The following is a 72,089-nucleotide window of genomic DNA, read 5'->3' on the forward strand; positions in this document are numbered from 1 at the left end:
ACACATAACAAAGTTAGATGAATAAATAAATATGTACAAATTCAATGCAACATTGTGACAGTGAATAAAGTGTTTGAGAGAGTGTGTCAAAGAGCAGAGACTCCACTGGAAAGAATTAAGGGGAGAATTCTAAGAAATACCCACTTTAAGCCAAATATCTAATATTCTGACTCACTGAGATTATTATCCCCACTTTTAAGAGGGGAAGAGGCCCCTAGACTAGACAAATTTCCACACCAACTCCATTTATAGCTGACTTTCCACAGTGCTCCCATCTTCTCTAAACAATTAAAGATTATTTTCCACTGCGAATAAACAGAACTTTGGCTTATTGTACTGATGCTTATTGGTTCATGTAATCCTCAATATTTATTAATTATGACTTATCTTAGGGTTGGCCTAATGTATGAGCTAGAAGGTAAGATATAGAGCCCAAAAAGTTTTTCCCTTACCCCCCAAATATTCTCCCTGTCAACAGTCTATAGAACCTTAGAGTTTTATCAGTAGGATAGGTATAACTTTGTGATTTTTGTTGAACCCTGTTAAAAGGTAAATGCCTTTGATAACCAGAGCATTAATCCAGTAATCCTTTGGCGTGAATATTTTATTAAGCATTTTCAACCAAGAATTGAGAAAGAAGGTGCTGGTGGCATAGGGAAGGTAAGATGGAAGAAAGGTAGAGTATGGAGTGCTAATTGATAATGACTACCTTCCAAAGATTATCAAAATAAAATGTGTATGTTTTTGAGGTGGGGCATATGCAGAAGTACAGGGCTAGGTTGAGATGTCAGTGAGGACAAAAGAGGAGAAAAGGATTCTCAGAAGGATGGGACATTGTGATGATATGAAGAGAAGTCTTTATCTACTATAAATTTAGCTTGAAGTCCAGTCTAGTCCTAAGATTCAAGTGCAAGGGGCATCACACTGCAGTGGACAGAGCACAGGACACCCTGGCTTTGTCCTTAGCTTCACCCCTTTCTATTTATATCACCCTGAACCATGGCTTCTTCATTTACATAGCAGGGATAGTAATGTCTATTATTCTCCAAATATTAGGATCAAACGCTCTAACTAAAGGAAAAACTATGTAGAACATTTAGAAAGTTAAGAAGGTCTCAAAGGAGAGGAAGGAGGAATGTCAGAATTACCCAAGGGGTGTTTTCACAAAACACTTGCACCCTCCCTAAGCCCCAAGTTGTTTTTCCCTGATACTTTGATTTTTTTAAACCCAATTTTTTATTATGATAAATTTCAGACATACATAAAAGTAGAAGGAATAGTGTGAAACCTTGCCATTATCTTTGATCTAGCTTTAAACAGCTATTGGTATATTACCTAACTTGTTTCATCTACCCCTTGCTAGTCACTAATATTTACAACTTTACTTAGACAGAATTTGTATAACAAAAATGCATAGATTTTAAGTATATAATTCAATGAGTTTTTGTAAATATCTAAAGTCATGCAACCATAACTGGAATATAGTTTTTGTACCATTTCTATCACCCAAATAAGTTCTTCCTCATGTGAATACCGTGACTTCTTGCTGCCACTCCCAGTCCCTTTTTTAGGTTAAAGAAAATTCCTTTTATGTCTCATGTTGAGACTCTTTATCATGAATGATTTTTGAATTTTGTCAAATGAATTTTTATACATCTATTGACATGTTCATTATTTCCTTCATTCTATAAGCTATCATTTATTATAATAACTGATTTTTGAAAGTTAAATTAAATTGCACTACTGAGATAAATCCCACTTGGTTCTGATGGATAGTCCTTTTTAATATGTTTCTGGATTCAGTTGCTAATTTTTTTAAAGGATTTGTGTATCTCTGTTCATGAGGGATATTGGCCTGCAATGTTCTTTTTCTGTAATTTGTCAGGCATTGCTATCAGGATAATATTGCCCTCACAGAATAAGTTGGAAATTGTACCTTCCTCCTCTATTTTCAGGAAGAATTTGTGACTTGTTTAGCATTATTTCTTCTTAAAGTATTTACTGGAAATCACTGAAAGCCATCTGGTTTGGACTTGTCTTTCAGAGAAGTTGTTTTGTTTTGTTTTGTTTTTAAAGTGGGTTGTCATTACTGTGCAGGGCTCTATCTTTCTCTCTGCCTTACCAATTGTCATTATTCTGGATGGTGGCTACTCTAGGAAGAATTTCAATTGTTAATTCAATTAATTTTCTTGTTACATGCCAATTCATTTCCTATTTCTTATTAAGTCAGGGGTGGTTGTATCTTTTCATTGAATTTGACAATTTATTAGTATAAAGTTGTTCATAATATTCTCTTTTAATCATTTTATTATCTGTAGGATTAGTAGTGATGTCTCCAACTTCATCCTTGTTTTTGTTAATGTGTGCCTTCTATGTTTTGTTCTTGGTCAGTCTATCTACAGAGAAAAAGGTTTGCTCATTTTATTGATCTTTTCAAACAACCAGTCTCTGGTTTTACTTATTTACTCCATAACTGCATGGTTTCTGTCATTGATTTCTACTTTCATCTTGATTATATCCTTCTTTCTTCTTGCTTTGGATATAGTTTGCTCTTCTAGTTTTTAAAGATGCAATCTTAAGTTATTGGTTTGGGACCATTATTCTTTCCAGTATAGGTATTTAAAGCTATAATATTCCTCTATGCATTGTTTCAGTTTCATCCAATGAATTTAGTACATTGTATTTTCATTTTTAATTATTTTAAATGATTTTGTTTTCCCTTATGATTTTTTCCTTTGACAAATGTGTCAAAGAAAATTTTACTTAATTTCCATATGTTTATGGATTGCCAACATTTCTTCCATTATTTATTTCTCATTTAACTCCATTGTCATTAGATAACATATTCTGTATGATTTTAATTCTTTAAAATTTACTGAAACTCGTCTTATAGAATAGCATACAACTTGTCTTAGAGATCTTAGAGTATGTCCCATATATGCTGGAAAAGAATGTCTACTATTGTTTGGAAGAGATTTCTATAAACGTCAGATAAGTTAATTTGATTGATAGTGTTGTTCAAGTCGTCTCTGTGCTTGCTAATTTTCTATCTCATTGCTCTATCATTTATTGAAAATGGTTTATTTAAATCTCCAAATTAATATCTTAGAATTGCCTATTTCTCCTTTCAGTTCTGTCAATTTCTACTCCATATATGTTGGTGCTTTGTTATTGGGTGCATTTACATTTATAATTATTTCTTTTCCTGAATGATTGTTCATTTCTAACATTATTGAATGTCAACTCTTCTAGGGATTGTTTTTGTGTTAAAATCTATTTTGTTATATAACCATTCCAGCTCTCTTATGATTACCATTTCATGTTTTATCCTTTTCCATCATTTTTACTTTCAAACTGTTTGTGTCTTTGAAACTAAAATGCCTCTTAATAGACAGCAAATAGTTGTCTTTTTGGTTAATCAGTTCTGACATTCCCTGCCTTTTAGGTGGCATGTTTACTCCACTAACTAATGCTGTTATGATAGAGCTATATTTAAATCTGGCATTTTGCTACTAGCTTCTATATATCTTATGTCTTTTTTCCTTGTTCCTTCTTTATGTCTTGTTTTTAGTTAAGATAATTCTTAGTGTACTATTGTAATTAATTTTTTGTTTTTATCCTTAGATTTTTATTTTAGCTCTTTAATTGATGGTTTCTCTAGGGATTACATTAATCTTCAGATTAATATGAATGTAATTCCACTAAAATACAAACATTCCATATAGTTCCACATCCTCCCCCTCCTTAGTACTATTATTATTATGTATATATTTTAAACCCAATAGTACAGTTACATTATTAAACTGTTTTATGAAAGTTTAAATCTGTCTTTAACATAATTACTATGTATGTTTCTTTATATCCTTTATATAATCTTTGATATTTATACATATATTACATTTTTTACCACTTTACATGTCTTTGAATTTAATTCAGTTTACCTTTGGTATCATTTTCTTTCTTTCAACCTGATGGATTATTTTTTAGTATTTCTTGTAGGGAAAAATTCCTAACAAAAAATTTCCCCAGACTTTTTTAGTCTTAGTATATCCATATAGTGCTAACATAGGATTCTTGGTTAACAGCTATTTTTTTAGTATTTTGACAATGTCATTTCATTGCCTTTTCAACTCCATAATTTTTAATGAAAATTCAAACATTTAATTGTATTGTTGTTCTGGTTGTAATGAGTTTTTTTCCTCTTGATGTCTTAAAGATTTTTCTTTGTCTTTCAGTAGTTTTCCTAAGATGTGTTTAGGTATAACTTTTAGGGTTTGTATCTTACTTGGGGTTTGTTGAGACTTTTGTATATTTATATTAAGTTTTTCATCATATTTGGAAAAATTTCAAACACTATTTCGATATTATTTTCTGCCTTTTTCTATCTCTTTGTTTAGGCTTTCATTGATGTGTGTGTGTGTGTGTGTGTGTGTGTGTGTGTGTGTGTGTGTGTGTGTGTGTATGTATGCTTGATACTGCCCCATAGGTCTTTTAGGCTCTGTTCTTTTTTTTAAATATTTATTTATTTATTAAGTTATCATTGGTATACAATCCTATGAAGGTTTCACATGAGCAACATTGTGGTTATTACATTCACCCATATTATCAGTCCCCCATACACACCCCATTGCAGTCGCTGTCTATCAGCATAGTAAGATGCTATAGAGTCACTACTTATCTTCTCTGTGCTATACTGCCTTCCCTGTGACACCTCTACATTATGTGTGCCAATCATAATACCCTTTAATCCCCTTCTCCCTCCCTCCACACCCACTCTCCCCAAACCCTTCCCTTTGGGAGTAGGTAACCACTACTCCATTCTTGGAGTCTGTGAGTCTGCTGCTGTTTTGTTCCTTCAGTTTTGCTTTGTTGTTATACTCCACAAATAAGGGAAATCATTTGGTACTTGTCTTTCTCTGCCTGGCTTATTTCACTGAGCATAATACCCTCTAGCTCCATGCACGTTGTTGTAAATGGTAGGATTTGTTTTCTTCTTATGGTTGAATAATATTTCATTGTGTATATGTACCAAATCTTCTTTATCCATTCATCTACTGATAGACACTTAGGTTGCTTCCATATCTTGGCTACTGTAAATAGTGCTGTGATAAACATAGGGGTGCATATATCTTCTTGAATTAGGGATCTTGTTTTCTTTGGATAAATTCCTAGGAGTGGAATTACTGGGTCAAATGGTATTTCTATTTTGAATTTTTTGAGGAACCTCCATACTGCTTTCCACAATGGTTGAACTAGTTTACATTCCCTCAAGCAGTGTAGGAGGGTTCCCCCTACTTTGCATCCTCGCCAGCATTTTTTCCTTGCCTTTTGGATGCTGTCCATCCTAACTGGTGTGAGGTGATCTCATTGTGGTTTTAATTTGTGTTTTCCTGATAGTAATGTGGAGTATCTTTTCATGTGCCTGTTGGCCATCTTAATTTCTTTGGAGAAGTGTCTGTTCAGATCATCCACCTGTTTTTTAAGCAGGTTATTTGCTTTTTGAGTTTTTAGGCATGCGAGTTCTTTATACATTTTGGATGTTAACCCCTTGTTGGATATATCATTTATGAATATATTCTTCCACACTTTTGTTATACTGATGGTATCCTTTGCTGTACAGAAGCTTTTCAGTTTGATGTAGTCCCGTTTGTTCATTTTTGCTTTTGTTTCTCTTGCCAGAGGAGATGTGTTCAGGAAAAACTAGCTCATGTTTATATTCAAGAGATTTTTGCCTCTATTTTCTTCTAAGAGTTTCCTGGTTTCATGACTTACATTCAGATCTTTGATCCATTTTGAGTTTACTTTTGTATATAGAGTTTGACAATAATTCAGTTTCATCCTTTTACGTGTAACTGTCCAGTTTTGCCAATACCAGTTGTTAAAGAGCTGTTGTTTCCCTATTGTATATCCATGGCTCCTTTATTGTACATTAATTGACCATATAATCTTGGGTTTATATCTGGGCTCTATATTCAGTTCCACTGATCTATGGGTCTGTTCTTGTGCCAGTGCCAAATTGTCTTGATTACTGTGGTTTTGTGGTAGAGCTTGAAGTTGGGGAGCATAATCCCCCCAGCTTTATTCTCCTGCTTAAGATTGCTCTGGTTATTCGGGGTCTTTTGTGGTTCCATATGAATTTTAGTACCATTTGTTCTAGTTTGTTGAAGAATGCTGTCGTTATTTTGATAGGGATTGCACTGAATCTGTAGATTGCTTTATTCAGGATGGCCATTTTAACAATATTAATTCTTACTATTCATGCACATGGGATGTATTTATATTTATTGGTATCTTCTTTAATTTCTCTCATGAGTGTCTTGTAGTTTTCAGGGTATAGGTCTTTCACTTCCTTGGTTAGGTTTATTCCTAGGTATTGTATTCTTTTTGACACAATTGTAAATGGAATTGTTTTCCTGATTTCCCTTTTTGCTAGTTTGTTGTTAGTAAATAGGAATGCAACAGATTTCTGTGTATTAATTTTGTATCCTGTCATATTCTGTACTCTTTGTCTATCCCTTGACTGACTTTGTGGGTAGTTGATTTAATTTTGCATTTGCTTAGTAATTAATTGGTCTACTTCCTTTCCTTTGTTTTATTTTCTCTGGGAATGGCTATTTAGCCTTAGAAGCATTTCCATTTATAGCATTCCCTCCAAAATACACTGCTGAGAAGTTTTGTGGGAGGTAAATTCCCTCACCTTTTGCTAATCTGGACATTGTTTTACCCCTGCTTCAAATTTAAATAATAATCTTGCTTGGTAGAGTATTCTTGGGTCAAGGCCCTTCTGTTCCATTGCATTAAATATATCATGCCACTCCCTTCTGGCCTGTAAGGTTTCTGTTGAGAAGTCTGATGATAACATAATGGGTTTACTTTTGTATGTGATCTTTTTTCTTTCTCTGGCTGCTTTTAATACTCAGTCCTTGTCCTTGATATTTTTCATTTTAATTATTATATGTCTTGGTGTTATCTTCCTTGGGTCCCTTGTGTTGGGGAATCTGTGCACCTCCATGGCCTGAGAGACTATTTCCTTCCCCAGGCTGGGGAAGTTTTCAGCAATTACCTCCTCAAAGACACTTTCCATCCCTTTTTCTCTCTCTTCTTCTGGTACCCCTATAATGCAAATATTGTTCTATTTGGATTGGTCGCACAGTTCTCTTAATATTATTTCATTCCTAGAGATCCTTTTTTCTCTCTGTACCTCAGATTCTTTGTATTCTTGTTCTCTAATTTCTATTCATTTACCATCTCCTCTACCTCATCTTAATCTGCTTTTAAATCCCTCCATTGTATGTTTTATTTCAGATACTGTATTTTTCAAAGTTTTTATCTCTTTCTTGAAGTCCTCCATAAAATCTTGAATATTTTTCTGTTGCTCTGTGAGCATGTTTATGATTTTTATTTTGATATTTTTATCAAGAAAACTGGTGACTGCAGTTTCACTTAGCCCTCTTTCTGGTGATTGAGGGATTCTGGGTTGTACCAGGTTCTTTTGCCATTTCATATTTCTAATTATTACCATGGAATAACAACTTTCTGCAGGTGATGCCCTTTAGTACCCAGAAGCTCTACTCTCTGGAACTACCCAGCCCCTAGAGCAATGGCGGGGATCACCAGCACATGGCGCCAGTACCTGTCCAGAGAAAAGAGCTTTCCTGCTTCCTGGCTACAGTGCTTCCCTCCATTGCCAGAGCCAGTGGGCCAAGAGTGCAGGGATGAGCCTCTTCATTATTCCCCTGTAGCTGCCATAGGTGGGTCTGCCCTCTGGCTGGTCTGGCACCATGGCAGGGCAGCAGGTTTGTGAACTGGTGCCATTTGGGATGAAGAAACAACAGGCCATGTATTGCAGTGTGGGACCTCAGTGCTGCATTGACAGCCCAGGGATGGAGCCCCTGAAGTTCCTGAATGTTACCAACCTGCTGAGTTGATTGTGCCGGGACAACTTTGTCCACCTGTCCTTTCTCCTGAGCAGCAAGCTCTGTGTAATCCTTGCCCTTTTAGCACCCCTCTCACTGTTGGGAAGTCTTTCAAAATGCCCACCTTTCTTTTGTCCTGGGGCAGCTGGTTGTGGGTACCTGTTCTCCACAAGAGGCTGTAATCTCAGTCTCTCCGAGTATTCCACATGTCTTTGCTTTCCAACCCCTCTAATCTCCAGAGCACCATATAATGTGGGTTCATGCTCCTGGAGTAGATATCCAGGGGCAACTGTTTATCAGTCCTAGGCTTGTATTCCCTCCCTACTCTGTTTCTCTTCCTCCTGCCTGTGAGCTGCGGTGGGGGACAGGGCTTGGGTCCTGCCAGATCATGGCTTTGCTACTTTACCCTTTCCCATGAGGTCTTCTTTTTTCTCCAGATTTAGGCCATTTGTTGCAGTTTTCTTTCTGGTTGCTCCTTTAGGATTAGTTGTATTTGCTGTATTTTTGTCTTATATGTGGTGTTGGGAAGAGGTTTCTCCATCACTTCTCACACTGCCATCTTGTTTAATCCAGGCTCTGTTCAATTTTTGTTTGTTTTGTTTTGTTTTTTTGTTTTTTTATTTTGTTATCATTAATCTACAATTACAGGAAGAACATTATGTTTACTAGGGTCCCCCTTCACCAAGTCTCCCCCACAAACCCCATTACAGTCACTGTCCAGCAGCATAGTAAGATGTTGTAGAATCACTACTTGTCTTCTCTGTGTTGCACAGCCCTCCCCATGCCCCCCCACGTTATACATGCCAATCATAATACCCCCTTTCTTTTTCCCTGCCCTTATCCCTCCCTTCCCTCTCATCCTCCCCAGTCCCTTTCCCTTTGGTAACTGTTAGTCCTTTCTTGGGTTCTGTGATTCTGATGCTGTTTTGTTCCATCAGTTTTTCTTCGTTCTTATACTCCACATATGAGTGAAATGATTTGGTATTTGTCTTTCTCCGCTTGGCTTATTGCACTGAGCATAATGCCCTCTAGCTCCATCCATGTTGTTGCAAATGGTAGGATTTGTTTTCTTCATATGGCTGAATAATATTCCATTGTGTATATGTACCACATCTTTATCCATTCATCTACTGATGGACACTTAGGTTGCTTCCATTTCTTGGCTATTGTAAATAGTGCTGCGATAAACATAGGGGTGCATCTGTTTTTTTCAAACTGGGCTGCTGCATTCTTAGGGTAAATTCTTAGATGTGGAATTCCTGGGTCAAATGGTATGTCTATTTTGAGCATTTTGAGGAATCTCCATACTGTTTCCACAATGGTTGAACTAATTTACATTCCCACCAGCAGCATAGGAGGGTTCCCCTTTCTCCACAACCTCACCTACATTTGTTGTTGTTTGTCTTTTGGATGGTGGCCATCCTTACTGGTGTGAGGTGATATCTCATTGTGGTTTTAATTTGCATTTCTCTGATAACTAGTGATGTGGAGCATCTTTTCATGTGTCTGTTGGCCATCTGAATTTCTTCTTTGGAGAACTGTCTGTTCAGCTCCTCTGCCCATTTTTTAATTGGAGTATTTGTTTTTTGTTTGTTGAGGTGCATGAGCTCTTTATATATTTTGTATGTCAAGCCTTTATTGGATCTGTCATTTACAAATATATTCTCCCATACTGTAGGATACCTTTTTGTTCTACTGATGGTGTCCTTTGCTGTACAGAAGCTTTTTAGCTTGATATAGTTCCACTTGTTCATTTTTGCTTTTGTTTTCCTTGCCCAGGAAGATATGTTCATGAAGAGGTTGTTCATGTTTAAGTCCAAGAGATTTTTGCCTGTGTTTTTTTCTAAGAGTTTTATGGTTTCATAACTTACATTCAGGTCTTTGATCCATTTCAAACTTACTCTTGTGTATGGGGTTAGACAGTGATGCAGTTTCATTCTCTTACATGTAGCTGTCCAGTTTTGCCAGCACCATCTGTTGAAGAGACTGTCATTTCCCCATTGTATGTCCACAGCTCCTTTATTGTATATTAATTGACCATATATGTTTGGGTTAATGTCTGGAGTCTCTATTCTGTTCCACTGGTCTGTGGCTCTGTTCTCGTGCCAGTATCAAATTGTCTTGATTACTGTGGCTTTGTAGTAGAGCTTGAAGTTGGGGAGCGAGATCCGCCCCACTTTATTCTTCCTACTCAGGATTGCTTTGGCTATTTGGGGTCTTTGGTGTTTCCATATGAAGTTTTGAACTATTTGTTCCAGTTCATTGAAGAATGATTTGGTAGTTTGATAGGGATTGCATCATATCTGTATATCGCTTTGGGCAGGATGGCCATTTTGGCGATATTAATTCTTCCTAGCCAAGAGCATGGGATGAGTTTCTATTTGTTAGTGACTTCTTTAATTTCTCTTAAGAGTGTCTTGTAGTTTTCAGGGTATAGATCTTTTACTTCCTTGGTAAGGTTTATTCCTAAGTATTTTATTCTTTTTGATTGCAGTTGTGAATGGAATTGTTTTCCTGATTTCTCTTTCTTTTGTTTCATTGGTAGTGTATAGGAAAGCCACAGATTTCTGTGTGTTAATTTTGTATCCTGCAACTTTGCTGAATTCCGATATCAGATCTAGTAGTTTTGGAGTGGAGTCTTTAGGGTTTTTTTATGTACAATATCATGTCATCTGCAAATAGTGACAGTTTGACTTCTTCTTTACCAATCTGGATTCTTTGTATTTCTTTGTTTTGTCTAATTGCTGTGGCTAGGACCTCCAGTACTATGTTAAATAACGCTGGGGAAAGTAGGCATCCCTGTCTTGTTCCCGAACTCAGAGGAAAAGCTTTCAGCTTCTCACTGTTCAGTATGATGTTAGCTGTGAGTTTATCATATATGGCCTTTATTATGTTGAGGTACTTGCCCTCTATACCTATTTTGTTGAGAGTTTTTATCATGAATGGATGTTCATTTTATCATGAATGCTTTTTCAGCATCTATGGAGATTATCATGTGATTTTTGTCCTTCTTTCTGTTGATGTGGTAGATGATGTTGATGGATTTTCAAATGTTGTACCATCCTTGCATCCCTGGGATGAATCCCACTTGGTCGTGGTGTGTGATCCTTTTGGTATATTTTTTAATTCGGTTTGCTAATATTTTGTTGAGTATTTTTACATCTATGTTCATCAGGGATATTAGTCTGTAATTTTCTTTTTTGGTGGGGTCTTTGCATGGTTTTGGTATTAGGGTGATGTTGGCTTCATAGAATGAGTTTGGGAGTATTCCCTCCTCTTCTATTTTTTGGAAAACTTTAAGGAGAATGGGTATTACATCCTCTCTGTATGTCTAATAAAATTCTGAGGTAAATCCATCTGGCCCAGGGTTTTATTCTTGGGTAGTTTTTTTATTACAACTTCAATTTCTTTGCTTGTAGTTGTTTTGTTTAATTTTTGTGTTTCTTCCTTGGTCAGTCTTGGAAGGTTGTATTTTTCTAGGAAGTTGTCCATTTCTTCTGGGTTTCCCAGCTTCTTAGCATATAGGTTTTCATAGTATTCTCTGATAATTCTTTGTATTTCTGTGGGGTCCGTCGTGATTTTTCCTTTCTCGTTTCTGATTCTGTTGATGTGTATTGATTCTCTTTTTCTCTTAATAAGTTTGGCTAGATGCTTATCTATTTTGTTTATTTTCTCAACGAACCAGCTCTTGGATTCATTGATTTTTTCTATTGTTTTATTCTTCTCAATTTTATTTATTTCTTCTCTGATCTTTATTATGTCCCTCCTTCTGCTGATTTTAGGCTTCATTTGTTCTTCTTTTCCCAATTTTGATAATTGTGATGTTGAACTATTCATTAGGGATTGTTCTTCCTTCTTTAAATATGCCTGGATGGCTGTATACTTTCCTCTTAAGACAGCTTTCACTGAATCCCACAGAAGTTGGGGCTTTGTGTTGTTGTTGTCATTTGTTTCCATATATTCCTTGATCTATATTTTAATTTGTTTGTTGATCCATTGATTATTTAGGAGCATGTTGTTAAGCCTCCATGTGATTGTGAGCCTTTTTGTTTTCTTTGTAGAATTTATTTCTAGTTTTGTACCTTTGTGGTCTGAAAAGTTGGTTGGTAGAATTTCAGTCTTTTGGAATTTACTGAGGCTCTTTTTGTGGCCTAGTATGTGGTCTATTCTGGAAAATGTTCCATGTGCATTTGAGAAGAATGTGTATCCTGTTGTTTTTGGATGTAGAGTTCTATAGATGTCTATTAGGTCCATCTGCTCTACTGTGTTGTTCAGTGTCTCCACGTCCTTACTTATTTTCTGTCTGGTGAATCTATCCTTTGGAGTGAGTGGAGTGCTGATGTCTCCTAAAATGAATGCATTGCATTCTATTTCATCCTTTAATTCTGTTAGTATTTGTTTCACATATGCTAGTGCTCCTGTGTTGAGTTCATATATATTTATAATGGTTATATCCTCTTGTTGGACTGAGCCCTTTATCATTATGTAATGACCTTCTTTATCTCTTGTTACTTTCTTTGTTTTGAAGTCTATTTAGTCTGATACTAGTACTGCAACACCTGCTTTTTTCTCCCTGTTGTTTGCATGAAAATCTTTTCAATTCCTTGACTTTTAGTCTGTGCATGTCTTTGGGTTTGAGGTGAGTTTCTTGTAAGCAGCATATAGATGGGTCTTGCTTTTTTTATCCATTCTATTACTCTGTGTCTTTTGATTGGTGCATTCAGTCCATTTACATTTAGGGTGATTATTGAAAGATATGTACTTATTGCCACTGCAGGCATTAGGTTCGTGGTTATTACCAAAGGTTCAAGGTTATCTTCTTTGGTATCTTACTGTCTAACTTAACTCACTTATTGAGCTGTTATAAGCACTGTCTGGTGATTCTTTATTTCTCTCCCTTCTTATTCCTCTGCCTCCATTCTTTATATGTTGGTTGTTTTATTCTGGGCTCTTTTGTGTTTCCTTTAACTGCTTTCATGGGTGGTTGATTTTATTTTTTTGCCTTTAGTTAGTATTTGGTTGGTCTGCTTTCTTTGCTGTGATTTTATTTTCTCTGGAGACATCTATTTAGTCTTAGAAGTGCTCCCATCTAGAGCAGTCCGTCTAAAATACCCTGTATAGGTGGTTTGTGGGAAGCAAATTCCCTCAACTTTTGCCTGTCTGGGAATCGTTTAATCCCTCCTTCATATTTAAATGATAGTCATGCTGGATACAGTATTCTTGGTTCAAGGCACTTCTGTTTCATTGCATTAAATATATCACGCCATTCTCTTCTGGCCTGTAAGGTTTCTGTTGAGAAGTCTGATAATAGCCTGATGGATTTTCCTTTGTAGGTGACCTTTTTCTTCTCTCTAGCTGCCTTTAATACTCTGTCCTTGTCCTTGATCTTTGCCATTTTAATGATTGTGTGTCTTGGTATTGTCCTCCTTGGGTCCTTTCTGTTGGGAGTTCTGTGTACCTCCACGGTCTGATCGTTTATTTCCTCCCCCTGTTTGGGGAAGTTTTCAGCAATTATTTTTTCAAAGACACTTTCTATCCCTTTTTGTCTCTCTTCTGGTACCCCTATAATGTAGATACTGTTCTTTTTGGATTTGTCGCACAGTTCTCTTAATATTGTTTCATTCTTTGAGATTGTTTTATATCTCTCTGCATCAGCTTCTATGCGTTCCTGTTCTCTGGTTTCTATTCCATCAATGGCCTCTTGCATCTTATCCTTTCTGCTTATAAATCCTTCCAGAGATTGCTTCATTTCTGTAATCTCCCTCCAGACATCATCCCTTAGCTCTTGTATATTTCTCTGCAGCTCCATCAGCATGGTTATGACCTTTATTTCTTTTTCAGGAAGATTGGTTAGGTGTATCTCCTTCTCAGGGGTTGACTCTGTGATTTTGGTCTGTATCAAATTCTTTTGCCTTTTCATGGCGATAGAGGTAGTTGTGTGGGGCTGGCGCTGTATGTTGGCTGGGAGAACGTCCCTTCTTGCTGGTTTGTGGCCTTCCTCTCCTGGGAGAACAGTGACCTCTAGCGGCTTGTGCTGGGCAGCTGCGCACAGACGGGGCCTCTGATTCTTGCCTGGCCACTGTGGAGTTAAGCTCTGCGGTTTCTGTGGAGTCAAGTCTGTGGTTGCTATGGACGTGGCTGGCCTTGGTCTGCTGCTCCAATATGGCAGAGCCACATCAGAGGGGAGACAGGCGGGAGGCTTTTTATCACCTTGAGGGGCCTCTGAGCTGTGCTGCCACCCAGGGGATTAGGGCGCCTGGTGTTCCCTGGGATTCCCAGCTGCTGGGCTGAGTGTCCCCAGACGCTTCTGTCCATCTGTGGGGTCTCTGTCCCTTTAAGACTTTCAAAAAGCACTCACTTTTCTTTGTCCCAGGGGCGCCGGCTGTGGGGACCTGCTCACAGGTCTTACTGTCCTGTTTCCCTAGTTTCCAGCACCCCACACACGCACTGTGTGTCTGTGCTCCAGTGCGGATGGCTAGGGCTGGGTCTTTAGCAGTCCTGGGCTCCCTTTCCCTCCCTGCTCTGACTCCTCTCCTCCTGCCAGGAGCTGGGGTGAGGGGCGCTCGGTCCCGCTGGGCCATGGCTTGTATCTTACCCCCTTCATGAGGTGCTGGGTTCTCGCAGGCGTGAATGTAGTCTGCTGTTGTCCTGTGTCTTCTGTTCTCTCTTTTAGGAAGTTGTATTTGTTGTATTTTCAAAAATATATATGGTTTTGGGAGGAGATTTCCACTGCTCTACTCAAGCCTCCATCTTGGCTCCCACCACCTGTGTTCATTTTTATTAATTATTTTCTTTGTTCTTCAAACTGAATAATTTTTTAAATATATCTCCGAATTCATTGAGTCTAGTGCTACTTCAATTTTGCTATTTAGTACCCTACTAAATTTTCTTTTTTTATTGTTACTTTCCACCTCCAAAATGTTCATTTTTAAAAACTTCCAGACCCCAAATAGCCAAAGCAATATTGAGAAAGAAGAACAAAGCTTGGGGTGTGACATACCCTGATTTCAAGCTATACTATAAAGCTAAAGTGATTAAAGCAGTATTATACTAACACAGGAATGGACCCATAGATCAATAAAACAAAATAGATTGCCCAGAAATAAACCCAAGCATATATAGTTGATTAATCTATGACAAAGAAGCCATGAAAATACAATGAGGAACAGACAGTCTCTTCAATAACAAGGAAAACTAGATAGCTATTAAAATGAAACTAGTTCACTGTCCTAGGCCACACATAAAGACAAACTTGAAATGGATTAAATACCTAAATGCAATACAGGAAACCCAAAACTTTTAGAAGAAATCATAGACAAGAATCTCATGAATATCTGCATGAGAAATTTCTTTATGGATATGTCTCTGGGCAAGGGAAATAAAAGCAAAATTAAACAAGTGGGACTATATTAAACTAAAAAGTTTCTGCACAGCAAAGGAAACCCTCAACAAAACAAAATGCATGGGAGAATATATTTGCAAATGATATATCTGATAAGGTGCTAATATCCAAAATATATAAAGAACTCATACAACTCAATGTCATAAAAATAAATAATCCAGTAAAAAACAGGCAAAGGAACTGAATAAGCATTTTTCTGAAGACATACAGATGGCAAAGAGATACATGAAAAGATGCTCAGAATCACTCATCATCAGGGGAATACATATTGGTATTCCACAATGAGGTATCACCTCATAGCAGTCAGAATGGCTACTATCCAAAAAGACAAGAAATAATAAGTGTTTGCAAGGATGTGGAGAAAAGGAACCCTCATACACTGTTGGTGGGAATATAAATTGGCCCAGCTACTGTGAAAAACAATATGGAAGTACTCAAAAAAAACCTAAAAATCGAAATACCACACAACCAAGCAAATTCCACTTCTGGGAATTTACCCAAAGAAAACAAAATCACTAATTGATAAAGATATATTCACACCTATGTTCATTCCAGCATTATTTATAGTAGCAAAGATATGGAAGCAACCCAAATGCCCACAGATAGATGAATAGATAAAGAAAATGTGGTGCATATACACAATGGAATATTATTCACCCTTGAAAAAGAAGGAAAGCTTACCATCTGTGATAACCTGGTGGACCTAGGGGGTGTTATGCTGTGTGAAATAAGCCAGGTAGGGAAAGACAATGCTATGATTTCACTTATATGTGGAATCCAATAAGCAAAACAAACAAACAAAAAAGAAGTAGACCCATAAATATGGAGAAAAACCTATTAGTTACCATAGGGAGAGGGTGCGGGGATGGATGAAATATGTGAAGTGGATAAAGAGGTAAAAACTACAAATTGCAAAATAAGTTAGTCATAGGAATGGAAGTACAACATATAGAATATAACCACTAATATTATATTATCTTGGTATGGTAATGGGGGAACTACACTTACCGCACCAAACATTGAGTAATGTATATAATTATTGAGTCACTATGTTGTACATCTGAAACCAACATATTGTATATCAAGTTTATTCCAATGCAAAACATTCCATCTCTTTGTCACAATTCCATATTGTTGGTTTATTGTCATCATGTTTTCTTTTAATTCTTTTAACAGAATTTCTTTAGTTCTTTGAACATATATATACAACTTCTGGGAATTCTATATGTAAGTCCAAAATGTGGGACCCCTCAGAGGCAGTTCCTTTTTCATTGCTTTTGTGGAGAGGTGTGCTTTTTGTTTCATCCCATGGCTTACATTTTTAAATTGAAAATTGGATATTTTAGGTAACATATTTTAGAAACTCTGGATTATAATCCCACCTAAAATTTGCTGCTGTTGCTTGCCTGGACTCTGTCTGTGGAATTTGTTTCCCCATGATGTGTGGCTACTGGTATCTCTGTTTTCGCTATACTTTAAAAAATTCTTGTTTTCTTTTATTTTAAGGCTGACTACCTAGGAGTCACATCTCTGTTTCTGCATATCTTAGCAGTCAGCCAGTGCTTGGTTGGAGGTTGAGCTCAAACAAGTCAAGGCAACAAAACTTCCACCTATGTCAATGGATATATTTGTGTGTTGGAGAGTACATTCAAAGTTCAGGCAATTTTTAAATTTTCTCAGGTTTGACTTTTCCCTGAATTCTCTCATGTCTCTTGTACACTTCTATGTAGTATCAAGATCAGCCAGGGATGTGTGGATAGCATAGGCTCTCTAATCTCTCGTGTGCAGATGTGTGGAGAGTTTATCAATACACTATGTATGCTTTATTTCCAGTATCTCCTTATAACATTTCTGGCTTATTTACTGGTTCATTGTTTTCTCTGGTCAGGATTGCAACATCAGGCTAACTGAGCCTCTGGTCTTCCCAATTCATCTGCCAATGAAGTTCATTTGCTTCCCAATTCAGGTGCCATTTATCACAACTGTTACAAACAATACCACTGCCTGTGGGATCTTTCTGTGTTCTGGTCCAAATTAAGTCACGCCATCCAAGAACAAAGCTGCTTGTTTTATACATTGTTCTGCATTGGTAGAATCACTGTGCAGACTGAGGTGCGGTGAGGGATGGGAGTAGCTCCAGGAGGGAATGTCACAGACCCCCACTTTTATTATACAAAGTACACTTTATTATCTTTTAACAAAGAATACTCACTTCTTAATTTGGTATATTATTTTGGTCAATTTCCATAGCCCTGAGTTTTTTTCCAGTTTTACAATATTTGTGGAGAGAGTGTTTACTATACTTTTTATCCTGCTACACAAGAGTCCAGCCTCTCTGTAGGTTCTTCTATGCCTCTTTCTCCCCTATTTTGAATCATTGCTGGTATGAGTCACTCTAACTGACTGAGGTATTTCCTATCCTTGAAATTTGTGTTCAAGTGAGCAAAATGTGTAATCACATATGTGGAGTTAGAAGTCCAGAAGAGACATTTTAAAAAGAGAGATCCTCTCATGGATCTAATAACAAAAATACAAACATATCAATGTACTTTCCCCTACACAGTCATGACCACCTAGCTTCCACTAATTACTCTGTAACTTTTAAAATTTACATGGAACGGTAAAGAAATTGAGCAAGTGAAGAAATGAAAGAACATCTGTGTACTTGTCCATTATAATATCTTTCCAGTTTAGGGAAAAAACCATCTGCTTTTCCAGAAATATCCCAGTGTTTGCACTAAAATTTCTCTCTCCTGGGAAATTCCCTAATTCTAGACAGATTGAGACAGTTGGTCACCCAGCACCTAGAATATTCTTTTATAAGAGCACTAACCACCCATTGTTGGTACTTGTTGCTTATTTGCCAATTGTCTCAGTCAGCTATTATGCTGACAAGCTGTTGCATAACAAACAACCACTAAATCAAACTATATGTACAAAGCCATACATGCAGTCCATACATAAAAACCCAAGCATTTATTTCTCACCTAAGTGTCTGCTGGTTAGCTAGAGTTCAGCTAATTTAGGCTGGGCTCACCAGGCTTAGCTTCAGGCTCCACAGTTAAGTTCAGATCTGGCACCAATGTGCTACCTGGGCATGTTCTTCTCATGGCGATCAAAAAAGTGTGATGAGCACTAGTTCAACTGTACAATCAAGTTCAAGTTTTTGCTTGTGTCATGCCTGCAATTGTTCCATTTGTGAAAGCAAGTCACATGACCTGACTTGATAATCATGGGATGGAGTAGACTGTCCCTAGTCTGAGGATGAGCAAAATCACATGACAGAGGATATAAATATAGTAGTGGTGAATTATTGGGAACAACAGCATAAATGTTCAAAGTTTTCTCCAAAATCAGCCTGAGCTCAGAGACCATGCTCTGTACCTAGGCTATAGGGCTGTCTCAGGCATTTAGTAGTCACTTGGCTGTAGGCAAGTTACTTTACATGTCCTTATTTACATGTTCTCATCTGCGAAGTGGGGATGATAATATCTCTTTCATAGGACTGTTGAGAATAGTAAATAAGATTATTTTATAGTATAAAGCTTCACACCTCCTGGCATACAATACAAGCAGGTAAATGTTTGTTCAATGAGTGAAGAGGTATATGAAATGTAAAAGGAGGATCTTAGAAATATGTAAATGAATATTTTTAAATGTTGTGATAGTATAACAGATGAACTTGGGATTGGTAAGGTCACCTGGGAAAGTGAATTAGAGCTTAGTTGTGCTAAAAGAAAACATACTAGATGTTTGCCCCTAGGTAGAATTTATCCAGCTGATCGAACTCTATCATGAATTGTTTCATTTAACAAAAAAAAGATTAAATATTGGCTGGAATACCTATTGTAGTAATGCTTCTGACACTGCAGTCTTGGTGGTCAGTTCCATATGAATTCAGCTTTACCTCCTGTTCACTTAGCTTACCTTCTGTGCCTCGATATGCCTTTCTGTTTTCTCTCCATGGGGCCTTTACAACATCATGGAAACACATGTAAGAAATAAGGGGAGTTATTGCCCATAGGACAGTCCTCAACCCTTGGGGATAAGAGACCACAGATAAATGTTCCAGCCTCCCACACTTCAGAAGGTATTTCATAAGCTGATCAGGAGGTCCCAACGGAACTGAGACCCAACTGCAGGAAGTGTCCTCGTATCGGTCTTTTATCTTTCCTTTCTCACTCTTCTCACTCCCTCTTTCCTAATTCCTGGCAGTATTCCTATATAAACCACTGCATATTCCCTCAGTTTCTACTTGCAGGGAAATCCAAGTTAAAGCATATATATTTTTTACTTTTCTTTTGGTAACCCCAATCTGCCCCTCCCCAAATCTGTCTTGAGCTCCCACCCGAGAGGAACATTCCTAACTGAGAATTTATGTTTATTCAGTCTATCCCACCTTTTGTTAAAGCAAATGACAGTATTTTATATTAGAAAACTGTAAGGTTTTATTTTTGTTTTCAAAATCAAATCAAATTATAGAAAGAAATTATAGTATTAAGATGATTTTTCAAATTAAAAAGGCACCTTGGAAATGCTTATTTTCTCTTTAAAAAGGTGCCTCCCCTCTGGTTAAGATCTAGCAATCTATATAATCACATTTAAACCTTCCTGAAAACATTGTCCTAGAGCATAAGGAAAATACTTTAATGTTTTCTGTCAAATTGTTCACCCTGAAGAATGCATAGCAATGGAAAGCCCTAAATAAAATAACCTTTCTTTCAGTGAAATCCTTCCTACAAGCATATTTCAACAATCTTTCTGGTGAAAGCTCAAAGTTCTGTCTTCAGTTTTCATGTGGTCTTTGTATAATGGACTAGTCTGTGTAAATTCTATAACTAGAAGCCAATCTGTAACAAATTCCTTATAGAATAATGAGAAAACTGAGAAGGAAATAATTTCCTTGAGAAGTTATCTTGAGAAGAAAATAATTTCCTAAAGCTCCTCAAATAGCAGCAACTAGATTTTAACTCTTTAGCTAGTTTGTCTTCCACATTTTTCCAACTGACTTTGCACATTAAACATTTCCAGTTTAAGGTGAAGCCGTACAGAAGATCCATTCTCTTTTTGGAATCATGCTTCAGGAACTCTCTATCACCTCTACTGTAGAATTTTCTCTTTATATTTTGCTCTTAGTCTCTTGCTGGCCTACTTGGTTTCCAACTGTTTTGCTTCTTGAGTTCACCCTCAGCTGGGATCTTGCACTGGATACTCTCTAGCCCCTCACCATGCCCAGCTTTGCCTTCTCAAACTCTAGGTAGGTCCAGTGTCTTAGCACCTGGGTTTTAAGAGGGAGTTTAGACACTTATTACCTTGCTTTTGAGATGAAACAACAAAACTCTCTTAGAATAAGAGTATACTCATAAATTCATACTTAATGATTACCAAAGGAAATGCAAAAGTGAGATTTTCTCCCCTTCTTCAGTGTTTTGATTCAGATTCTAACTTGCAAAGCTTCCACAGATATCGCTCCTAACTCACCCTTTCTTTCCTCCTGCCCATAGACAGAGTCTCTTCCCTGATTGACCAATTTAGAAGAATGAAGTAAACATGTTGCCATGCCCTTAAACTCCATACCCCCTTAACTTGGAGTCTGTCTACCTATAGCATGCCCAAATTCTGCTTTGCATCTTTGTTAAATGAGAGGCCCATCTTTGCTTCACTCTGGCTTGGGAAGTTTGAACAATTCTAGGATGTTATGTCAGGAAGCCTATCATTGATCTACATGAGTCATGTTCTCCAATAGCATGATCAGTAACAAAGGGGATGTTTTGACCTCCATCTATTTGATCATACATTTATTCACAACTTGTTTCTTAAAATCAGAAAAAAAAAAAAACCCCAACAAAATCTCCTGAAATTCCAACATAGAAAATGAAGAAAGGGCCTTTTAAAAAAATTTAGCGACACAATAACCTCAACAAAGAAAATGGTCCTGGGAATGATTAATTAAAATGATAATTAACTATTCCTAAATGTTCAATTGACCAGGTGTTTGGAAAATTACAGTATTCTGAGGGTTAAAGTGATAATTGAGTAAATGCAGTTATGTAAGAAAATGAAAAAATCCATGAATCTCACTATAATAAGTGATTATTATCAGTACTTAATGTTAAAAGGTACCGTAATGTGTACTTTAAAGTGCTCTTTTACCAAAATGTTGCAAAGGGCTTTTCATTCTTACCACATTTCTTAAAAGTAATCTTAGTTCATTCATTCATTGATTCTAGAAATTAACAAGTACATTATTTCTCCATTTTAACACAGCCCTTTGATTTCTGCAACTCATGTTGCAATATGAACAGCAGAGTTCCTGATCCTATGACTGGTACGCTTATTAGTTACATGTATTGGTAGAATTGAAGTGGATGGGAAGTGATTTGAGTTTCATTTGCAGTTTATTTTGAACTAGGTGATTTTTCTAAGTACACCTTAACATTTCCAAACTTTTTGTATGTTTAATGCAGGCATTACTCTTATTGTTGATTTAATTTAATCAAATTGTGGTTAGAGAATATGATCTACAATATTTTTCCTTGGAATTTGTTAAACTGCATTTGTTGGTAACGTTTACAGATGTTCCATGAGTACCTAAAAATAATGTATATTTTGTTTATTGGATACAAAGTTCTATTAAAAATGTGTTAGATCAATCTTGTAAATCTTATCCAAATTTACTATACTTACTAATTTTGTTAGCTTCATATACTGCTTTCTAGGAGAAGAGTGTTATAATACCCCCTTCAATTGTGGGTTTGTGGATTTCTGCTTGTCAGTTTTGCTTTATATATTTCTATTTTAAATTAGAAAGTGCATATACATTTGTGATAATTAAACCTTCTTGGATTTTTTCCTCTATCACTATTATTTATTTTTACTTTAAATTTAAAATTTTCTACTTTTATTTGGCATTCTTTAATAGTCTCTATCCAGAACCTCAAAGATCTAAAGCAAGAAGGCGATGGAATATTACATCTGTAGTATTCCTTCCAAGAGGGCATGGCCCAAACTTAATTAAGAGGGAACATCAGACATCCATAAATTGAAAGACATCTGCAAAATACCTGCTCTGTATTCTTCAAGAATCTTGACATTGTTAAGGCCAATTTTAATAAAGATATTAACTTAAGAGAGGAAAGTGACATGACAGCTAAATACAGTGTTGATCCTGAAGATTACTTCTTCTTTACTTGCTATAAGGAATAGTGCTGGGACAATGATCACAGTTTGGTTATGTTCTGTGGATTATACAATAGTCTATCAATGTTATTTTGCTGATTTTAATCATTTCACTATGGTTATAGAAATGCAAATCTTGAGGGATAAAAACATATAATTTCTGCAACTTTCTCTCAAATGTTTCAGAAAAAAATAGTAATATATATTTACATATATAGAGTGAATAGTGAATCAAGTGTAGTAAAACGTTAACAATTCAGAAATCTAACTGAAGTGTATGTAGGAGTTCCTTCTACTCCTCTTATAATGTTTCTCTAAGTTGAAACGATCTCAAAATAAAGTTATCCTCCCCAAAAAAGTGATTACACCAAGGCAGCCACTGCCTACACACGCACATGCATCCCTATAATTTTTCCAGATATAAACCTTTCCCTGGTTTTAAACAGTGATCTTGCCCTGTCCCCTGGCCTTGCTCTGTCCCTTCACTGGCACTCTGCAGGGGCCAGATCTCTGGCTCAGTCTGCTTTTGGCCACAAATCCCAGGAGTCTTGAGCTTTAGCCTCACTTATGAGCTTGGATTTTTGTCCTTAAAGTTATTTATTTTGCTTTGCACCGTAATTATTTCCCATTGCTTTTCTCTTTATGTTTTAAATGACACTGTTAGGAGTGTATTGAACCCTGACATTAGGGAACCATTTTGACCAAAAGTTTCATTCAGTGGCTTTAACAGAAGCAACAATCACTTTTGGAGCATTAGCAATAAATATTTTTCCTGTAACTAAATATGTGCAGAATTCTGATCTTTTAAAGCCATTTATGTTTTTGGAAATCTGGATTTGGCAAGCTTATGGATTCAGCTGTGCAGTCCATAGCTCGGGATGCTATAGGATCTAGGATTACTGCAGTGACCATGTGACAACTAAGAAAAAACAAAAACAAGCTGAGAATAATTCATGTAAGCATGATGCTGATTTGAAAACCTGATGCTAATCCATTTGAATGCATGCAACATTCACCCAACAAATATTTTCACTACTTCGTGTAAAGTGGGGCTTGGGTATGCAATAATGAATCTTACTTACCATAGCTTCCAGGATCTTACAGTCTAATAGAAAAGATAAACCATCAATAAATAACCAAGATAGACACAAACAAAAATGCTCTGAAGAGTTCAAAGAAATAAAAGATGAATTCCAACTCTAAGGGATTAAATAAGAAATGGCTTTGGGGCTGTGTCTTGAAAAATGAGATCATTGTAACCACTTCAGGGAGGGACAAAAGTTGAGACTGAGGCAGCTTTAATTAATGGGAAAGCAGCATTAGGATAGAAATGTCTATTTCAAACAAATGAGTTACAGTAATATTTGACCATTTTATGTGTTCATAATGGCCAGGTTCTTTTCTCATCCACAACTTCCTTTCCCCTCATCATCTGTTATTTTCTAACTCACTTGTGATTTCTCAAAATCTGTTTAACTTTAGATTTTCCTGTGTTATCCCCCTGAGTAACCATGGTTGTTAAAGGGTTAGTGGTCTCTACAAGCAAATCCCAGTCACAGGAGGAAAAAGCAAAAATTTCTGGTGATCATTTTTAATGTTTAGCAAACCCTTCTTAATAAAAAAAGAAAACCCTGTTAAAAATTGTATTGCCTCTCAAGGAAACAATGAAATAGTTTTTGCTTTTATTTCAGCGTCTCCTCTGTAATTATACTTGTTTATGCTCTGGCAATGTGACATAACGGACATGTATGTTGGAATTCTGCCAGTCTGAATGCAAATGCCAGTTTTGCTGCTTACTGGCTGTATTTATAGTATCATATTTCTTCAATTTGCAAAAATGGGGCTATTCTTATAAACTTTTCAGGCTTGTGGAGACAATGAAACAAGCTAAAGGAGTCTAGGTGTCCAACTAGTTTTCCTAGTAGTTAATCAATAAATGCTACTTTTCTTTTTCACAGCCTTTATCATTCTCTTCCTTCAGCCTTGAATGCCCACCTTTTCTTTCCCAACCCCTTTCTCTGTTGATTACAATCCAACTCATTATTCAATTCCGGCTTTATCTTTTATCGAGGCTTCCCTAAACACCCTGAAGTGGTAATTACTGGAACCTTACTTTATACTCTACCAGCATGAGGACTGAACTTCCCTTTAGCCCTTAGAGTGCAGTCACATTGCTCAGGGCATCAGCGAAAAGATACTTGGTGACACTGTTGTTGTACCATCTATCGTAATAGACAATGAATAAAATCAAACTCCGAAAAGTTGTTTGTTGGTGAATCCCTTGGGAAGAATATGTGAACAGATGTAGGAGCTCTCTGTCATGACCCAGATGTGTTCCACTTGTTCAAGTGGTCAGGCAAGTTGCTGGTGATACCAATATCAAGATTGATATTGAAAATTAATTTAGGCCATAAAGAAACACTGGATAATAAAGAGTTAAAAAAGAATTCATGGATGCAGAACTAGATTTTATGGGCATTTGGAAGTCTTGAGGGTAATTCTGACAATATACCACTTCTGTCATGCATGTTCCCTTCAGAATAAAATGTTGTAAGACATCTCCTTTGTCTCTCATTCCTTCACATTTCTTTCTCTTTGAAAAACTGCCTTGTAACCTCTTGAGGATCAGAATTATGCCTGAAATGTAACACATGTTTAATGAATATTTAACAAAATTGAAATTGAAATGGGATATATTGAGATAAAATTGTAGCAGAATAAGACAGAAAGAAGTCATCAGGGACCTGCCTGTCACATGGTAAGCGCTTTGAACGATTGTAGCTAATCTTTTATGAAGTGCATTACATTCACTGTGTCCTTTACTGTAGTCCTATGGGAGTTTTTTCTCCTCTTCTTTATCTTCCAATCTAGAAGACCAGAGGATTCTTCTCGCACAATGACATGATAGGCTGAACACAGTTATTTTTCTTTTACTGTTCATTATAGTAAACCAAATAACATAGACATGCACCTGCTGAAATGTGAAAGCCTACATGAGGCACAATTGCTGTCTTCATTCATATTGGATAAATCATGTTCCCTCCAGAGATAAATCACATGTGTGCTTAGGACCCTGCTTAGATTTGTGTGTTGTCAGTCCCTCTAGAGAGAAGAACCAACCAAGTTCCAATTGTGTTTCCTCATGGATTTATGGGGAAACTCATTTTCTGGTACACCTTCCACATTTTATGATTCCCATAGGTCAGCGTGATTGTGGTGGTAAGAGTGGTGGCATGGAGATTTCAAGAGCAAATGTTTTTGACAATGATTTCTCTGACCAAACTAACAATGTTCATTGTTCCCATACCTGAATAGAGACACGGAAGTTCCCTTGTGAAGGGGACTGGCAGGGTGCTTTGCTCAAAGAAAGAGAGGAAGAGAAGACCAAAAGAATCTGGCTCCTTTGAAAATCACTTACTAAACAGAGGTTTTTGCCCAGGAAAATGTTGGCTTTGGCTGCTCTCTAGTGGTGGGCAGCGTTCACTGTCAGCAGATCCTTCTACAGGGATTCCAGGTTGAAAGACAAGATGGGAAAATCCAAGGATTTGCTTGGACATCTAGAGCTGGGTTGCAAAGGAAGGGTGTGTGGATACACACAGACACACAGGCACACACATGCGCACGCATGCACATGCCACGGGCCTGAAGGAGATAGAAGAGCAGTTTTCTCTGAGCAGGAAATGAGATGGGAGACAGGAAGATGGAGTCTTCCGTGAAGGGAAGCTAGAGGCAGGTGCTAATGCGACATTCAGAGCCTTAGCATCTGATAGCTGAGCTCACTTTCTTCTTTCCATAACTGTTGGAAGTAGCCATAGAAAGGACTCAACTTCCTCATTGATGTTCGGTCTGAATTTAGATAGTGGTGGTTTCCAAAACTGGAATTGTGCTGGCTCCAGGGTTTTACCTGGTGCTTGAGAGCTGGTTTCTCATACAGCACTACAGAGAAGTGGGGGAGAGAATGGGAACATAGCTCTTGCCACGTTGCACCACCCCACCTGCTTTGTGGAGGAGATGCATAGGCCTCACCTGTTCTTTTGTCCACCCTGACCTACCCAGAAAAAGGAGGGAAGCGACAGAAGGTAGTGGGCCTTTGGTGCCACGCATCTCAGTTTTCCCTAAATCATATTCTGTAGATGACCAAACTGCTGTTCTGTTTCATTAGCACTTGGAGAAGAGATAGTTAAGTAAAACCGTTTTGGGGTTTTTTGTTGGTTTCATTTTTGGTTTTGTTTTGATCCACAGTTAATGTGTAACTTGGGTTGGTCCTACTCCTGCACTGATTTTCTGTGAAAAGTTAGGAAGTGAATGAATCCTTTCAGGTCTCAGTTACTACATCCATAAAATGGGGGTGACAGTGAGGGAGGTTGGTTGTTATTCTAGGCTCTTTTTATCTCTGACACTCTCTAGATACTATGATTATCAAAGACACATGTTGGAGATGTGCAATAAAATATTCTGTTATGTGAGAAGTCATTTAAGTCCCAGCCAGCTGAGCAGTGATTTTCACACTGAAAACACTAAACACAGAAGGATACCAAGCAAGTGCATAGTGGTGATCTGAAAGGAAGCCACTTCCTTTCAGAAGAGCAGGCAGTAAGATCGTAGCCCTCAGAATACAGATTCTCCCTTGGTTCCTCCATCCTCGAGGCCTGCTCTGCGTTTGTGTCTGTATATGCAAGCAAAGTGGAGAATTAAAGCCATTATTTGGATAATTCAGGCAGAAAGAAACTCCACAACACCCACATATGCTGCAGTTGTCTAGACATTTCAAGCAGAAGTGGAGCTTGAGACGAAATTATCAGGATAGTGCTTCAATTCCTCTGAAAAACAGCAATGCTAATTGCATGACACATTCAATGTAGTATCACAGAGAACTGATGACAGAACAAAATTCTCTCTTGACATGACTGAAAAGGAGAGCGTGGAGTAAAAATATTCCCCATCAGGTAAAACTCGGTAGCAGAAGATAAAGCTAGTGAAATGAGAAGTGCTAAAATGGGCTGTGGAATACAAAAGAAGGCTTTTGTAAATATGCCCAGGGAAACAAAAGAGACTTGGGAAAATTAAAGCTGCTGATCAGCAAAGATGGGCGTGAAATTGAAGATGATTCTGAAGTGGCTCAGGGAGTAAACTCATTCTTTGAATCTACTTTTAACAGACGAAATGAAGCAAACAAATTTGGACTATCAGGATATAATGAAAACCTTGCCAAATAGCTATTGGCAACACCCAGGTGAGGGAAAACAGAACTTGGAAAATTTGCACATTTATAAATCAGCTAGACAGGCACCTGAGATTATTAAGGGAATTGACTGATATGGAGTACTTACTAAATAGCTCATACTTGCTTTTGAAAAAAAATCTTATATCACTGGGAAGATAGTAAATGTCCTTAAAAAAGGGATATCACAAAACCCTCCTTCTAAAAGTTGTATTATTTCCTCAAAGAACAGTCCTACAAGTTTGAGATCCATGTAGTAACTAAGAGATGGACAAAATACCATTCATTTATATTTAAACCATAGCTTCCTTTATGGCCAATGCAGGCAAGAGGTATTTAATAATAATTACTTAATACTTATTTAATAATAATTAAATAAATAAATAATATTTAATAATAATAATACTGATAAGTAAAAGAAGAATATAAATAAAGAAAATCCAGTAAGACAGAACACAAGTAACTTGGATATATTATAATCAACAAACATTAAAATCCAGGAGGCCAATGCCTTGCTGGATAAAGCTGGAGGAATTTCACAATGTGAGGTAATGGGAAAAAAAATATTCCTTTATTAGCTGTGACTCTCACCAATTTACTTGACGTCTTTTTGTCTTAGTGTTGTTACCTTTTTACAGGCCATAAAACTCCCTATTCTGAGGTTCAGATGAGTACATAATGTGCATACACTATCTAAACTTGGCCTGGCCCTTAGAAAATATTTTATCTTTCCATTAAAAATCACCTGCCTTGGCTTTTAATAGATGAAATTTCGACATTTTCTACATAGTATTCCAGCTAATTGTAGAAAGGTATTTTAAAAATAATCTTGGCTAAATATCCCATTTTGTGGATGCATAAACTGAGGCTAGGAGGTACTTCATGACCTGCTGAAAGTCGTGTAGATCATCAGTTTCAGCTGGGGCCAGGATATAGGCTCTAGTCTCTCATTCTCCAATCTCTTTCCCTACCGTGGTATAGCGATCAATCACAAGAACACTGCAGAGAGAGGAGATCCTAATGAAGAAAGACCTTGTTAGAGAATAATTTCTTCAATATTTGAAGCACTCCAAAACATGTAAGACAGGGCAGAGATGGAAACAGTTATTGGAAGTACTAGAAACCCCAAGAATAATGATTAGTTCTAGGATTATTAGCACATGGACAAAATACATTTAGAATCATAGAATTTGAAAATGGAAAAAGACCTTGGAGATGCTTAGCGCACTGCCATTACTTCCAGAAGGTCCTCATTAATGTTCTCCGCAAAGGGCTGCCAACTCCTGGTTGATTATCCCACCTGTGACAAGAAGCTTACCACCTGTCAAGACAATCCATTCCATCTTTGGGCAATTCTGTCGACATAAAGCTCTTCTTTCTGACTAGCAAAATCTTTCCACTTAGCTAAGTGCTCTAACTTCTACCCACTGGTTTATTTTAGCCTCCATGGTTACCAACAGATCTAACTTTTCTTATGGCTGCCCTTCAGATCCTTGGAGGCACTTTTCTATTGTTGCTAGTATTTCTTCTCCAATTTAATTATTCTTAATTCTTCAGATGATTTTATTTCAGTTATCCTCATTATTCTGGTTACTCTCTCCAAGTACAGAGCCTGAATATAGTTTTCCTGGTGTAATGTAGCCAGTGCCTATCCAGAACACTCACATTAATTATCACTTATGCTCTGATTGGGCTGATATCATCCCAGATTTCATGAGTTTCCCAAAGGTTCTACAATAGACCGTCCATCTTGTGAGAGGTTCTGTGAAAAATGGATTCTGTGGTTTCATAGACCTAAGGAAAAGCTGCATAAACCTAAAAACTTTTCCCTCTGAGATCAGGAACAAGAGGATGCCCACTCCTGCCACTTTTACTCAACATAGTACTGGCAGTACTAACCATAGCAGTCAGGTAAGGAAAAGAAATAAAAGGCATCCAAGTTGATAAGGAAGAAGTAAAATTGTCAATATTTGCATATGATATGATACTATTTACAGAAAACCCTAAAAATGCCACCAAAAAACTTCTAGAATTAATAAATGAATCCAGTAAAGTCACAGAATACAATATATATAATTAATATATATATTGATCAATATATAGAAATCTGCTCCATTTCTATATACAAATAATGAATTAACAGAAAGAGAAATGAAGAAATCAATCCCATTTACAATTGTATCAAAAATAATAAAATACTTAGGAATAAATTTAACCAAGGAGGTGAAAGACCTATCTATACTCTGAAAACTGTAAGACATTGATGAAAGAAACTGAAGAAGACAGAAATAAGTGGAAAGTTATTCCATATTCATGGATAGGAAGAATTAATCTTGTTTAAATGACCACACTGTCTACAAAGCAGTTTACAGATTCAGTGCAAAATCCCTATCAAAATGGCAATGGTATTTTTCACTAAACTAGAACAAATAATCCTAAAATTTATATGGGATCACACACACACACACACACACACACACACAGAAAAAAAACAAAGTAGCCCAAGGAATCTTGATAAAGAAGAAAAAACCTGAGGACATCACACTCGCTGGTTTCAAACTATATATTACAAAGCTACAGTAACCAAAAAAGTATGGTATTGACACAAGAGCAGATATATAGGCCAATGCAACAGAATAAAAATCCCATATATATTCCTCTCCTGGATTCCTAAAAGAGGTTTCCTGTAAACACAGGATTCATCTTTAACTACTTCAGTAGGTTTATCTACTAAATGATTAATACTCTTCTTTTATACATAATTAAATAGACACTATCACAATAAAAAGCGAAATTCCTCAATATCATTCAATCAGTGTTCACATTTCTCCAGATCTTATAATTTTTTGGTTCAATATGTTGTTTGAATCAGCATCCTGTTAAAGCCCAGCCTATACATTGTGATTAGTTGATAAGTTTCTTTAAATATATAGTCGCAGATTGTGAGATAGAGATAGGATGAAGGTGACAACATAGGAGAATCCTGAATCTCCCTCCTCCCGTGGACACAATGAATATACAACTACACATGGAGCAATTATCTCTGAGAGAAATCCAGAAGCTAGTTGAGTGACTCCTATACATCAGGTAATGGAGAAAACATCCACTTTGAAATGGGTAGGAAAAGCCAACCTATAGAAAGGGGGAAAATATCTGGAAACCACATAAGGGGTTAATATTCAGACTATACAAGGAACTCATGTAGAGGAAAAAAACAACCCAATTTAAAAATGGCAAGGGATCTGAAAAGACATTTTTCTAAAGGCATACAGAAGGGCAACAGATACATTAAAATGAGTTCAACATCACTAATTATCAGGGAAATGCAAATCAAAACCACACTGAGATGTCACGTTTTACCTGTTAGGATATCTATTATGAAAAAGACAAGTGATAACAAATGCTGGCAAGGATGTGGAGAAAAGGGAATCCTTGTGTACTGTTGGCAGTGTAAACTGGTGCAACCATGGGGGAAACCAGTATGAAGTTTCCTCAAAAAATAAAAAGTAGAACTACCATATGATCCATCAATCCCACCCATGGGTGTATATCCAAGGGAAACAAAATCATTATCATGAAGAGATGTCTGTACTCCCATGTTCACTGCAGCATTTTTCGGAATAGCCAAGCTATGGGAAAAACCTAAATGTCCACTGATAAATGAATGGATAAAGAAAATGTGGTATATGTAGGTATAAATGGATTGTTAATCAGTCTCAAAACAGAAGGAAATCTGCCATTTGCAACAACATGGATAAACCTGGAGGGCTCTATGTTAAGTGAAATGAAACAAAGACAGATAATACATGGCATCACTTATATGTGGAATCTAAAAAAAAAATGTCAAAGTCATAGAAACAGAATAAAAATGTGGTTTCCAGGGCCTGGGATGTTTGGGAAATAGGGAGAAGTTGGTAAAGTGTACAGAGTTATAAGATAAATAAGGTCTGAAGATCTAGTGTATAACATGGTGGCTATAGTTAATAATGTATTGTATGATTGAAATTAATTTGCTAGAGAATAGAACTTCAATGTTCTCAACAACAACAAAAAAAAGAAAAATATGTGAGGTGAGAGATATGTTAACTCAACGGTGGGAATACTTTCACATAATATACATATGTTGAAAAATCACTGTACATTGTAAATATATTACACTTTTACTTGTCAAAAATAAATGAGCCACAAACTTGACATTAACAAAAGGAATAAACTAATGTACAGTTACTGTTTCACCTCTTTTTCATTAAATTAATGAGTGAACTAATTAATTATTCTTGTATGGAATAAACAGGGGTTGTTCCTACAGTCTGCATATAGCTGATTTCATCCCTGCGGAGCTACCCCTCCATTTCCTAAAGATGGGTTAGTAGATTGGGAAGTGTAAGGGTTTTGTTTCTCTTTACTGTAGTTATGAATTCATAGTCCATGACTCCTTTTGATAGGACTCTAGTAGAGCTTGATAGCTTCCTTGTTCTCTGATATGATAACATATTCCAGGTTCAACATTCACAGTTCCTGCTCCAGACCTGGAATCCACCATTTTTCCCATGGAGACTTGATCCCTTGTAGTGGTTGCTTGGGCTGCTCATCGTTACTGAGTTTGTCATTGTCTTTAAGCTGCCAAAGTAGAAAGAGATAAAAATACTTTTTGAATTTTGCTTTACAACTCTGTTGATATATAATTAAAGGACAAAAAAAATCTCTAAGAAAAATTCAATTTGACCAGTTTTGACATATGCAAACACTTGCAAAACTGTAATCCAGACAGCAAATATTTTATCATCTTATGCCTTTTTATAATCCATCCCTCCTTCCGTTCCACATCCTAAGTAACCACTGACCTGTTTACTATCACTATAAATTAATTTGCCTTTTCTAGGATTTTATATCAATAAAATCATGTCTTACAAACTCTTTTGCCAGGTTTTTTCACTTAAAATAATTATTTTGAGGTTTATCCATGTTGTTGTATATATGAAGTTTCTTTTTATTGCCGAGTAGTATTCCACTGTATGGTCATACCACTAATTGATTATCCATTCATGTGTTGATGGACATTTGGGTATTTCCAACTTGGGACTATTAAAAAGAAAGCTACTATGAACATTTGTATAATTCACTTGGTCCTTGAGTGAATATACTTTTTGTTTTTGTTGGGTAAGTACTTAGGAGTGGAATGCCTTGGTCATGTGGTAATTGTGATCTTAGATTTTTTAAGAAACTGACAAACCATTTTCCAAAGTGTGTGTGCCATTTTCTATTTTCTCTAGCAATGTTTAGGAGTTCTAGTTGATACTGTGGTTTTAATTTGTGTTTCTCTGATTATTAAATACAGTAATCATCTTTTGTGTACATTTTTGGCAATTTGACTATCTTCTTTTTGTGTCTAACTTCCTTTGTTCACATTTTTTGCTTTTATTTTTATTAGACTTTTTGGCTCATTATCATGTTGTGAGAATTCTTTACATATTCTACGAGTCTTTTTTTGATACTTGTTTTGTATTTTCTTCCTTGTATTTTCTGTGGCTTGACATTTTATTCTTTAGAAGACCTAATGGTGTCTTTAGAAGAGCAAATGTTTTAAATTTTTGATGAATTAACCTTACTCTACACTTTCATCTAATGGTTTATGCTTTTTATTTCTGTCTAAGAAAACTTTGCATGCAACAAGGTTGCAAAAATCTCTGATGATTTCTTCTTGAAGTTTTATGGTTTTAGATTTTACAAATAGAGCTATAATCAATTTCAAATTACCTTTTGTGCATCATGTGAGAAAAGGGTCAATATTCACTTTATATCATTCAATATTTAGTTGATTCAGCATTATTTGTTGAAAGTTCCCTTCCTCTTAAAAGTGTCTTGACACCTTTGTCATATTTTGACTGGGGTTCTAATTTGCATCCTTATTCTGTTGAATTGTAGTTTCTCTCTCTCTTTTTAAACAATGCTTAATTTATTGATTACCAAATATATATTTAAGTCTTGGAATCTGATATTTTAAGATCTCCAACAGTGTTCTTTTTAAAAAGTGCTTTGGTTATTCGAGGCTCTTTAAATTTCCAACTAAGGCTTAGAATCATTTCAGCAGTTTCTTAATAAATGCCTGTTGGAATTTTTATTGAAAATGCATTGAATCAATAGGTCTTTTGGAGAGAATTGCCATCTTAACAATATTGAATCTTATAACCCATGAAGATGACATATCTTTCCATCTATTATATTTAGGTCATCTTTAATTTTTCTCAGCACTGTTGTACAGCTTTCAGTGTAGAGATTTTGGAAGCTTTCTGTTGAATTTATTCCTAGGCGTCATGTTTTATGGTGCTATAAAATATGATTTTAAAATATTTTATACTAGATTTTTATAATATTTAAGAATATAACTGATATTGTATATTAAATTTGTATACTTTGACATTCCTAGATTTATTTATTAGTTGTAGTAGTTGGGCTGGACATTTCCTGTGATTTTCTATGTAACCAATCGTTTCTTTGGTACATAGTGACTATTTAGTTCTGTACATTTATACCTCTTTTTAAAAACCTTATTGCAATGGCTATGCCCTTTCAGCATAATGCTGAAAAGAAGTGATGAAAGTGAATAGTCTCGCCTCACTCCTGATCTCAGGGGAAAAAATGTGACTTTTTACCATTCAGTGTGAAGTTGATGTTGGCTGTAGGTTTATCTAGTTTTTATAGCTTTAAAAAGTTCCCTAATATTCCTAGAGTACAAAAGTTAATTTATTTGGCTTGAGATACTACAGTGCAACTAACCTTGGGTCCCATGAAAAAAGTGGCTTGTTCATCTGGTAACTGAAACAGTTGCACAAGTGATTGTCCAGGAGACGATCACCACACTTCGGTTTGCAGCAGAAATGCTTTATGTGTGCATCTCATTTTGTCACCTAGCATAAGAGAAATATGTGTAAACAAGAGTTGAGATTAGACAAAATTAATTACTTTTACAGCTTCATCAAGAACATTCATAATTGAAACTTTTTTTTAAACCACACATGCATTGAAGTGAAGAATATAATTACCAATTGCTACTGTCTTGATCAATGCTATATCATCAGTAACTTTACCCACAATTACTTTACACCTTTAATGTAAATGTCAACGTAGTGAAAAAGGCAAATAGGGCTTTATTGTTATTATTAAATTTGTTTTGATATCATGGACCCCCCTAAAAGGGTCTTAGGGTTCCGCAGACCACACTTTGAGAACTACTGCTCTTGTCCGATTTAGCCCTACAATAAAGTATGATATGAAGTGTGTACTAAATATCCTGAATCTTCAATGAGGCTTCTCTACTTTAGTGACCCAAAACTTGAACACTACTACACCCTATGTGAGCTCTGAGAATTGTTTTGATTATGGTGTTTCTTTGCCTAGACTTGTGGAATTTCATACTCAACTCAGTATTCAGGCAAAGAATTAGGTAGACTCGTCTGCATTTTTCTGGAGCTAGTCCTTATTTCTAGCCATCTGCCACCAAAAGTCTTCCAGTCTCAGCCTCCAATCTCTGCTCTTTAGTTCGACTTGATTATGCTCTTCCTGCCACAGCCTGAAAAATGCCTTAAGGTAGAAATCTGAGGAAATCACTGAGCTCGTATCATTTATTCTCTTCTCTGAGATACTATAATCCCTCACTGCCCATTGTTAAAGATCTAAAAATAGTGTGTGTGACCTACATTTTAGTTTTCTAATTGTTCACCATTGAAAAAAAGGTACAATTCTTTTTATTACATTGTGCCCAGATAGAGACATCAAATTATACTTTTTAAGCCTATTATTTCGTGTTTTCCAATGATTTTGTTTTCTTATTTTATAATGATCATATTTTCCCATATTTCCTGAAATATTTTAATATCTTACCTCATCTTTTCTCTAATACTTTTACTTGAGATGGTATATACATAGACCAAGTCTTTGTGTGCCTTTAGAGGTAGTGGTAGTGCTCTGCTGTCTAGTTACTACACCTTGTTAGTTCATGTTCTCTGGGTCATCAGCTGCTGATTGCTCATGTGATCTGCAGAAGAATTCAGGAAACAGCTTTTATCTGTGTTAGAGCCAAATGAGTTTCAGGAAAGGGGAAGGGATGAACCTATGGACTGAAAAACTCCAGGTACCAGAGATCCCTTATTTACTGCCCCCATTTGCTGTCACTCCACCATGCAATTCTTCTCATCATCATCTCATCTTCTAACCTTGGGAGAGTGGTGGAGGGAGGCAGTTTCCTTAGAGTATAACACTGACCTTTAAGGTTTTGATTGGGAGGAGTGGGGAGTGAATGGCTAAAGAGAACTGGTTACTCATACTATTTCCATCAACTACTTATTCCAGCAGGGCTTTGGAACTACCCTTCTACTAGCCCTCAGAAACCTGCACCAAGGGTCTGGTTCATGTCTGTAGGTTTCTCCCACTAAGCTGGCTGCCAATGACTGTCTCAAGGCACCACAGGTGAACACCCTGGGACATTTGTGACTGTCCCAGGCTTCATTTTCTTACTTTTGCCAGTTGTGCCAGCCAAAAAAAGCCGAGAGTTTTCCACAAGTTTTTATATTTTAGGAGAGCAAGACAGAGGCTTTTATTTAGAGAGAAAGCAAAAAGGACAGAGCTCCTGGCTCAGGCCAGGAGGGGACAAGAGAGTCCCAGGGTGGTACATTGTCTAGGAGCTTTATAGGCAATTGAGAGACAAAGGGCTAGGGCTGTACACCTGCTAAGTGGTCCCAAAATGTTTATCTTTGAAGAGACATTAAGTTTCTAATTTGTCTTCCTGGTTATTTACAAGAATTTTACTGCTCTGATTTCCTCCCAGGATAGCAGCTTCCTGGTCTGGGACCATATCACTCAAGACTGCCTGCTTTGCTCCCAAGGTAGACTGAGTTATTATCTGTTTGTTAAGAAACTTACTTTTTAACTAATTGGGTTTTAAGATGCAATCTTATTTTCAAGACAGAATCCTTTCTGTTTTTACTACATTGTTTTGGGTTTGCTTGCTACATTGCCCAGGTTGCAAATCATTTGTTTAGGGCTGGAGGAAGAAAAGCAGCACCTGGGTAAAGTCAGAAAAACAAGCTGGGCCCCCCAGCAGGCCAAACCGAATCCCACAAGGGATTATCTTGCTTTGTTTTTTCCAGAGGACTTCACCCTATTCTGTCTAAGCCCATGGTCCCTGTCTCATTTGCCCCTTTGCAGATAGAGCTCTTAGCTGCTGCTAGGGGAAAGGGGGTGACTACCACTCTGGCTGCTTCATGATGAGAGGAGGCACAGTAAAGGGTGGAATTAGGTCTCCATTACTGGTCAGTCGAGACAGCCTCGGAAGATGGGCATTTCTATCTTGGGTTCTATTTCCATCACTATTTGCAGTTTTATGGCTTCAAAAGGATTTAGAAAACCAGCTCCATATTGTAGTAGTCCATGGGACTTCTGGGCCTGACATAGCTTGGACTAGCTTTCAGAGGTCCTCTGAAGTTATCCTGGACAAGCCCCACAAAATGATGTCGGGGTTCTTGTTCACGGAGTTGAAGAATGAACTTTGCAAACACTCAAGGTAGGAGAGCAAGGAAGAGGCTTTTATTTAGAGAGAAGGTGAGAGGACAGAGCTCCTGCTTCAGGCAAGGAGGGGACAAGAGAGTCCCTCCACAGGTTTTTGATATCACTATTATTGTTGTCAGTTGCTAGGATCTATGTCTTCCTTTTATTTCTAAGATTTCTCCAGCAATTAAAAAAGAGCAGTGAGCTATCACTGCTGTTTTGCTATTCAACTGCAATTGAAAATCTCTAATTCTCAGTTTCCTTCTTTAAAATAGGGGTAACATTAATACTAAATTCATAGAGTTTTGAAGAATTCAAATGACAAAGTACACATAACCTGGTGGCATTTGGAACAATATAAAATTCAGTAAAAGTTATTTGTTATAATTACCTTGTTAGTATTACCACTAATTATAAAACATGGAACCAAATAAGTCCAAAGATAACATTACATAGGAGACCTGCTCCACTTATATCAATCTATTGTCACTCACTGAGTATATTTATTAAACAGAGTACTAAGCCACCTGGTTGTACTATTATTCAGGCATGTCTCTCCATCTTACACACAAGCATTTCATGGTAGGTAACTTGTTAATGCTGTGCTAAAATTCAGAAACACTACTTCTAAATAGCTTTTTCAACTCTAGTTTACCAGGGTAGAAATAATCTAAAAATAAAATGAGGTAGATCTGGTACAAATTTGCATTGTAAATTCATTTTTTAAAATGAAATAATAATCATTGTGAGCAAAGTGCTCATAAAACACCTTTTGAGTGAATAGGTTGTTCTAAATTGACAATAATCTTACCAGGCAGTCATTCACAAAACAGCATTTGCTCATCTCCTATCTGCTTGAGCTTTCCTTTTTATCATGGTTCTTCAAAAACTGGCATGAATGGTTTAGCACTCTCATAAGCAAAGACTTTGAGTAGTCAGGAAAATCACTTATTTAGGTAAGGAGATGTAGACTCATTGAGTGGAGCTAGTTATTTCTTATACTTCTTGCCCTAATTTAGGCTTTTTTACCGTGAGTACATTTCACCCTCAGCCATGGTTCTCAAGTCACTCTGCTTATAGGGCAATTGTGAATAGAGACGCTTTGATTGCATTAGAACCAGCCTTCCTTATGACCCCATAGGCCACTATCAAGCTGGTTCCCCAGCCCAGAATCCCTCTCCCTTAATGAATTACTTGGTGTCCTGTATTGCTGGTAGCCAAGCTTAAAGATCACCCTAGTCTACAACTCCCCTCCCTATGCCCACATACACACGGACACACACACATACACCACACTGTACATCTTCTAAATATCATGATTAGGAGATACATAATTTTCCTGCTGTAGAATGGACAAAAGAATAATAGTTACTTCCTTTAGGCACTGTACTCCTGAAATCAAACTGGTAAACTCACATACCAGAAAATCAAATTCTTTATTAAGGTGAAATTGTGGAGGAATTTAACTAATCAAATATGTGTAGAGTTACAGTTTTTGAGACAACAGTACTAACACAGTTTTTGCTCTCAAGGATTTCTTTGTCAGAAAAAAATCATATGCTCATGTACCGAATTCTAAAACAAAACCATTCTTGGTACTTCAGTGGAGTTATAGAGGTTACAGAGTGAAGGCTTGTGATGGTCAGTTAATGCATCAGTTTAGTTAGGCTATAGTACCTAGTTATTCATCAAACACTAATCTAGTGTTGGTGTGAAGGTATTTTGTAGATGTAATTAATGTTCATAACCACTTGACTTCAAGTGGAAGAGATTATTTTTGATAATCTGGGTGAGCCTGATTTAATAGTTGAAAGGCTGTAAGAGCAGAACTAAGGTTTCCCAGAAGAAGGAGGAATTCTGCCTATGGACTGCAGCTTTAGTTCACTGCTGGGGAGTTCCTGTCTTCCTTTCCTGATGGCCTGGACTATCCCACAAACCTCTGACTTGCCCAGAAACCCTCCCAAATTTGGATAAGTCAGTTCCTTGCAATATAATATGTATATTACTGGTTGAATCCTGAAAGGGTACAGGGGTTTATTCTGGATTTTTTTGTGTTTGAGATTTTGAGCTATGCCTTAGACAATGATTGGGATTTAGCAGGGAGTGTCAAGGCTACAGGACAGTGGGAAGACATGGACATTCTTATACTTCTCAGCTCCAATATTGTCTTTCCCCTTCTCTAGCTATCCCTCATACCTCTGCCTCCTTTATACACACTTTCATTGCAATTCACTGCTTATCATTAGGCTAATATTTACCATTTTTTGGGCACCTATATATGCTACAATTATGTATATTTTTTCTGATTCTCACAACTATAATTAGTTTTATTTTACAAAAGATAATTGGGTCTCAAATAGATTAAGTACAGTTGCAAACTTTATTTCACATCTTTGTGAGCTCTATGTCCACTGGAGATAGTCATCCTGATATCAGTAGACATGATGACTATAAGCCTAAAGGAAAAGGCAGAAAATCTCTAAAATGGCTACAGAACACTCTGTTGAAAGTGAATGCTCATAATACTGTCTCTGAGCAGTAAAGGAAAAAGGTTAAGATCAGTATTTTATATTTAAGAAATAAAATCAGAAATATTTGATTACATCTGGAATTCAGAGTAACAATGGGAGAGATAGATAGATACATAGATACATAGATACATAGATACATAGATAGATATAGATAGATGATAGATAGATGATAGATAGATAGATGATAGATAGATAGATAGATAATAGATAGATAGATGATAGATAGATAGATAGATAGATAGATAGATAGATAGATAGATAGATAGATAGATGATAGATAGATAGATGATAGACATAGAGACAGATAGGGAGAGAGAGAGAGAGAGAGATTTATTATGTGGAATTTGATGGATTGGCTCATATGATTATGGAGCTAAGAAGTCCCATGACTGCTATCTGAAAGCTGGGGTCCCAGGGAAGCTGGTGATATAGTTCAGTCTCAAACTCCAAAGACCTAAGAACCAGGAGAGTTGATGTCTGAATTTAAGAACAAGAGAAGACCCATGCTCAGCCGCAGCAGTCAGGCAGAGAGGAGATGCACTCTTCTGCAGTTTTATTCCATACAGGCCCTCAGCAGAGTGGGTGGGACCACACACTAAGAGGAAGGCTGTCTGCTTTACTCAGTCTATTGATTCAAATGCTGATCTCATCCAGAGCTTTAACTAATTTTCCCGTAATCAGTCTGAGAGTAGGCTCTTTCAAGGAAGGTGAAGAAGAAAACTCCATGAGGATATATGGGATTCCAAAATGGGAAAGGAATATATGCCAACAAAATGAAAGGCCTAGCTTGTGAACTGAATACAATACAATGATTGCCTATTTTATGATTTTGCATGGATCATCACAGGTGGAAAGAAGGGCAGACTAGAGCAAGGAGCACGGAGCTTAGGTTCTTTAAAGGCAAAAGACTTCCTGATCCTCTTCTTTTCAACTGAATAGACAGAAATTACACAAATCTTATATCTTGTGCTTGGTTCTGCTGATAACCACAATATGTTAGTCATTTCCCCACTGTGTTCTAGTTATCATTGGTCTCTGAAGGCTTCACTCAAAAACAGCAAGTTGAGCTCTCCCAGCACACCAGCCTGGCCTGACAGTGTCTGTCAGCTGCAATACTTTCTCACTTGCCTCAGGCACCATCTCAGCACTCAAGGCAGTGTCTGAATCTTGAAGGGTAGCTTGTCTTCCCTGCCTGGGATTTCCATAGCTTGGCTCACGGTACAGCCATTCTGCAATAAGCTGCCATCCAGCCTGCCACAAGGAGGACCCTGCTCTTTCTTTTTTGGCATGGACATAGGTTTTTCTTTTTCTTACTTTTTTTTTTATTTTGTTATCATTAAAGTACAATTACATGAAGAACATTATGTTTACTAGGCTCTCCCTTACCCCAAGTCTCCCCACAAACCCCATTACAGTCACTGTCCATCAGCATAGTAAGATGTTGTAGAATCACTACTTGTCTTCTCTGTGTTGCACAGCCCTCCCCTTTCCCCCAGCCCCCACATTATACATGCTAATCATAATACCCCCTTTCTTCTTGCCCACCCTTATCCCTCCCTAACCTCCCATTCTCCCCAGTCTCTTTCCATTTGGTAACTGTTAGTCCGTTCTTGGGTTCTGTGATTCTGCTGCTGTTTTGTTCCTTCAGTTTTTCCTTTGTTCTTATATTCCACAGGTTAGTGAAATCATTTGGTGTTTCTCTTTCTCCGCTTGGCTTGTTTCACTGAGCATAATACCCTCCAGCTCCATCCATGTTGCTGCAAATGGTAGGATTTGCCCTTTTCTTATCACTGAGTAGTATTCCATTGTGTATATGTACCACATCTTCTTTATCCATTCATCTACTGATGGACATTTAGGTTGCTTCCAATTCTTGGCTATTGTAAATAATGCTGCGATAAACATAGGGGTGCACTGGTCTTTCTCAAACTTGATTGCTACATTCTTAGGGTAAATTCCTAGGAGTGCAATTCCTGGGTCAAATGGTAAGTCTATTTTGAGCATTTTGAGGAACCTCCATACTGCTTTCCACAATGGTTGAACTAATTTACATTCCCACCAGCAGTGTAGGAGGGAACCCCTTTCTCCACAACCTCGCCAACATTTGTTGTTGTTTGTCTTTTGGATGGTAGCCATCCTTACTGGTGTGAGGTGATATCTCACTGTGGTTTTAATTTGCATTTCTCTGATAACTAGTGATGTGCAGCATCTTTTCATGTGCCTGTTGGCCATCTGAATTTCTTCTTTGGAGAACTGTCTGTTCAGCTCCTCTGCCCATTTTTTAATTGGAGTATTTGTTTTTTGTTTGTTGAGGTGCATGAGCTCTTTATATATTTTGTATGTCAAGCCTTTATCGGATCTGTCTTTTACGAATATATTCTCCCACACTGTAGGGTACCTTTTTGTTCTATTGATGGTGTCCTTTGCTGTACAGAAGCTTTTCAGCTTGATATAGTCCCACTTGTTCATTTTTGCTTTTGTTTTCCTTGCCCAGGGAGATATGTTCATGAAGAAGTCGCTAATGTTTATGTCCAAGAGATTTTTGCCTATGTTTTTTTCTAAGAGTTTTATTTGAATTTACTTTTGTGTATGGCATTAGACAGTGATCCAGTTTCATTCTCTTACATGTAGCTGTCCAGTTTTGCCAGCACCATCTGTTGAAGAGACTGTCATTTCCCCCATGTATGTCCATGGCTCCTTTATTGAATATTAATTTACCATATATGTTTGGGTTAATGTCTGGAGTCTCTAATTTGTTCCACTAGTCTGTGGCTCTGTTCTTATGCCAGTACCAAATCGTCTTGATTACTGTGGCTTTGTAGTAGAGCTTGAAGTTGGGTAGTGAGATCCCCCCCACTTTATTCTTCTTTCTCAGGATTGCTTTGGCTATTCAGGGTCTTTGGTGTTTCCATATGAATTTTTGAACTATTTGTTCCAGTTCGTTGAAGAATGTTGCTGGTAATTTGATAGGGATTGCATCGAATCTGTATATTGCTTTGGGCAGGATGGCCATTTTGACGATATTAATTCTCCCTAGCCAAGAGCATGGGATGAGTTTCCATTTGTTAGTGTCCTCTTTAATTTCTCTTAAGAGTGTCTTATAGTTTTCAGGGTATAGGTCTTTCACTTCTTTGGTTAGGTTTATTCCCAGGTATTTTATTCTTTTTAATGCAATTGTGAATGGAGTTGTTTTCCTGATTACTCTTTCTATTGGTTCATTGTTGGTGTATAGGAAAGCCACAGATTTCTGTGTGTTAATTTTGTATCCTGCAACTTTGCCAAATTCCGATATCAGATCTAGTAGTTTCAGAGTGGAGTCTTTAGGGTTTTTTATGTACAATATCATGTCATCTGCAAATAGTGACAGTTTAACTTCTTCTTTACCAATATGGATTCCTTGTATTTCTTTGTTTTGTCTAATTGCCATGGCTAGGACCTCCAATACTATGTTAAGTAACAGTGGGGAGAGTGGGCATCCCTGTCTAGTTCCCGATCTCAGAGGAAAAGCTTTCAGCTTCTCACTGTTCAGTATGATGTTGGCTGTGGGTTTGTCATATATGGCTTTTATTATGTTGAGGTACTTGCCCTCTATACCCATTTTGCTGAGAGTTTTTATCATGAATGGATGTTGAATTTTGTCAAATACTTTTTCAGCATCTATGGAGATGATCATGTGGTTTTTGTCTTTCTTTTTGTTTATGTGCTGGATGATGTTGATGGATTTTTGAATGTTGTACCATCCTTGCATCCCTGGGATGAATCCCACTTGGTCATGGTGTATGATCCTTTTGATATATTTTTGAATTCGGTTTGCTAATATTTTATTGATTATTTTTGCATCTACATTCATCAAGGATATTGGTCTGTAATTTTCCTTTTTGGTGGGGTCTTTTGCTGGTTTTGGTATTAGGGTGATGTTGGTTTCATAGAATGAGTTTGGGAGTATTCCCTCCTCTTCTATTTTTTGGAAAACTTTAAGGAGAATGGGTATTACACCGTCTTAGTATGTCTGATAAAATGTCTGGCCTGGGAGTTTTGTTCCTGGATAGTTTTTTGATTACCGCTTCAATTTCTTTGCTGGTAATTGGTTTATTTAGATTTTGTGTTTCTTCCTTGGTCAGTCTTGGAAGTTTGTATTTTTCTAGGCAGTTGTCCATTTCTTCTAGGTTTTCCAGCTTCTTACCATATAGGTTTTCATAGTAGTCTCTAATAATTCTTTGTATTTCTATTGGGTCCGTTGTTATGTTTCCTTTCTCGTTTCTGATTCTGTTGATGTGTGTAGATTCTCTTTTTCTCTTATTAAGTCTGGCTAGAGGCTTATCTATTTTATTTTCTCAAAGAACCAGCTCATGGTTTCATTGATTTTTTCTATTGTTTATTCTTCTCAATTTTGTTTATTTCTTCTCTGATTTTTATTAAGTCCCTCCTTCTGCTGACTTTAGGCCTCATTTGTTCTTCTTTTTCCAATTTTGATAATTGTGATGTTAGACTATTCATTTGGGTTTGTTCTTCCTTTTTTAAATATGCTTGGATTGCTATATACTTTCCTCTTAAGACTGCTTTTGCTGCATCCCACAGAAGTTGGGGCTTAGTGTTGTTGTTGTCATTTGTTTCCATATATTGCTGGATCTGCATTTTAATTTGGTCATTGATCCATTGACTATTTAGAAGTGTGTTGTTAAGCCTCCATGTGTTTGTGAGCCTTTTTGCTTTCTTGGTACAATTTATTTCTAGTTTTATACCTTTGTGGTCTGAAAAGTTGGTTGGTAGAATTTCAGTCTTTTTGAATTTACTGAGGCTCTTTTTGTGGCCTAGTATGTGGTCTATTCTGGAGAATGTTCCATGTGCACTTGAGAAGAATGTGTATCCTGTTGCTTTTGGGTGTAGAGTTCTATAGATATCTATTAGGTCCATCTGTTCTAGTGTGTTGTTTAGTGCCTCTGTGTCCTTACTTATTTTCTGTCTGGTGGATCTGTCCTTTGGAGTGAATGGTGTGTTGAAGTCTCCTAAAATGAATGCATTGCATTCTATTTCCTCCTTTAGTTCTGTTAGTATTTGTTTCACATATGATGGTGCTCCTGTGTTGGGTGCATATATATTTATAATGGTTATATCCTCTTGTTGGACTGAGCCCTTTATCATTATGTAATGTCCTTCTTTATCTCTTGTTACTTTCTTTGTTTTGAAGATTATTTTGTCTGATACTAGGACTGCAACACCTGCTTTTTTTCTCCCTTTTGTTTGCATGAAATATCTTTTTCCATCCCTTGACTTTTAGTCTGTGCATGTCTTTGGGTTTGAGGTGAGTCTCTTGTAACCAGCATATAGATGGGTCTTGTTTTTTTATCCATTCAGTGACTCTATGTCTTTTGATTGGTGCATTCAGTCCATTTACATTTTGGGTGACTATTGATAGGTATGTACTTATTGCTATTTCAGGCTTTAGATTTGTGGTTACGAAAGGTTCCAGGTTACTCTCCTTACTTTTGAAGAGTCTAATTTAACTCACTTAGTATGCTATTACAAACACAATCTAAAGGTTCTTTTCTATTTCTCCTCCTTTTTCTTCCTCCTTCATTCTTTATGTATTACGTATCAGATTCTATACTTTTTCTCTATCTCTTGATTGGCTTTGGGGATAGTCAATTTAATTTTGTACTTGCCTTGCAATCAGCTGCATCACCCTCCCTACCATGGTTTTACTACCTCTGGTGACAGCTATCCAACCCTGGGAACACTTCCATCTATAGCAGTCCCTCCAAAATAGACTATAGAGATGGTTTGTGGAAGGTAAACTCTCTCAGCTTTTGCTTATCTGGAAATTGTTTAATCCCTCCTTCAAATTTAAATGATAATCTTGCCAGATAAAGTAATCTTGGTTCCAGGCCCTTCTGCTTCACGGCATTAAATACATCATGCCACTCCCTTCTGACCTGTAAGGTTTCTGCTGAGAAGTCTGATGTTAGCCTGATGGGCTTTCCTTTGTATGTGATCTTTTTCTGCCTCTGGCTGCTTTTAACAGTCTGTCCTTATCCTTGATCTTTCCCATTTTAATTACTATGTGTCTTGGTGTTGTCTTCCTTGGGTCCCTTGTGTTGGGGGATCTGTGGATCTCCATGGCCTGAGAGACTATCTCCTTCCCCAGAATGGGGAAGTTTTCAGCAACTACCTCCTCAAAGACACTTTCTATCCCTTTCTCCCCCTCTTCTTCTTCTGGTGTCCCTATAATGTGAATATTGTTCCGCTTGGATTGGTCACACAGTTCTCTCAATATACTTTCATTTTTAGAGATCCTTTTTTCTCTGTGCCTCAGCCTCTTTGTATTCCTCTTCTCTAGTTTCTATTTCATTTATTGTCTCCTCCACTGTATCCAACCTGCTTTTAATACCCTCCATCGTCCTCTTCAACGATTAGATCTCCAAACTGAATTAATTCCTGAGTTCTTGAATGTCTTTCCATACCTCCACTAGAAAGTTCATGATTTTTATTTTGGATTTCCTTTCAGGAAGAGTCATGAGGTCCATATCATTTAAATATTTCTTGGGAGTTGTATTAACAATTTTACTCTGGACAAGGTTCCATTGGGGTTTCATGTTTGTATATGGCGCCCTCTAGTGTCCAGAAGCTCTGTTCTGCTGCTGCTGAGCCCCTGAAGCAATGTCAGGGGTCGCAGGGGAGTGGTACTGGTGCCTGGGGGTAGGAAAGAGCTGTTCCCCGCCTCCCGGCTGCTGTGCCTGCCTCCACTGCCTGAGCCAGTGGGCCCGTCACACAGGTATGTTTTTGTCCCAGAGAAGCTGGATATGGAGCCCTGTTTTCCACAAGCAGCCGAAATCCCAGTCTCCCCAGGAACTGCCTGTATTAACTTTCCAACCCGGTAGTCATGCAAGTCTCATGAAAGCACCATGAAATGTAGGTTTGTGCTCCCAGCGCAGATCTCCGGAGCTAGGTATTCAGCAGTCCCAGGCCTTCCAATCCCTCCCTGCTCCGTTTCTCTTCCTCCTGCGGGTGAGCTGGGGTGGGGGAGGGGCTCAGGTCCCGCGGAGCCACAGCTCTGGTAGGTTACCCCGTTTAGTGAGGTCTGCTCTTTTCTCCAGGTGTGTGCAGTCTGACGCTGTCCTCTTTCCTGTTGCTCTCTCAGGATTAGTTAGGCCAATTAAATTTTCTAATTGTATCCAGTTTTAGGAGGAAGCCTCTGTCTCTCCTCTCACGCCGCCATCTTTAATCCCATCTCCCGGACCCTGCTCTTTCTGCCTGTCATTTCATGCTGTCCATTCCATCCAGCAACTCAGACCACGGCTAGAACCCAACATCAACCCATAAAGAATCATTGATGAAAGGAGTGCATGGGGCATGCCTGCCCTCTTCCATCTCCCATGCTAAATTCAGCTTACTTTTCTTCATTTGCAAGCTCGTGACACAGGGACACCAGGTTCTGGGGCCTCCAGAAAAGAGCATTATGTGCTCATTTTTTATAATTCACATATAGTCAAATACTTTGGGAGGCTCACAGTATTTGTTATAAAGGGGTTTCACCTGTAATAGAGCATACCTGTTTCTCTTTTTGAAAAAAAAAAAAAAAGGATAAAACATCCTGCATTGCAGAGGCACAAACAAGATATAGAAGCAGAACTTTGAGGATGCTTAGGTCAGTATGTGCACCTGGAGCCTTCTGGCAACTGACCAGATGAGTAATTGATAGCAAGTATTTTATAAAGGCATTGGCTGGAACTATTCTTTGCCAAAGAGTAGATAAAAACCTGTTACTTGAAATCTGATATTTACACTAGTTCATAAAATATTGACAATTAAAAGCCTGATATAGAAAAGTGACATTCTAGAGAAAGTTGTTGTGGGACAAGAATAGAGTGACCTGAGCTTAAAAGGATCAACAGGACTTGAATACTCAAGACAAGGAATGTGGACCAGACTAGAAAGGAGACTGTAGGAATACCTAACAAGGTATTCATCCTTTCAAGGGCTCCCTAAGTAAGAGAACTTGATATTTTCCACCAGAATCCGGGTATATATCATTTACATCTTTGTTAAATACAATTAAGCATAAAATAATAGATAGTAACAGTTATCATTTCATTTTCTCATAGTGTAGATTGTTATTTCCAATTAATACATTTTCTATCTTCATAAAGATTCAATATAAAGAACCCATCAAGTTATGGTCATAGATAGGATGTCTGCACAGAATGTTACTGTCCTTAAGATTCACTCATTCATTCATTCATTCAGCAAATATTTATTGAACTGTGTGCTTGACACTTTTCTAAATACTTGATACAATGAACAAATCAGCAGTAGACTCATAGACAGTGAGAAGTGACTGGTGGTAATCATGGGGGAGGAGTTGGGGTGGGTGAGTGGTGTAGGTGAAGGGGATAAAGAGAAACAAATATCTCTATCATAATATAAGTTAGTCATGGGGATGGAAGTGCAACATGGAGAATGTAGTCCATGATTCCATAACAGGTTTCTATGATGACAGATACTGACTGCACTAGTTGGGTAAGGATTTAATAATGTGGGTAACTGCTGAAGCACTGTGTTGTATTATTGAAACCAATATAATATTGCATATCAACTATACTTCAATTAAAAATATATTTTACAAATATAAATAAATAAACACTTGATGTATATCAGTGAAAAAAAACAGATTTAAAAAAATCTCTGCATCATGGCAAAGCCAGGTTAGGTATTTTCTATAGAGTAGGCTACTGTGATAAAGCTTTTTTCTGCTAGTGCGTAAAAATAAAGAGAAAGAAGAGGAGCAAGAGATTAACATTATGTGTAAATGAAAAGGGAAAGTCCCTTAGTCTTATCCTAAATTTTTACTTACATGTGGTAGGCCAGTTTTCTAGAGCTATTCCATTAATGCAATTGGGTATTAGATATTCAGTGGGTATAGAACAACAGGTGCTTGGTGCTATCTTTCTCAGTTCCAATAATTATGGTGGATTGAATCAGGAAAATGTGACACTCATTAGGGACAATTGTGTATTATGTGAATCATGAGTTAATTTTTCTGGGAAAAAAGGGAGAGTTGGGCAATAGAAAAGAGAAGACAGTGTGTTGGTGGAGAAGATTCAAGTTTGAGTAAACAAGAAGGAGATCAAGAGTCTAAAAGAAATAAGCTACAAAGTATTTATTTGTATCATGCTTTAGGTATTTCAAGCCAGAACATGGTAATGATGTTTTGTTTTATTTATTTTTTCTCCCCTCCCCTTTTAAGCCCTCAATTAGGCTTTGAAAATGGAGTCAGTGCACCTTTAAAATATTCCGCTTAATCACCTATAGCGAATGCTCATTTAATGATTGTCTTTTTGTACCCAACAAGAAGTAACAATGCTTTTAGCAAAAGAAATGGAATGAGAAATAAATTGCCTAATCAGCCCGGCTCATGCAGTGCTTTGTGAGAAAGATTATTGAATTTTCAGTCTCTGCAGAATTTTAATGAAGCTCCATCTTGCTGGAAAATCCAGTCCTTTGTCAATAGAGTTCAATAACTCGACCACCCATGTAATAAGATGTACCAGGTGAAATTTTTCACTCTTCCAAAGCCAGAGGCATGCTAGAAGTACCCTGAAAATATGGGAGCACTTTCTGTATCTGTTGCCATGGATAAAGCTCTGGAGTTCATGGCTAAAATGCTATGATATAAATAGTTTGTCACTTATTTATATAATAACCCTAGTTAAGTAATATTTGTAAGGACATGATAATGTTAGCTATAATTATTATATGTTGTATACTCTGCTAAAAGCTATATATACAATTACTCTTCTTAACCCGACAACTCTAGGAGGCAGTTATTATTATCTCTACTTTGCAGATGAGAAAGCTGAGGTTTAGGTAGTAGATAGAATGAACCCAAAGATGTCAGTGTCTAAATCTTTGAAACCTGTTAATATGTCACTTTATATAACAGAAGGGGCTTTGCAAATGTAATTAAATTAAGGACATTAAGATTAAGAGATTATTTGGGTTATCCAGGTAGGCTCAATATAATCACAAGGGTCTGTATAAAAGGAAAGCAATAGAGCCAAGAGACATAGAGCAAAAGATGTGATTACGAAATCAGAGGTTGGAGTGTTGCAGGAAAGGGCCATGATCCAGGGGTCCTCTAGAAGAAGGAAGAAGCAAGGAAACAGATTCTCCCTAGACCTTCCAGAAGGAACCAGTCCTACCAACACCTTGACTTTAGCCAAGTGAGACTGATTTTAGGCTTCTGGGCTCCAGAACTGTGTTGTTTTTAAGCCACCTGGTTTGTGGTTTTTTGTTACAGCAACAAGAGGAAACCAGAGTAGATCATTCCCAGTTATTTATCTAGGGCAGGGTTTCTCAGTCTTAACACTACTCATATATTGAGTGGCACTGTTGTGGAATTTTCCTGTGGGATTGCTTAGCAGTCCAGTATTCCTGGTCCCTACCTACTAGATGCAAGGAGTACCCTCATCCATTTGTAACAACCCAAAATGCTTCCAAATACTGCAAAATGTCTTGGGGGCAAAAGGGAGAATTGTCCTCATCTGAGAATTTGATCAGGAGGGTGGTAGTGTCAGTATTCAAGCCCAGGTTCTCTGAATCAAGAAAGATTTCTTTTAATTATTAGTGTCTACTGCTTCACCAGGTGATAGGGTGCAAATTAATCATCAATTATTAATGAGAGCTTGTTCCTGGGGCAACATAAGACCCAATGTATTGGGAACTTAATATTGGGAACGTTAGTCCCAGTTAGGTTGGGCTTGGGATGAAAGATAATTCTTAGGGGTCAATGTCTGTGAAAGGAAAAGGGAAGATCATTATTGGGCACAGGGAGAAGTTGAACTGCAGTGCAGCCTGACAAATCCTCACCCAACATAATGCAGCACTCAGAGAGAATAGTGTCCATTAAAGTTGTTCCACATTGGGTCGACATAGCCCGGCTGTGGTAACTGAGCAGGTTGAAGGTATAAGCTAGGTGTCATGATTTTTATGTGATAATTTGGCAATCCTGTATCTGAGGCATTTCAAACTAAATCTCACTTCTAAGCCTTATTTTGTCACGATGGAATTTGGCCATCCTACAAACCCAGCCATATTCTAAGTGAAACCCTCTTTCATGGTTCTGTGTTCCTACCCTTCCCCTGCAATGCCCTTTTCCTGGTGGATTGTATCCACCTTTTACACCTCAGTTTGGCATGCCCCTTCCCTTCTCACGATGCCAGGTAGTCACTTCTTTTTTACCTACTTATTTTTCCTTCAACCAAAACACTCCTGCTATTCTCTGCCTACACTCTTTTTATCTATATATCAAGATTTGGAGCAAGGCATAGCTGTTCCAAAAAAGCCACTTCTGAGGCAGCAAAAGGCTCTTTTATGTTACCTTCTTCAGATGACCTGCGACAAAATTGTTTTTATATCGTGTATGTCAGTACTTGGTTTGGATTGCCTTTTATTTTCTGCCTCTTATTTTTGTTTCCCAAGTTATTCTAACCTACTTGAGGAAGAAACTTCACTATTCCTTGGAATACCTAACATAATGCTATGCTCTACAGCTCAACTTGTCTTGGTTATTGAGATTCACGTTCATCTAAAATCACTCCAAAATTTAATTCACTTTTATAAATATTTATGTTCATAGTTGGGTAATAAAAACATGGCTTCTGAGTCAAGTGATCTGAGATCCATTTCCATGACATAATTTAATTATACACTAAATCTTGGTGATCTGCTACCTGGCTATACATGACTTTAACTCCTTAAGAGAAATAAACTTGTGTATATTGGGAAGTAGAGGAAAAAGGGCTGTTATATTTTCAGTAGTAGGTTAAAAGCAAGCCAATCTGGCTGGCTAGCAGAAAAGACAATTGTTTGGCAGGTCATTTCCAAACAACAGGAGGGATAGAAGTACAGGGATGCTTCAGAGACAATGGATTGCTGGGAACCCAACCCGTAAAGGCCCCCTTTGGTCTCTCACGTCTGCTTCTCATGGCCTTCTAGTTCATTCCTGACCCTACAGCCTGGACTCCACCACATAAAGGGAACACAGATACAAAGGGCTCCCATGTTTCAAAGAGAAAGAGTCACATTTCTGCTCTCAAGTTAAAAAACAATCCCTGGGATGTGATCTGATTAAAAGAGTTTACAACAGGTGCATAGTCTTGGACAAGTCATGCATGACCATGGTCTCTACGGTCACTGTGCGTGGGTGGAGTTTCTGGAAAATGTGTTATGATGACAGAAAGGGTGGTAAGTAGGAAAAAAATCTGTTTTAACAAAGCCTTTGGGTGATTCTGATACTCACCAAATTATACAAACCTCTACCTTAGGAGTAAGTGAGCTGCTTCTAAGTAAATGAAACATTGGTGAGGAGGTTTTGATGTACCTGCCATACAAAATGAAAGAAACATCATTCATTCAGCAAAACCTCATCCTTCCCAGCCCCCTTGCCAAAAGAGAGTGTGCTTTAAAATTCCTTTCTGGGATAGGCAGCTTGCTATATCCCATTGTCTTTCTCTGAGTAACCCAGCAAACCCTAATTTAACTGAGATGCCCAAGAGGTAAATTGTCCTATTTAATGGATTTTCTGGACAACTCAGAGTTAAGCAACAAAGAAAATAAAAGAACCCAAAAACAAAATACATATTAGATTTTTGACAAGGCTCAAACAAAACTGTTTGATTGGTTTTACTCAGACACTTTAATGTCTCAGCAAAGCAAAATGAACCTAAGTGAGCCTATTTGGGATGAGCAGGTGCTCATCAATCTTCTCATTATATTATTCCAAGTATTGCTGATTGTTGTACTATAATAAAGAAACATTTGCTTAAAAGATTGTGTTTTAAGAAATCCTGTTCTTTTTCTTTTTCTTTGTTTCCTTTTTGTTCAAAGCCAAGCACAAAAACAGTAGGTTATTTGAATGTCCTGTTTAAGACAGTCTTTACTTGATCAGACTGTCTGGAAGTAAAATTGCTCAGATACCCTCCCACTTGGAACCTTGGTAGGTCAGTGATGGTTATTTTATATAAGTAACTAGCCCTTTTGACCATTAAAAAAATTAGATGGAAATTTAATACCAGGGTTCCTTACAAAGGACTCTAGAGATCTGCTTAGTTTCTGTCACAGGATTTCATAAAGTTTGTTTTCTTCTAAGATACTGTGATGTTTGAAATTTCCTCCAACATCTGTATTATGGAACTGAGATCAGACTGCCTGACTTAAATTCTGATTCTGTCACTTTCTGATATTAGGCAAGTTATTTTTCTTTAAATCCTGGTTCTCCTCATCATTAAACTGAGAATACTAACCCACCCCCTTTGTGATGGGGTTACTCTGACAATTAAGTGAAATCACACAGTCACATCCTTAACACAGCAATGTCTGGTACATAGTAAATTACCCGGTAAATGCTGGCAATTATTAACTGTTCCTTTTGAGAGATATCGCTTCACTTTCCCTTGATCTTTCATACAATAAGCCCAGTCAAAGACTTGGCCAATTTCATCTGCAGCATGTAAAAAAGAAAATAATTATCTAGGAATGAGGAAAGGTGTTACGAGTTTCCCTGTAGTAGTTCACCAAATCATTCAATAATAAATGGCACTCAGTAAAATTACAAACATTTTGTAACTCTAAAAATTAATAAACATAGCCAGCCTGAAAACACGAAAAGTTTTAAAAACTATGGTGCTACTAAGAACCACTGTAACAGGCAGTTGTAATGTCTCTTGCACTGGGTTTAGGATCATTGGTTAAACAGTAATACTGAAGTCCTTCACTATAAGCATATAAATTTTTGTTGTTGAAGAGAAAACTAAACTAAAGGATTTTTATAGAATGCTCTGCTGACTTTTCTTCTTTGCTGTTAAAGATGATGAAAAATTAGTTCCTAACAGTGACTTTAAACATGTCTGTGTGGTATTCCAAATAGCTTCCTTGTAATGTTGAGATCATATACCCAATCAGTAAATATTCTTGACATCAGTTTTCCTGAGTCTTGGAGAAAAAGAAAGAACTCTCTAGGTCTCATCTTTCCAAGGTTCTTTTTCAAAAAAATTGTTTGTGTACAGAGCCATTTCAGTTGCTGAAGCTGGGAGAAAGTAGAAGTGAGTCAAATTATAGCAGCTGTTTTATTGCTGTACAATGATAGTGCATAATAGTTCAGCTAAGCAGGATACAAAACCTGATTCCAGTTTTCACTGCACCAGGAATTTCAGGTAGACTGAATGTAATTACTTTCTTTGGAGTTAGGCCAAGGTGTCTGCATTATGAGCATCTTGTTTTGAGCAATTTGTGCTGTGGGACCATTAATGGCTAAACGTGCTCTGTGCCCAAATTCTTGGCATTTCATAGCAGCAAGAAAGAAATTTGAGGAGATTATCTTGTTCATCACTGTGTTTCCAAATGGAGCAGGACATAGCTCAGAGTGTTATTTGTAGGTGTTGGTAAGGTCTATGGAACTTTGAGACATTTAGATTATGACCATTAGCAGATGCAGTCATTAACATTCACTATTTGTCCTTCACCTGTGTGCAAAGGGACTTGCAGCAATTTACAAATTCAAACCATAAAATACAATATTTTAAGATCAAAGAAAATAGAAAGAATAGATGCTCTGGGGCATCAGAATTAGTAGGTTACATCGCTTTGGAAAGGAATTTAGCTTTTGTTTTGTGTCTGCTAAACCAAAGATGAATATACACCAAAATGCGTGACTTCCTCTTATTTTTCTTTTGCTGAACCTGGGACATAATAGGGGTTACAATGTGGAAGGAAAAACATGAGTGAACATACATATCTGCAGTGACTTTTTTCCTGATTACTTTTTTTCTGCAATCAAATGGAAAACCATTGGGTGTTTTCTTGTTTTAAGACTACAGCAGACAATTTGGACAGTAACCTAAGGTGGGTTTCTATACAAGAGCTTAAATTATGTAACTAAGCCAGCATCTCTTAGCTTTTGTTATGTTCTTTCCATAATTCCAAAATTCAGACATATCTCAGAATGCCTTAAAAATCTAGAAAATGACTCAACATAAATATTTAATTCAATAAACTTATAAGAGCCTCAATGGCTCTAAAGACAAGTAAAACCCAGTTCCTGCTTTGAAGTAGAAATAATCCAGAAAAGCCATTTGCAAATGTACCTCACTCCTAAAAAGCAAAACAACAACAAAAAAAGCAAACAAAACCTGATATGCAAGGAACAATATTAAAAATATCATAAGAAGTGTAAAGAGCTTAGGGATGGAGGTAGAATAGTTTAAATGAAGAAGAGTTTAGCTAGTTATTGAGGAGATTAGGCACAAAGAACCTTGAGAGATTAGTTGGATTTCTACTGCAGAGATTTCTACTTCAGGCTGTCATCCCAGGTGGAAATCAAAACCAAACAGCCCAGTATGTTCAGGTATTAAAGAAAGGGACAGTTTGTTTACATCATTGTATGCCTACAAGTAGGATAAATGCAGTATTGTATGAGTGATTAGCACTATATTTTGGATGAATTTAAATGTCAGAATAAGGCTATGGGGAGTCATGGAAGGTTGTGGGGGCATTCTATATGCTGTTTGAAGGTGACAACGACAGCAGAGTAGAGAGAACTCGAAACTAAATGGATTTGAGTTGTTCAAATGATAAGAAATATAGGCCCAGATTTGGCTACTTTTAGCAGGAGTGTTAGGAAAGCTTTCTGGTCAAGTTTTGACCTCAGCTGGAATAATGAATCCTGTCTTTAGATTTGACTTTTATTGTTGTAATTGCTAATAAAATAGTACCTCTACCTTGGCAATTTCCATAAAAGAGATGTGTCCATTGCTTCTGTTGTATCATTTATGTAGAAGGTGAGTTTATTGATAACATCTCTTCAAAATCTTATAGTTATTAGAATTAGTTCGTTGGTAAGGCTCAAAGCATCATCCTTAGGGAGTTCATTTTCATCTGACTTTCATTTTGACCTCTCTGCCTCTATGTTGTTTTAGTTTCTGAGCCCTGTTTTACTCTTATGATTTCTAGTATCAGTCTTTTTTAGTCAATAAGGCAGCATAATTAATACAAGAGTTTCATGACCAGAAATCCATGAGATGAGATGATGAGATAGGGGCTTTAGTTTAAGAGTCCATGATGGGTATCTTTGCTTTCTTTCTTTCTTTTTTAACCAACTCAAAGAAAAATTTCCAGCAAAATAAATCTAAGGAGTACTCAAAAGTTAAATTCATGTTTCCTAAACTCCTACACTTAGTGCTATGCTGGTTGTTTTAAAAGCAGCAACTGCAGAGTAAACAATAAAATGGAAAAGAAAGAGGACTTAGGGAGCCAAACAAGCACCTCTATAAAAATGTAAAATCATACCTGAGGCCAAGAACACCACACGGGTCCTCTCTCTCATAAAGTGAGGATAACAAAGTGCTGTGTTTTTTAATAGCCATGCTCTATATAGCAGCTGAAGCTTTTTAAAACATATTTCATATTTTTAACTATGCAGGAAGAAAGAAAGAAAAGGGGAATAGGGAAGGAAGGAAGGAAGGGAGGAAGAAAAAGAAAGAAAAGAAAGGTACGGAGGGAGGAAGGGAGTTAATTTTGGTTGGGAAATTTATTTGATCAGAACCATGCTATACCATGGGTTAGTTAGAAGTTTCTTCATGTAAGGAAATAATATGGGATTATTTCATATCATCCTCACCTTCATACTATGAGATTATTTCATATCATCCTCACTTTCATCTTGGGAAGTGTTATCATTCTGATCTTACAGATGAGGAAATTAAAGCCCCAAGAGGTTTAATTCTGAAGATCATTTGCTCAGACACATTCATAGAAATTGTGGGGCTTGGGCAAGGGTATAAATAAAGGGCTTTATGCCAACTGACAACATATTTAATAGTTATTATTTAAACTATCACAGTGGTAAATAAATACATCTTGTCCCTCTACCTTGACATATGTACTTTCCTAAAAAAATTAAAAAGTATGTAAAAAATATGTTTTATATCACTATGTATGTATCATATAGTAAAGATGATTGAATTTAATTATTGTATGTATACAAATGCTTGAATGAGCAATAACATAAGAAAATAAGTAAGAATTATAATACATATACTCCTCATAATGTTTTTCTTGTCTTAGTTCAGCATAATAATTATGCTGTTATAAATAAGATTTTTAACATAATTTGGATTCTATGCACTATAGTAATCTAAAGAAGTAAAAAATAATAACTGTATTGAAAGGACACAACATTTGAATATATTTTATCAAAATTCAAACATTGGGTATCAAGTATACTTTTTCAGACTCTAAATGTAAAGCATCAAAACAATGTGTTTCAAATTTATTTTAAATTACCTTTCTTCTAAACTATTTTAAATTATTAAGTTTAAGGAACCAAATGCACAGTATATTCAAAGAAAATTTAAATAATTTAAATATACTGGAATGTTTATTTTAGTTTTCAGAATTTAACAAAATAGCATTAAATTTATAAATTTTAAATATAAATTAAAAAAATAAAACCATTCTCACTTCCAGTGTTCATATCCCTTTAAACACTAATGTAAAGAAAGGACATCATACTCCTTGATGTGTCACAGCTCAACGTCCACACTTACTTGTACAAACTGAATGTAATATGAATTGTTTAATGTTTACTATTACAAAATGTTCCTCAGACACTACATACAACTGTTGCAGTAACTGCTCTAATTAGTGGATGCTTTAGGAGCCATTTGTTCCAGTACAACTTGGAAATGACACTTCATTATGTAAGAATTTATTGCATTTATGCTATCTGAGGGGAAGTTTTGACAAGTTAATTAATTTGTCTTTTATCTAAAAGCCTCTGCTGCAGCTCCCATACTCCTGGCACTCCACAGCAGGGTTCCTCTTTGGTGTCCCCAGAGGCACCCAGCAAGCCTTCCTGGTGTTCGAACAGAAGTGACTTTCCTTTTGAAGACATAAGGCAAGAGGTGTGGAGAAGCATTTATCTGGGTCCTGAGTTGTGTTTATTGTGAGACTGGATGCTGAGACTTGTATGCTGAGCACAGGACCCCAAGTGACAGAGGCAACCAGGGTTCTTTAGCTAATGCCGTTTTGTGTTTTGGATATGCAAGACCCCTTGATACACAGAGCCCAGGGCAGGGTTCCTCTTCTCTGGGTCTACAAGTGATCATGACACAATTAGATGACGTTGCAACTTGATATTCTACTCTCTGTCAAGACCTCTCTGATTCAACAGCCTACACCCTCAACATTCTGCTGCTTCCTTAACAACCCCTTGTGTTGGGCACATAACCTTTTAGACCTGACTGAGAGGGAGGGAGATAGGGAGAAGGAAAGCATTTAGCTTCTACTGCAAGGGATAAGAAAATGGGGCACCAAAGCACCCAGTAGTAGCCTTTTCCCAAAGTCCTCCTCAAAAATAAAGGGTTAGTGTGTACAGATAAACTATGTTGCTACAAATAGGTTTTTAACTTCCTCTTACTCTGAGTTCGTTTTTTTTTCTTTTTAAAGTGAAAGACAGTAAGATTTCCTACATTAAGACAATAATTTAGCCAAGAAGTTGCTTCGAAACATTGATTCCCATTTCCTTAAGTAGAAGGTGTTCCTGGAGCCGACTGGAGAAAACACTGTGGAACGGACTTCTGATATCTAGGAGACCCTTGTCATCGCTCTCTTCATACAAAAGAAAGCTTTCCCCATTGCTGCAGCATTCCTGCATGTGACGCATAGTTCTGTAAATGAAGACAAGAGGACAAAAAGCCCTTTTGTTGCTAAAGAGGCTTAGAGTGAGTTTTAAGTACAAATGAAAGAGTTGAATTAAAAGGGTTGGTGGCTTCTCAAAGCAGAGTTTTCATAGCTTTGAGAATTTTTCTCTTCTGTAGTTGTCAAATTGTTAGAAAAAAAAAATTGAGGATGAGGATGTCAGTATCAATTAGAGATAAAAGTACTTTTCTTTCTTGTCTTCCCAATGTCTGTACAATATTGTGAGTGTGTAAAAGGAGCCACATTTGCCGAATGATATGAATAATCATAAGACAATTATAAGAGATTGTTTATATAGGATGGATGAAGGGTGACCACTAATGCATAAGGTTAATTCCAGATTGTTTTTATTCAGAGTATCTCAAGAGTGCATTTGCTTTCACCAAATTCCTTAGTATAAGTACATGATCAGGATTCAGCTAAGGAATCTAGCAAACATTCTCAAAACAAACAAACAAAAATATTCACCTGCAGGTCTTTCCATGACCCTGGCAATTCCTCACTTAAATTGGGGTGATGTCTTAAGAGAATACTACTATTCCATTATAAGTGTCCCAACTTTAGTGGTAACACTACAATTTCTGTCCAATTTGCATGAATTCTACTGTGGACAGTTGGCTTTGCTATTTATGTACCTGTATATTCTTGTAAGATGCAAAAGTTGAGTGAGTTCATGGAAAGTTTGAGAACAAAGCAACTTTTCATGTCATCTGGTATAATTGTCATATAACAGAACAAGACATAGGCACCAGAGAGGCTAAGCTCCTTTCTGGAATTTGTATTAAGCTAGGATCACTTATGGAACAAAAATGTCACATCTAAGACAATGAAGTGAATTGAAAGCTGGAAACTCCTACCAGCCCTTGTATAGCTTATCTCTTACCCCTGGCTACTCTTTTTCTCCCTATTCTAGGTACCCAAGGCCTTGACCTCAGTTCATTCAATTCTCTCAGTTACATAGGATCCATAAGAGGCTGTCTCTCCACCTTTTCTAGGCATCCACCTTGTTTTAAGACTGTTTCCACACACACTTTCTGGTATGCTTATCAAAACTTACCTATGCTGTATTCCGTATCTGCCCAAATCTTAGCCACCTCTGAGGTTACTACTCAAATAAACATCTTCATATTAAGTGCATAAACACTAATAACTGGCTGAGAGTCTCAAAAGGTCCTATGAATTATTTGCATTTTAATAAAAGAGCAGTGCATATACTTAGCACAGGAGAATTGCAATTGGTGATCATCTCATGAATACAGATACCAATATGACACTATAGCCCTACTAATATGTATTATTTGTATTTATACATAATTGTTCACTAAAATTATATATAGTTAATTTGAAGATAGAGATTCAATCATTCTTCCTAAATGCTATTTGTTTAAGTAAAAGAGAAGGCCATGTAAGTTAGGATACTCAAACACAGCTGGGCCCAACTATAATTTCAGTTTAAGATTCTATAGCCTGGGAAGATCAGTCAAGACAAGCAGCTAATGAGCCTTAACAAAGTCAGCTGCTGTGTGGGTGAGCTCTGTGTTACAATGGGAACCTCCAACTCAGAGAGAAAGCATCAGATAAAGTAAGGCTGTGGCAGGTACCACTGTATTTGAATTACTAAGGATGTTGACCACCACATGCAAAAACGGAGGTAGAGATGACCTGAATTGTTGACTATGGCTTGTGTTCTTTAAGGAGAAATTACCATTTAACTCCTAATCCTCCCCACTCCCAACCAAGTAACCCTTTCAGCTTGTCATTACCAGGAACTATTTTGCTCGAATTCCATCTCAAAGAGGATACCCCTTTGCACTATAAAGATGCAAAACTCATTCACATGTTTGTATCACTTGCAGTGAAACTCATATCATGGATTCTCTCTACTATTCACAACAAGGTGTTCTGGTTTTCTTTCAACTTTAGGAACTCATGTCTCTTGTAAACATAAGCATCTGCATCAGAAAGTAAAGGAGGAGTGGTAGAGGGATCAGTTCTGCTTCTATGTCCTCCACTTAAACTGATGGATCTTTTGCCCAAATGAAAAGGGAAATCCCGTAGGGGCTTATGCTACTTTCTATAGTTGAAAATATGGTTTGGTTCAGATTCTCATGTAGAAGGAGATCGCAAGTTTCCAGGAAAGTTGTTCAAGAGAGACCTCAACCCCAACGTGAAAGTGCATTTTAAGGCTTTTATCTACTACTCAGGGACTTTGTACTAAAGCCTTCTTTGTACTAAAGCATCCTTTGTATTGGCACCTGCCTCATGAGCTATGGGGGACAATATACACGTTCAACAAAATTGCAAATGTCTGTATACATCTATTCTTAAGAGAAAAACTGAAAAACTAAATTTCTCCAGGGAATAGGCATTTCTAGTTAACTATTCTTGTCAGTGTGGCTATTGAACTTGTTTCCCTTCTATTATAGGAACTTTGAAAGAAAAGTTTGTAATATGCTGCACATTAAGTTGCCTGCCTTGAAAGAAACAAGCCTTGAAACCCTAAAATGTTGCACACATTTATTGAGCGTTTACTCAATGACAGATACCAAAATTAGACAATTGATGTGCAAAATCTCATTCAGGTTGGTATTGTCATTCCCACTTCTCCAATGAGAGAATTGAGACCAAAGACCTAAAAATGATGGATTTAGTAAATGATAAGTCTGGGTGTAAGCTCAGAACTAACTCCAAGCCCCACATACCTTCTTTCTTCTGATTTGCATTAGACCATACTACCTTCTTTGTATCCCACCTTACAGTGTAAACAAGAAAAGTCAATAAATATTTGGTGAAGGTACAGAAAACTATTGAGCTAGATTCCCAAAATGTAAATAAAGAGTGTATGAGGTTAAGTCGTGTGAAGTACCAGTGTGTGTAACTCACAGTTCTGCCATGTGGGTAAGACCGACTCTGGGTAAACCTGTGAAATAAGCCATTTGACTTTGTTCCTCGTCCCCCTGCCATAAGTACTAAGTACTGCCTAGAAGTATGTGAGTATTCTTTTCAAATCCCTCCCCCAGCCACCACCACGATACACCCTTCTCCCCCACGTTTCCATCATAGCCCTTTATTAGAGTTAGTTAATAAGAGGCAAAGATTTTACAACCCGGAGGGAACTTAGAGAACACTTACAACACACAGAAGCAGCTCTGATCAAGTTAAGGCAGAGACAGGGCTCTATTTTCCATACAGCAGTCAGAGAATAATCCTAAAATATAAATCAGATCACATCTCGTGCTTAAAATCTTCCTGTGGCTTCCCATTACACTTCAAAAAAACCCAGCCCCCCATGAGAGCCAAGAAGGCCCCTAGTGGTGTGACCCCTGACCACCCCTCAGCCTCATCGTACGTCCTGATCTATTGCTTCTGGTGTTTTCCAGTCATATCAATCCCCTGCTAGTTCCTCAAGCTCACTAAACTCATCTCTCTGGGTTTTCTTACATGACTTTCTCTCTTCTGGTTCATCCACATGACCAGCTCCTGATTATCCTTTGGGTTTTGAATTTAAGTTCATAAAGACCTTTGCTGACCAATCTACGTAATGATAAATTACTACCTCCAAAATTTGCTCCTGTCTCTGCCTTCTGCTCATTTGCTGCCATGGCAGGCATCACCATGTGTAGTTATATGTATTACTGGGCTTCCCCATCACTGTGCAAATTCCCTGAAGACAGGGGGCATGTCTGTCTATTCACCAGTATGTATTCAGTGCCAGACTCATGACCCAGCACATATTAAGTGGTCATTAAATATTTATTGTATGAATGAATGAGCTTGAGTGTTCTGACGACAGACCAGTCCTCTTTCAATGACACCTTACAGCTTGTCTTTCCTCACCTCTAACACATCTACTGTGGTCACTTCCCTATTATTCTCTACTAATTTAGTGCTTAGTGGGCACTGATTTACTAGATAAATGAAGTTTTCCTGATTTACAATTAAAAATGGTTATGCCTAACAATTTAACCACAGACACTTATATTTTCAAGAAAGTCACCTTTAAAAAGGGTGTTAGTAAAGTTCTAGGTTCTGTAGCCATCCATCAAAGGAGATTTTTCATTTCTCTATTATGCAAATGCTCACTCTGCCCACCCTTAAGGCTGAGATTCATGCAGTGGGAATTTGAACAACCAGTTCTCCCCATGACCCCAACGCAGGAGAATGTATCTAGCCCCAGGGGCATAAAATAGCTCCGCAGTAAAATTCAAGCTTCAATATACATGAAGGGTGTATGTGACACTGTGACCCAGAAAGCATCCACTCCTATAGGGCAGGATGGAGTTGTAGGAGGCTTAGATGCTGTCTCTGCTACCTCTTTCCACACAAACTGAGAGACATTGAGTACGGAGAAATAGAAGCTGTTTCTGAGTAGCTGGCACCACAGCAGGAATGGAGCTGAGTTTACTGAAGAATAGATCTCCTTAGGTCTTATTATTGCGGGGATCTGCAGCAGCCAGCAGGATCAGGGATGAGATCTTTATAAGCAGTTGGAGGAAGAGCCCATATGTGGTCTTCATGCAACAGTTAGTCCCTTGTGTCAAGGGCTCCGTATTAATAAAAAGGAGTTTAAGTCGTGCTGTCACAAATGCTCTACATTCACTCTGACAGAGTGTAGAGCTCTCAGTGAGGTGAGGATTATATTAAATAGAAAGTGAGAGGAGGAGAATCTGAACTCTAGGAGGATATTTCCCCCAGCCCACCTGGTTCATGTTTCACAAATCATTCACTGAGGAAGGTTTGGGAGTTATGTTAAGAGCCCAGGACTGACATTTATAATATTAGATTTATTCCAAGCTTATTTCAGCCCATGCCACAACAGGGAAATGTCCAGCCATTCTAGGATGAATTTTTTGTTGTGTTTACTAAATCTAGGATTTAAGGAACCCCATTATAGAGTCTGAGGATATAAGAATATTCATTTGGATGGGTAGGGATGCTATATCCCCTGTCTGGCACTTTCAACAAATATTTTCAGGTTGAATAATAATTTAACAGTAAATATAAAAGTACAAATGAACTTTTAAAAATAAACTAAGAAAGTCTTTCTTAGCATGATGTTAAAGTCCGAAACCATAAAGGAAAAAACCTGACAGATAACACAGGAACTTTCACAGAATAAAAGATTCTGTGAAAAAGACTCACAAATGAAAGATTCTGTCAAAATTGATGATACAGATTACCAACTTGGAAATTACTCACAATATATGGAAAAGGTAAATATTCTTGGTAATAATGATAAATGTAAAATTAGTATACAGTGATTTCTATGTGCCAGACATGACAATAAGCTTATATTAACTCATTGACCCAACAACCTCATGAGATACTTGCTGCACTTAGACTCATTTTACAGATGAGGAAACTGAGGCACAGAGAAGTTAAAATAATTATCCAGACCATGCATCTTGTAAGTGGTAGAAATGGGATATAAAATATTTATACAAACAAAAAGGAAAGCAAACATCCCACCAGAGAAATGGGAGATCTCCTTTGAAAAGACAACAGAAATGAATAAAACTGCAGTTCTTGATCATTTTCACAGAAAAAAAAAATGTTTTTCTTTTCAAAAAACACCTTGATGGACTTTGCAGTCTGAGAAAGAACCCTCTGGGTGTAGCCTAATTGAAAAATAATTTAGGTATAAGATTGAGATTGCCTTACATTTCAGCTAACAGAAATTTAGGGCTGTTGGGGAGCTTGTAAGGTCTGGAACTCTGAGAAGGGCAGACACCCGCAAGAGGAGGGCCCAGGAAGTGAGCAGAAGCTTGAATGAGAGGTGTGCAGATGCAGGAAAGCTGAGAAAGTCTCCCCTTGGTGTGCAAGGGCAAGAACCTTTGCAACAGTGAAGTCTGATACTTAGTTTTAATGTATTGGCCTTTCTGTGTTGTAATTCTATCATTTCCTCTCCATGACATGACTTAGAGAAGGATGGGATGTACCAAGTTAGCGTTTAGAGCAGTATATTACACTACAGTGACTTGGCAATACAGATAAACAGCTTAAACATATATACAATTAGTCTTAGTGATTCTATTCTGGAAACCCAGAGAAATTTACTGGAAAATGCACAAAGATGTATGTTCCAGATATTTACTAAAACATTGATTGCAAAACACTAAAAAAATAAAAGCCGTGTTCACTGATTTTCTATTGCTAGATACTTATGTGGGAACTATATAGTGTAATAGAATATATCCTTTAAAAAATATGAAAGTTATCTATATGTCCTGCTGCAGTTCAACATACATAGTGAAAAAAGTATGTCATAGGAAAAAAAAGCAGTATAGTATTTATAGCATGAATTATTATAGGTTATAATTATTATAAACATTGGAGGTTAATCAAAGAAGACTAATAAAGATAAATTTTCATTTTGGAAAGAAATGGTATCACATAATTTCAACAAATATCAAAAGATATTTCAATAGAGTAAAATATTACCATCAAGGTCTGCTGTATATTCTAGGCAGACAATGGATATAGCCTTTGATCTTGGTGCCTACTATAGCTTCTTCCTGTCTGGGTGTGTCACAGGTACTGTTCACAAATCAAAGGTGGAAGACAGCTCAATGTTATCCTCTAAAGAGATTACATGGTTCAGCCAGGAATGCGAGCACAGTATCCCTTTGGAAATAGGAGTGTCGGGGAGAAATGTGCCTCACTATTTCCAACTTAATTAGAGAAATCCTCAGAATTAGCTTTGAGAATTGCTAAGCCAGCATCTTCCAAAAACTATTCATTTCCCAGTGTTTTCCCCTTTCATAGGATTAAAGAAGTAATTTAGTAAAGATTGTTCAACAGTTTTTTTAATCAGGCTTAGCTTGTGGATATGTCAACATTGGAGTGTATATACTGCAGATATATAACTAACAGGTTTGCTTTCTCTCTTCTGCCAAAACCCAAAACAGTGACAACAAAGACATAAAATGTGATGAAAACAAAGACATAAGTTATCTGGAGTTTGAGAAGGCAGCCAGTCTTCTGGTGGAAGAGATAAACATGCCTCATCACATCCTAAGCTATTAGTGAAACACTTCCTATGCAAATTTACTGAGCATGTTCTAAGTACAAAGCATTCTTGAGAGCTTCAGAAAACACATAAATAAATACATAAATACAGGGCAGAGAGGCTTATAGGCTATAGGGGAGAACAGATTTAACGTGCATGTCAAAAAAATCACACACTACATTTCGTCATGCAAAAACAGTAGGGTTCTATGTTTTCTGTAAGTATAATCATCTCCTGCATGAAACCCATTCTAACAAGTGTCAAAGGCTGGATGTGTCTGCTGGCCGAGGCAGTAGGGACCCAAAAGGGGCATTTTAGTTTCAATAGACTCTTCAGTCTTCATAGCACTTCTTTCAGGTTGATCAGTCTCATTTGGATAAATATTCAAGCAATTCAAACTTGGATTTCCTGCCAGGGCTGCCTTTCCCCTCCAATTTTTACTTACACAGGTAGGGTCTTGTTTCAAAAGGGAGCTGATATAACCTCAAGGCTTTGGGGTTTGGCTTCATTTTGATGTTGTCTTTCTCTTCTCTCTGATAATCAGCCTGCGTCACTGCTGATTTTGGTGGTGATGGAGTCTGAATTCCACTGACATTGGGAGGATGTCAGTATCTGTCACTACGAGCCTACATGGGGCATTTGTCAGAATTGGAGAGAAGTTCTTCCTACAGGCAGACACAGCCATACAACAGAAAGCATGACTCAGCAGGCAGAACGGAGGCTAGATTGTAACCCACACCCCTTCAGTGGGCTTGGCACAAGACCAGCCTGTACAACCGTTCACGGAAATCTTTCCATGAGCATTGCCTCTCAGCAAGCTCTCCTCTTCTGCTCTCTCTGCAGCTCAAAGCCAGGTGTTTACTGACCCACCAGTCTTCACAGACCTCTCTCCACTCTGGAGGGGACCATGTGGTAATTTTAGAGCAGAGGCCATGTGGAGCCAGTATCATCATCTCCGATCTTGGGCTCATCTATTCAGATACATGTGAGCTAGATTCTGGGGCAGAGGTTGCTCACTGATGGACACTTACAACCATGAATGCACAGATTGCCCTGTGTAAGGCCTGATCAAGCAAAACCTGAGTTTACTATATACCTGTTGGACCAGCACCTTTACGTTACTTGTATCTGCACTAGGTTAAAGTACTTCTAAATTAAAGCACTTTCCTAATTCCACCAAAGTAAAGAACAAGTAAAAGTTTGAAAATAATCATACTTAGTAGACTTTGATTTTAGGCGTGTATCTTACACCAGCCTAATTCTGAGCAGGCAATGGAATTCAGACAAATGTCTGAGTAGACATTTCTACATTTTCCTGATTTATGTCCTGCTATATATATAACTTTATATTTTATTTGGGAATAATAAAGAATGGACTGCATCATGATTATTGTTAAGTGATTAAAATGTGAGGATTTACCTACCCTCTTATTAATGTACCACTTTAGTAAGATACACCAGGCACCCTCATTCTACCAAGAGTTTTTGGTTCTTATTTTTAAAATGTAATTAGTACTCATAGTTTTTAGACAGTCATGCCAAGTTGACCATTTGGGGGCTATTATCGGAGAGTATCCATAGCACTACAGGGGGAAACTGCTACGCACCTCTTCACAGAGTGACCTGAGATTGGATTTTAAGGAAATTTGCATGCTCCCTAGAATTGTATGCAAAATGTAGTGTGCTCTCTGGGAAAGGGTCCAGAGCTTTCAACACATTTCATAAAGTTCCTGTGACAAAAATAGATCACAACAAAACAAACGTATAAACAAAAGCTGCCACTTAGAACACAATTAGAACTAACCCAAAGGAGATATCACTATACAACTGTGTGGGAAATATGGTAAATAATGTCTAATTTAATTAATTAGATTGTAAATTTAAATATATATATATATATAGTATGTATATATAAATAAAACATATGTATGGCTTTTTTTCTTGAATTCTTTGAACCTAAAGCTAGCTTAGCTATCTTTGCTCTTCAGAGGTTAAGTCACTAGGGTCTAGGAAGAAAAGCCAGAAAAAATGAACTTCCTCTCACTCCTTGAGATCTGCTGTACAAATTTAATGTCTGTTCAAACCCCCAGGGCCTACAGTGGAGCAATATATAAGTACAAAAATATAATACTGAAGAACACTGCCTCATAGGCTACTGCAGTCACTTACATGCAACCTTTTTTCTGTCTTCAAGAGGGAAACACATACAACCATTCAAGGTGTACTTAATTTGCATAGAGAAATGAGAATTTCAAGATGTTTCCACGAGGAGCTGAAAATAGAGTTCAGGGTCCTTTCTCCATTACAGCTAGAGTCAAAGCAGCAAAATGAATACATTCCCCTTTTCACAAATATCCTGTCTCAGTCGCTGAAAAAATACTTGGAGGTGTATTTTCCACAAACAATATTATTTAGATTATTTTTGATTAAGGAGGCTACAAATCCTTTGGAACATCAGAACAATGCCTGACGATTGCTTGAAAATGGCTCTATCTATTTAATTAGAAATAGTTTTCTCACTTGTTTTCTTGCTCCTGTTGTCAGCCCCACCTTGCATCTCAATAGCTGCAGGGACTTGACAGACCCACATCTAAAGCATCTGTGGCGTCTTTCTTTCTTGTCCCGCCATTACGACCAAGGTTCCCATTTGCACCAACTCTCAGCTAACCCACCACCATAGACTTTCTCTCTGTTGGCTTTCTTCCCTCTGAGCCCTCTTTTTGCAATCATTTCTCCAGACAACAATCTGATTAACATTCATAAAGCCCTGAAGGATTCATGTTCCCACCTTTCTCCCAAAAATATCTAATGGATCATCTGTGAGAGAACATAATTCATCCTTGGCTTGGCATTCAATACTTTACCACATATTCCCTGCTCTGACTCAGATTTTAACCAGTCCATTCAACTTCATGTCTTTGAGTTAGTTCTCTGATGAGTAGGGACTATATATCTTTCTTCATATCTAAACCCTACCTAAGTTGAAAAATATGACTTTGATAGGTCTTTTGCCCACTGCAGGAAAATATAACCTCATCTATCTCTTAAACCCAATAGCAGCCCTTCCATAAAGGATTATTGTCTCTTTGTCTAATACAAAGAGATCATTGATTAGCCTTGAGTTTGGACTTTCTTAAGTCCATGCTGAGATAACAATCTTTAAAGTCAGACAATATGTATAGAGAGTAAGGTTTTTAAAAATTCCAGTAATCCCTTCGGTTTATTAGAGAACCAAACAGAAGCACAAGTGACAAAGAAAATAGATCAATTGAAAGGAATAAATGAACTTCATCAAAATTATAAATTTTGTGCTTCAAAGGACACTCTAAAGAAAATGAAAAAACAATTCACGGAATGGGAGAAAATACCCCCAAATCATATATCTGACAAGGGACTTAGACCTAGGATATATAAAGAACTCTGAACAATTCTGTAATAAAAAGATAACCCAATTAAAAAATTATTAAAGTCTTCAAATTTCTCCAAGGAGATATATAAACAGCTAAGAAGTACATGAAAAGATGCTCAACATCATAAGCTAGCAGGGTATTGCACATGAAAAACAAAAAGACTTAGCAAAGACGTCTTTTTTAAACTTAGATGAGGTTTAGAAGATGCCATTTCTCACAGAAGGATAGCTAGAAGCATATACATATAAAAAGAACCATTGACAAGAATGTGGAGAACTGAAATCGCTGGTCAAAATGTGAAACAGTGCAGCCTCCTTGGGAAACAGTCTGGCTGTTCCTCAAAAAGTCTACGTTCCTAAACATAAACTGATCATAAAAACCAGCAATTCGACTCCTAGGTATATGCTCAAGAGAAGGGGAAACCTATACATGAAACGTTCTAGCACTGGAATGCCTACACTAAAATCTATACATGAATGTCCATAGCAGTATAACTCACAATAGTCAAAAAGTGGGAAGGACCCAGATTTCCATGAACTGAAGAACAAATAAACAAGTGATGTATCTATACAATGGAATATTATTCAGCAATAAAAAGGAATGAAGTACCAGTATATGCGACAACATGGATGAACCTTGAAAACTTTATGCTAATAAAAGAAGCCAGTACAGAAAAGGCCACATACTGCATAATCCCATTTATATGAAATGCCCAGAGTGGGCAAATCCCTACAAACAGAATCTAGATCCAGGGTTGCCAGGGGCTGAGGGAAGGAGGAAATGGGAATGACTCCTAATGGGTATGAAGTTTCTTTTTGGGGTGATGACAAGTATCCTGAAATTAAATAGTGATAATAGTTGGATAACCCCAGTATGAATATATTTATAATTACTGAATTGTATACTTTAAAAGACTTAACTTTATGGTAGGTGAATTCTAAGTCAACTCAACTTTTATTTGAACAGTGCTAACAGGAAAAAAGTATGATTTTAAAAAATCATAATAGGGGGCTTGGACCATAGAGTGTTACTTGAATAGTAAGAGAGAATAAAGGAAATTATGTCAGAACAACCTTCCTACAATTAGGAGAGAAACAAAAATTTTAAACAATAAGCAGGAAGCAGAGAAAGAAAGGAAAAAACATAGGTACAAGGAAGATGAAGCCTGGGTTCCCCAGTAACCCCAAAGCACTACACTCACCAAAGCAGTAGAACTTGTGATAGAAAACCTATATAATTTGAGAAAAAAATCTGAGACATTTTGAGCTGATCTGCTTTGTTGCCATATCCCACCAGGCTCTAAAGTCTACTTCAAATATTTCTTTACCTTTTGCTTCTTGCAAAGATTGACCTTAGCCATATACTTCAGTTTTTCTAACTTTCTGGGCTCTGTTATAAACCTCACTCTAACTTCAGAATTTGCTGTCTTTTCTAAGTTGTATCTGAGTCCCTGAGCTCTTGCACAGCTTTTACTCGGCCACCACCCAGACCCTGAAAAGACTGAGGCACTAGAACAGTTAGAATATGAAAGGGAAAGTTAAAGTACCCAAAAGGGCATCTCCTCTGGGACATGAGCTATTTATAAGCTACCCTGTTTGCATATTAAGCCATTCTGTTATATCCTTTGATCCTCAGCAGGGGACTAAGGGAGAGTCTTTGAAAGGACACTAGACAAAGACCATCAAGAAAGAAGATTTATGGTCCTAGGGGGACAGTCAGCAGTTCCAGATGCTGTCTGTCTCTGCTCTCTCAAACTAGAGACAGAATAAATAGCCCCTGGAGCCTTGAGATGAGGAAACAAATGGGATCATTGTTTCCAAGGTCAGGAGGATTCCAGTGTTCACCCTGAGGCCAGTGCAATCAATATCAGCAAAACATAAAAAAATGTGGATGATTAAGTCATTGACCCACTAGCTGAAATCATGATGTTAAAATGAGCACATAATGACCTTTCCTGTTACCCCAAATCCTTTGATATGATGTGTGTGTATGTGTGTGTTTATGTACACATGCACACATATATTTTTAGATGATATATTTGTGGATGAAATCCAGAATACTGAAACATAAAAAAGTACCACTGTCAAATTTGTGAAGAATCCCTGAAAGACAGCAAATAGAATCCAATTGACAAAGAGTGAAAATAATAAGAATGTACCAAAGGAGAGGGTGGCCAGGATGGCGGCAATGATTCTGGGTGATCCTAGTTGACTCAGTTAACAGGTTGAGACGCTGAGACATGAAGGTGAGACAATCAACACCATAAACAAATGGGTAACTACATTCAGGTTACCTGGGTCGGCCGGGTGAACACCAGGAGATGTCTACTGCCTAAGTCTAAAGCACTGAGTGTGGGCTCTGGTGCTAGAGACAAAGCAGGATACTGCATGTTACCTGGATCTCCAGGAGAAAGGATTTCAATCTCATTTACTTCATCAGTAGCCCTATGTTCTGCTGCTAAGTTACTCGCAGTTCTCTGAAAGTGTCTGCCTGTAACCATGCCTTCTACATAAAAAGTGCTCAGGGAATCCTTGCTATTTTCCTCTGATTATAATGAACTAGTATTACTTCTCACCAGGTAAGTCTTAGTTTAGAAATCACCTCAGAAAATCATCCCTGTACCTAAAACTTCCAAATTGGAATTAGGACCTTCCAAAACACTATTTTCTTTTTGGAGGAGAAATGGGTCCATATTAATATGCCACTCCATCTTAATTGTGAGAGGAGAAATTTTTAAGTTACTACTCTTCATATACTCAGCATCTAATGCACATACTAGCATAATATAGCTGTTGAGTGTATTTCTACTGAATGAACAAATAAATACGACTATAGAAGTGACTGTTTTCTTCAGATAATCTACAAGGTGTACTCCTGTCAGCAGATCATTGAGCATTATTTTTTGTACCCCAGTGGCTGAAAACTGGCATCTGAGTGACCTGTGTTACCTTTGACAAGGGGCAAATATTTCATGTCTTCAAATTATGTGATTCAGGAAACTGCCTTGAATAAGTCAAAGACCATCATTTCACCAGATCTTCATGGCATGTCACCATTCTGTGAACATAGCTTTTGGGAGGAGTGACTGAAAACTTCATCCAGAAAGAGCCTTTTCTGTTGGATTA

The sequence above is a fragment of the Manis pentadactyla genome, chromosome 11 (genome assembly GCF_030020395.1).
Source record: "Manis pentadactyla isolate mManPen7 chromosome 11, mManPen7.hap1, whole genome shotgun sequence".
In the NCBI taxonomy this organism is placed as follows: domain Eukaryota; kingdom Metazoa; phylum Chordata; class Mammalia; order Pholidota; family Manidae; genus Manis; species Manis pentadactyla.